A 63,154-nucleotide genomic window follows, 5' to 3' on the forward strand; every position below is an offset into this window, starting at 1 on the left:
ACGACAGAGGAAGTGAGTTAAATAAAAGCTTGTAAAACATTTTAATCACAGCCATATAAATTTTTTTCATAAAAAACGTTTTAATAACAAACTTTTATGTACTAATGCACTAAAAAGTAGAAAATATATTATAGACTACTATTTAAATAACTATAAAGAAAAGCGTGGTTCACTTTAGTATCTATTGGATACCTTTAATTCCTTCCTTATTGTTGTGGGTTGAGGACAGGGTCGACAAGAAACCAACACGAAGTCCGTTCACAATTCGTTACTTTTATTGCTTGTAAGATCACACAACCTAGGATGCCTATAAGAGAATGCACCCCCTAATAATCCTAACCCCACCTTTTATACCCCACCTAACATCTAAGTTTTCTGCGCTCTATGTCACTTCCCTCCCAATCGTTCCTATGCTACAAAATGTGTGTGTACTATTTATTTACATTCTTTGATCTCAATATACTAAAATAGACTATAGATTGAAGGTTAATGGAAACACGTAAACAAAAGGGACGCTACTCTAAATCTACGTAAATACTTATATGTAACAATCCTAACATACCCCCCTCCCATAAAGGCTAATAATATATCCTTAATATGTTATTAGCTAGGACATAATATACACCAATAGACGAGACAAATCTTGTCTTCCTTCTTGAGTCAATATGGTAGCTTGTACAACTTGAGACAGCCAGGCGCTAATAGGAATAAACAAACATACCAAGCTAACAATATTCAGTCACTAAGTCATAATTCGAATGCATCTTAACTTACAATGTACCTTTTCCTTCAAAAAAAAAATTTTTATACTAACATTCATCATCTACTTATCTCAAACTTAAAACACAATAATTATTGTAATGCAAACATGTAATCAAACAATATCATCATCTTAAAACATCATATATTTACATAATACAGCATTAATTGTAAACCTTTAAATGACCCTCTCCCAGCCCCTAATATCCTCAGTTCCTAGATAAAGTATCTGCAATAACATTTTGGGCCCCAGGAATATGTACAATGTCAAACCTGTAATCTTGTAAGATAAGTGCCCACCTAGTCAACCTAGCATTATGAAGTTTTTTATTTTCTAATGCTACCAAGGGGGAGTGGTCAGTCAGTATGGTAAAATGTGTGCCCGATAGGTACTTAGACAGCTTTGTTACGGCCCACACGATCGCCAAACATTCCTTCTCAATCGTAGCATAATTTTTTTCTGACTCGGATAGCTTCCTGCTAACGTATACAACAGGATGTAGATGGGTATCTACCTCCTGCATCAAGCAGGCACCGATACCAAAAGCAGAAGCATCCATAGCCAAAAGAAAAAGTTTGCCTAGATCAGGTAGCCTTAGAATTGGCTGCTCCGCAAACAACGTTTTAATACTATGTAATGTATCATCACATTCCTTAGTCCACTCAATACCCTTGTACCTTCCTTTCTTTCTAGTTAACTCTGTGATTGGGTGTACCAGTGAGGCGAAATTAGGAATAAATTTCCTATAATAGTTGCACAGTCCTATCAAACTACGTACTTCTTTTAGGGATTTAGGAATTTTTATGTCTAGAATATGCTTTAACGTTTCGCCCACAGGTTTTACAGTTTGGTACGAAATCATGTGACCTAAGAATTGGATTTCTGTCATGCCAATTTCAACCTTACTGGGTCTTGCTGTTAGACCATTATTTTTTAAAGCTGTGAAAAGCGCCTGTAAACCAGTGATGTGCTCATCCCAGTTCTTAGAGAATAAACAAATATCATCAAGATAAGCTACTGTATCATTATTACTCGCTAACACCCGTCTCATTAATCTATTAAAGGTGGCCGGGGCATTAATAAGCCCAAAGCTCATAAAATTCCAATGATATAAACCAAAAGGTGTCACAAAAGCAGTAAATTTCTTAGATGATTCTTTAATCGGGATCTGCCAGTAACCTTTAGATAAATCGAACTTAGAAAAAAATTTTGCCTGCGCTATTTTGATAAACAGTTCCTCCTGGTTTGGCATAGGCTCTGCGTCCGGTATTGTTACTTTATTCAACTGTCTATAATCAACACACAACCTGATCTCGTCATTTTTCTTTTTCACCAAAACGATAGGTGCAGCATATGAGGAGTCCGACGGTTCAATTATACTGGATTTTAATAAATCTTTGATTTCGGCTTGTACCCGTTCTCTATAGTGTAATGGTATATTGTAGGGTTGTAGCTTTATTGGCCGCTCAGATGTTAAATTGATTTCATGTTCTATAGCAGTCGTTTTACCAGGGATGGCAGACAATACGTCGCAGAAGTCGAGCAGAAGTTGTGAAATTCTGGTTTTAATGTCGTCAGGCATATGTCCTAATTTTACATCCCTATAACTCTCTTGTCCAGATGACACTGTGTGAATCTCGTTGTCATCACAATCTTCAGTGTTGTTAATCATAGCGCAATTTACTGTAGGCGTCACGGTAGACAGTTCCAGCTCATCTGGCCGTACCTCGAATAAACTTAAAATGTCCACATGAAAAATACGGTGCTTATTATTTATATTGACTTCGTAGTCTACATCTGTCACTTTTCTAGTAATCTTAAAAGGCCCCCGCCAAGCCAGCTGCATCTTATTGTCTTTTGATGGTAGTAAAACCCTCACTAAATCCCCCACATTGAATTTCCTCAATCTCCGACTATTATTGATTCTGGCTCTGTATATTTCTTGATTAATATCTAATGACATTTTAGCTGTTTCACAAGTCCTAATTATTTGCTCACGTAGATCAATAAATCTCTCATAAGACATTTTTGTGTCACTATCTAATTGTTCATTCAATAGCAGGGACTTCATTAGCTGCATGGGTCCTCTAGGATTCGCGCCATATACTAATTCAAATGGGGAAAACCCGGTGACTGAATGCGGTAATTCCCTATATGCAAATAACAGACATGGTAAAATTAAATCCCAATTAAAGCTATCAGTTAAATTCAGTTATGGGTAGTTTACTTAACATGGCCTTTATAGTGCCATTGAGACGTTCGCAAATGCCATTGCTTTGAGGATGGTAAGGGGTTGCAAAAACCTGTTTGATACCCAACAAACAGGAGATTTTATTAGTTAGTTCTGAGGCAAACTGGGGCCCGTTATCGGACAATATCACTTCGGGAAAACCCGTTCTAGAGAAGAACTGTATTAAACAGTTAATTATATCGTTCGAAGTTGTGGATTTGAGAGGGTAGGCTTCGGGCCATCTAGTCGCTAGATCAACTATGGTCAGCACGAACCTGTGGCCTCTTGCAGACGTAGGACTCAGAGGACCAATAATATCTATCGCAATTTTCTGAAATGGGCGACACGCTAGATCTGTTTTTTGTAACGGTGCTGGTTGAGGTGTTTTCCCCTTTTCCCCGCAAACTTTGCACGACTGTACATATTTAGCTATATCCCTGTCCATACCTGGCCAATAAAACGCTGTCTGAATACGTAGCTTTGTCTTTCTTCGCCCCATATGACCGGCAAGTGAAAGATCATGTGCCTGTTTCAGAACGATAGGTCTATATTTGCTGAGTGTGACCAACTGTGTATACTCCCTGTCCTTGTCTCTGTACACGCGGACCAACGAATTATTCTTTATCGTAAAAGCATGTGACGTAGACTTTGATAACGTGACTGAATTTTTTTGCGCTAATCTAAATATTTTCGCGAGGCTGGGGTCATCTTTCTGTTCCTTCTGGAACACCGCCGGATTCCATATCGATGTGCCCTGTTCGTCTGATGCTTGTCTCGTCAACATGTTATTTACATTATCCGATTCTTCTACCCGTAGGGCTTCTTTCTTTGTATGAGACCTAGTTTGTGCCAGCGTAATTCGCTGCGTCTTTAACCACTCATAGATATATTTTTCTGAAGGATTACCTATACCTGGACCGTTAGCAAGGATTAGGTCATACGGGCCCTTTTTAAACACCACCGCTTTCACCTTACCTGTATAGAAAGGGGTATCGATATGTATTATCGCCACAGGCCACGTGTTCGCTACACCACCAAAACCTTCAACCTCCAATGATTGTCCTGTGTATTCATGTGGTTCAACTAAGTTACATCGAACCCCACAAATATTTGCACCCGTATCTCTCAATGTATCAACTATTCTATCCCCCACTCTACATTTGATAGTACATAATTTAGTGGGAGGTTCACTATCAAATACAAGACCTAGTCATCTTCTGTCCCTCGGCGTATCAACACCATACCGTCGGTCGCCATTTAAGTTATGATTCCCACCACCACCGTTCCTGCATTGTCTATTCACGTGTCCCGTTCGGCCACACTTGAAACATCTTATCGGTCTCTGGTTAAAAGACGTGCTACTACAAGGGCAATCCTTATGAGAGTACTGATTACAGTGATAGCAGTTACTTCCCCTGGGTAACGAGGAGGATCTATTATCTGATCTATTATATAGGCCCTCATCCCTGTATGAGCTTCTACCTCTCCCCGATTGTGAAGATTGGGCGGTAAAAATAGTGGGCGCCATTGGTATTGAGTCATTCGCGACTGGTCTATCAGGGTGAGCAGCCTGATATTTTTGGCAGAGATCTGTTATCGTTGGCAAGTCGCGAGGTAACTAAACAAGTCCCTATCAACCGAACAAAGAACCTTGTCCACCAGGAAAAATTCCTGTAAGTTATCGGCAGTTCGTTCTAAACCAGAGGCCTCAAACCACTTGTTGAATGTGACACTAATCTCGTTGATGAATATTTTAAAATCATCCGAGTTACTAGGTTTTAAATTACGGAACTTCTGGCGGTACGCATCTTCCGTGAGGTGATAATATTCTAGCAGAGTCTGTTTTAATATTTTAAACTCCTTCATCTGATGTTCAGTCAGACTCTGGCAGGCATCCAGCCCCCTACCTCCAATTAGCACGAGGAGTTGGGTGCCCCATTGGGATTCAGGGACATTAGTTGACCTAGCAACGGTTTCAAACCGACGAATGAACGAATCAAGATTGTCCCTACCTTCCTCATATTTCGGGATCTTACCCAATATTCCCAGTCCCGTACTATCACGGTCCCTATTGTCTGTTACTGTTACCTGATGCCTGGATTCCTCCAGGCGTACTTGTAATCGAAGCTTTTCAAGTTCTAACTCAGCCCTACTCTGTTGATCGGCCAGCCTAAGTTTTTCTAATTCTATTTCCGCTCTAGACTTTTCCGTTAGTCTAAGTCTTTCTAAATCTAGCTCTATCTTCGCCCTTTGTTCAGCGATCGCAATATCTAATTTGGCCTCACTAGTCTTACGCTCATGTTCTGCATTAATCTGATGCTGCGCCCAATCATCCAGAGCTTCGCCTGAATAGCCTAGCCTTTCCCCCAACTCAAAAAGGAGACCCAGATGTTCGGCCGTTCCCATACCGAACCGTGTACCACAATGATGGGTAATAACAATGGAGGAATAAATTACCAAGAAAGCCAACAGTCGCAGTGATTATCTGCAGGCGGGGGTCCTAACGTTATCTTCTAACAATAACGCCCTCTCCCAGGTATGTCCCCCACCTGAAGATAAACAGAACCTACTGGACAATAGAGGAATCGCTTAGAATCCTCCCACCCTAACCGCCCTTATGAAGTAAGCGATGGAGGAAACCATAAACTATACAAATATTAAATGCTATCTAAGAATGAAGGAAAAGGTACTTATCTTTAAATAATCCAAAGCTTGTATCCCACGATGGTGTCAGACGGTGCGCACTCGGTCCACTCTCCACGTCTGTAGTCCTGAACTTGATTGGAGTCAATAGACGATCAGAGACCCGATATGGTCGCTGGATATCGTAACGGTCGAACAGAAGTCCGTCTCTGCCCAAACGATAACGACTCGAGCAGCTAAATCAAGTGTCGAAAGGTCCATTCACGGTCCAAGGTCAGGCGAATCTGGCACGGCTGTAGATCACGGTGCACTGCAATAGATGGCGGGCGAATCTGGTACGGCTGTAGATCACGGTGCACTGCAATAGTTGGCAGGCGAATCTGGCACGGCTGTAGATCACGGTGCACTGCAATAGATGGCGGGCGAATCTGGTACGGCTGTAGATCACGGTGCACTGCAATAGATGGCGGGCGAATCTGGTACGGCTGTAAATCACGGTGCACTGCAATATTTGGCAGGCGAATCTGGCACGGCTGTGGATCACGGTGCACTGCAATATTTGGCAGGCGAATCTAAATGCAGGCGTGTTGCGGCAAACGATAGGCGTAGTGTAGATCACAACGGTTGTTAGGAAGAACCATCGGGTGGATGTACGTTGTTCTACTGCGTTGAGCAACCAGCTGCTCCACCATCTGTTGTGAGTTGAGGACAGGGTCGACAAGAAACCAACACGAAGTCCGTTCACAATTCGTTACTTTTATTGCTTGTAAGATCACACAACCTAGGATGCCTATAAGAGAATGCACCCCCTAATAATCCTAACCCCACCTTTTATACCCCACCTAACATCTAAGTTTTCTGCGCTCTATGTCACATCCCTCCCAATCGTTCCTATGCTACAAAATGTGTGTGTACTATTTATTTACATTCTTTGATCTCAATATACTAAAATAGACTATAGATTGAAGGTTAATGGAAACACGTAAACAAAAGGGACGCTACTCTAAATCTACGTAAATACTTATATGTAACAATCCTAACACTTATACGGAAACCGGCTCAGAAGGTTCACTTCCATTAGCCAGGCAGGCCTCAGTGTGGCAAACCCTACCATAAGACCAAGTTTCCCACACATCGGTCGCTACTTCCGTCGGCTCTCACCGGGCTTTCCTTCCCCACCCACCAGACGCGGGACGTCGTCCTACCGCCTGGTACCCGGCTTGATCGTGGGGGGGGCGTTCGACCATTTTTCTTGAGCCTAGCGCATACAGCAGCTCTACTCGGCCAGATCAAAAACCTCTAGCTGCTGTTGGCTACCACTAGCCATTCCGCACCCACTAGGGGGGGTCATGAGCTTGGTCCGACTAGTGGCACTCTTCCGAAGCCACGTGAAGTCAAGATATCTGGTTAGGGTCGAGAGCAAACCCCTCTTGGTTCCCGGCAGTCTTGCACCTCTCCTCCCCCACGCTAATATGTAGGGGACTTGGGAGTCCGACGCACCAGGCTCTTCGGAAGGATACCTTTACTAATGTTTAGGAAGAGACCCACGCTTTTCTTTATAGTTATTTAAATATTAGTCTATAATTTATTTTCTACTTTTTAGTGCATTAGTACATAAAAGCTTGTTATTAAAATGCTTTTTATGAAAAAAAATTGTTAGTACTTTTTATGTTTTTATTTACAATAGAGTTTCATGACTAAAAACCATTGCGCGCCTATTGAAACGTGATGGCGCGCTGTTGAACGTAATGACGCGTGTGGTGTGGTTCGATAGACATGCCTACTAATTCGGTCACAATTTTAATTAATTCATAAAAAATTAAATAGGCATCCAATTAAGTCAAATTTAATTTCAGATTGCATTGTCTTCATGTCTTGGCCCACGTGCCAAGTGTGAACCGTATCGGTCAAGTAGAAGTGTCCGAAGTTTCACTCCAGCGTTTCGATCTAGACTGACGACTGACGACAGAGGAAGCGAGTTAAATAAAAGCTTGTAAAAAAAGGGTGTTGGGCCAAGGGTTAGAAGGGCTAAGACAATACTTCGCCCTCCCCTCCCCCGTCCACAACACGCAGGATATCTCACCCCACCAACATAACAGAAGCTATCCCCCCCCCCATGCCATTTATCCCGTTAGTGATTACACACCCTGAAAATGTTATTGTTATCACCAAATCTAAACTTAATTCAACATGAAATAATAAGAAATGTATTGTTTTCTGGTCAACTCTGTAATGGAATACGAGGGACATACATTTGATTATGAATATCATGCAAATAACCAGTGTGTTCTCTCTTTATATAGTCGTTAATGATGTTGAAAATCCGACAATTGTTGTCACGATATCTTGATCGTGATGGTTCAACTAGACGACCGGCAAGTATCTCTGTCTGATGGCCACAGTGTGTAAACCATGCTCTCGTTTGAAAATATCGTTTGCCAATATTACGATAAAAAAAGACATTAGCAACACCATTCGTTATGAAGTTTCATCTCATCAGAATACGTATTATATCTATACATGTTACCATGCATCTATATCTACATTTCATAAACGTATCTTTATATCTAGTTGCTAAATCTTATGATGTGTGCTAATGAAAGCTCTTAGATAGATAGGAAGCTGACTAATCTTCGGACGACTAAAAAAAAGCCAGAGTTAACAACTTTGAACATCAGAACAATGTATAAAAGTGCTAAATTTCCTGAAGTAGAGAAGGAAATGGGGTGATACAGTAGGAGTCTCGGCGTCTGAGAACACCGCTGGAATGAATGTGTCTATATCAGACTATCAACAGGAAATATATACATAATTCTGATCATGTAGATTTTGACCACGAACATAACAAAAAGTAACATTAATGATAAGACCAAATGCTGCAAAAGAAATGTTGGTATGGTAACCTATCTGACAGCTGCAAAATTTAATGCAAAGTGTCTAGGACAACTGTTGTTAATTAATGTTATACGCCCACCAGTCACACTTAAAAAAAACTATAAGCACACTTTATAAAAATTTTATTTAATTAGGACTTCAAGAAATATCAAACAATTCGAACTTAAATAAACTTAATGTATGAGACCCCTACTTAAATAAACTTAATGTATGTGACCCCTACTTAAATAAACTTAATGTATGTGAACCCTACTTAAAGAAATTTTAAATACAAAAGAAATTGTATGCAAAGCATGTCAATCTTTAAAAAAGCAAAAAAAAATTTGCACCAATTCGGTAAATCTAACGGTATTTAAGAAACAAAAAAAACCATTCCTAACGCGATTGCTGTCGTATTAAACAACTCTAATTGTGTTGTTGATAATATGAAAAATAACACAAGAAAAACATGATGCTGTATTTGAACAAGAAATGTTTCCTATTCTATTTGATGCGTGTATAGAGTTGCCTGGTTCAGATACTTCTACTGGTCACATCCCAATGGACATCTATCACCAGAATCTCAGTCTAAGACTGGAAGAAATCCACGATACCGAGGGCTAGAACCACTAAGGTGAACTCCAGAAGAAGATCTGTAAAGAAATGAAAAGATATGGTCGTTGTTGCAAACTAAATTTACATGATCCAAGTTGTAACATGATCTACATTTATACATCATAAGTTGTTTCAAAATCTACATGTATACAGTCGTTGTCTTAACTAGCGATATGCCTATTCACATTTGTTTTACAATGCTTTTGATTTAAGCTTTATTATTGGCATACTATTCTTAAAAATGTGTTATAAAAACTAGGCTTGATTTTTCATAAACCTAGAAAAACTGGCATCTAAAGACTTCTGGCTGGGTTTAGTAATGTAAAAGCTAATAACCATTCAGGCTTCAGCACAAGACGCAAAAGGCGATGTTTACCAAACATACTAAGGCAAGTAATTGAAATGAGACTACCCACAAGCACAACAGCAAGACGGAAACCACAGGCTTGATATTTACAAGAAAGTAATTGTTTGTCTTGGTTTATTTCTTGCTTTAACTTTAAATATAACATATCTCCACTGTAAAAGTAACTTACATTTTTTTTGAAAAGACAAACAACTTACCCGACGCCCAGGATTTTGATCTATTAGTCGATCCCTCCCATGTCATAACAATGTGGCCACGATCTGAATTATAAAACTATTTTACTACACATTATGTCTAGAGGGTTGTGCAAGCGTATTTATGATAGGGTGTGTGTTTAGCGTTTTAGTCTAAAGCAACTTTTAACTGTAACTCGCTTGATTGAGCTAAGAAGTAAAAATTTCGTGAGTGGTTTAATAGCAAATGATATAAGAAAAAAGATCTCAGGCTAAAAATAACAGACAAAATATCCCACGGCTATTTGTTTTCTAAACCACCAAAAAGATTTTATGTTTGTCATATTACGTTAAACATTTTGTGAAGCACAATTTTTTTTTGTATTGTAATGTTTGTATTTTTAAGGCCAAGCTTTAATATTTAGTCATATCGGCATACAGCTTTAGTAGGGCTAAATTGAAGTAATTTAAAATAAACCATTTATTTCTCGAATATTCTTATATAAAACAACAGGGGATGGCAACTCGGGATATAGATATAATTTTTCAATCCATTTTTAATTACTTAAAATATTTACTTTCTTGTATACAGAGAATAGAGAAAGTATTGTAATCGTACACAAAAATCACATGAAATTTATGTCAGTTTCCACCGTTTTACTTCTTAGTATTTCAGCATAAACGGAGTATAGGTCACTTATTTTAATCGGGTAAAAATTTGCAGCTGAGTTGTGAAGTTTCATGTATAAGTATTATGTCAAATTTGTAGATCAATATCAACTTTTGAGCGATTTCCGATAACCGAAATGTGGAACTTTTTCTACTTTCAATTTTTCAAAAGCCTATAACTTGAGTTGATAGATATCTACATATTTAATATTATACTTGTTTAAGAAATTCATCAACCTAGCTGTAACGATACTCAAGTTATCAAGTTACCAATAAGATCCTTGATATACAGCGTGTCGTGAGGCTGGTATGGAAACCTTCTTGGGCTCCCCAAAATCATTCCATCCCACACAGCTCGGATTATCATAGAAGTCTTGCGAAAATATCTTGGGGTTATTGTAGCGAACCACTGTATTGGTTCAGTGTCCCTACAGTAGCATTCTTGCCATCTTGGTGTTTCATTCCATATTTTACAGCCATTGGGTTTAAAGATGTCTTTGTTATAAAAGCAAAACTGAATAGAAGAAAATATAGGATAATGTGTATCTTAATTTATCTCGAATATTTGTTAAAATCTAAAATGGCCTTCCAAAAAAATATTTACTTTATTAATCATGGGATCCGGTTTTATTCAAAAAATGGAAAATCAGCCGTTAGGAGAAAGTTGGAAAGAAAACTATTCTAAAAATTCGAATGAAAATTCGTCGCCAACCCACTCCTTTGGTCGTCACTGTATAGAATAGTCTAGAAATAAATAATTATCTTTTTTTTTCCTAATAAATTTTAACACTATGATATTTAGCACTCTACTATTTTTGTCAAAGGGTATTTGGTCGTAAATGATTTTATCGTTTGCATTGGATTTTGTTTAGATATTTTGTCAACAGTTATTTCTTTTAAAGATATTTCGTCCAAATATTTTTTTGACCGACATAACAGTTAATTGAGCTTATGTGGTTTTAAGAATAATTTTTAAAAAAAAACATACAGGCTAATCATTACCATTGTCCAAGATTTAAGATCGGAGTAATTTGAGCAGTCGTAATTATTGGTGGTTCTAAGATCAATAGCGCACATTACGACTGCAAAGCCAGGTGCACCAAACCATTTACTTCGAGTCATCAAGTGCCACTTGTCCTTTGGTAGAGTAAAAGTGCCATAGACTTGGAGTTCATCCTCTCCGAACCTCACACACCCTCGACATTTGGGTCTGTAGCCGTCTATAGTAGCATTGATTCCATTTGCTCTTTGAAATTCTAGAGAGTTCTCGTCGGTCTTGGGTTCTTGGCAGAAGACTGAGAAAGTTGTCAAAAAGTGATGAGAAATTAAAAATGAAAAGTTGTGCTGGTGTGTTTATATTTGTTTTAGTACAATCGAAAAAAAAATCAATATTTAAAACACATGTTTTGCAGTGTTAATACAATTAGCCATACGTTTCAACTCTGTGTAAAATTGAGTTACTTAACTTTTCTACAGTTTTTTTGGTTTTTTCATAAAACTAAAACTATGGCGCACATGTTATTTAGTCAGAATAAACAAAGGATGACAAAAATTGTTTTAATTTACCTGTAAGAAATAAAAACAAACTTAATCCCAAGGCTGAAAATTGCATTCTTAGATGAAAATAGGTGACTTGCTGAAAGGCAGATTTGTAAAACTGATGCTGAAATTTTAAATTATTTTTTGTTATTATTTTTCGGATGTTTTTTTTTTTTGCCGTCAACAGAATATCGTCTAGAGCAGTGTTTACAAAAGGTTTTTTTTTCTTTGCTACGCCACACATAAGTTTTTTACTATGATGTCTTAAATTCAATACATCGTTTCTTTAATTACCTCTTCATCAATACTTGTATATTGATATTAATATCGATGTACATATGTTTTAAATATCAAATTTGCTGTATTTACTTTCATTCGATACTTCTAAGCCATGATACTTTAAATGTATGTAAATACTTTTAATTCTGCACATCTATGTACTTTTGTATTTCAAAATTATGTAAGTCGATACTTTGAATACCTGTGCCTCATTACTTTAAAATACTAGTACTTAACACAAAATTGATGTTCTTTAATTCTTTAATTACTTGTTCTTCGGTACTCTAACTGCTTTTTTAATACTTCAAAACAGGGGTCACCGTGGTCTAGCGTGTAATGCTAATGGGTCCCCAGCTCTAGCCGCCGGGCAGATGACGCTCGGTACCTAAAAGCTACGGACAGCAACCAGAGTTTCTTCCGCCCCCCCCCCCCCGAACGAAATGAAATGTATATAATTTATATACAAAATATATACGTTTAACAGTGTCCGCCCCCTCCCCCCCGAAGAAAGTCTACCGCCTCCCCGAACATTTCAAGTGCCCCCCCCCCCCCCCCCGGAGATAAAATTCTGGAAGAAACACTGACAGCAACCCATCTAGGAGAGGAAATTGCTTAAAGTTTTTTTTTCTTAAATGGATAAAAGTGTGTACAAATGCTATGTAGACAAATCCAGTGATAAAAACAGGTTGAAATCTGAGACAACTGGCTGTACAGCGCATAACAAGTTGACAAATGAAACGTAATTAAGAAAGAAAATGTAATAACGTCATCACATGTAGGGCTACTTCTATAATTTAAATAACTAAACATTAGTAATTATTTTGTGTACGTTTTGTACTCGGGAAGGTAAGGCACTGTTCTACCTTGAGCCCAACCTCAAACTCTTCCCCACCAACCGCAATGGGGGATATTATATTCAATCCGTTAAATATTATCACAGCATTAATTGTAACAACCATATTCTACATATAAAGTTGGCTCATTTAGTCTTTCACAATGTTATTCTGTCTTTAACTCAAAATATTTTTTTTTTAATTTGAGATTGTCTTCTTCTTCGTTCTTATATTATAGTGTTGGGATTCCCTCCAAAACATTGAAGTATTACTTGTTATGCATCTGCTGTTCTTTTTGGATTTACTTCCGTAAACTTTGTACAACCAGAACAAACTACAAGGCAGCAGTTCTTTTTATTTTTTTAGTTTTTTTAAACCAAATCTGAATATTTTTATTAAATCTTTTTTTTTTAAGTTAGGAAAGCTACTTTCGCTTTTGGCTTCAAAACAAACTCAAGAATTTAAAATCAGAATTTCGTGAATTTAGATCTAGAAATCGAGATAGAAAATTAAAATCTAATCTAGATTCTAGATCTAGATTCTAAATCTAGATCTGTCTAGATAAAGAATTGAGTTTTCAGATTTTAATATAGATCTAGATCTAGTCTAGAATTATATTTAGAATATAACCGACTCGTTAGATTTAGTTTTAGAGTTTTAGAGGTAGATTCTAGTAATTCTACTACTAACTCTCTAGATCTAGAAATCTAGAACTAGAATCTTGATCTGATCTAGGGACCGTAGTCTAAACCGATTTTATTAGAAGAGTAAAGAAGAGGTTGTAAAGTCAAGTGACCAAGTCTAAAGAATTAAAGATTAAAGAACTTTAGTAATTATATAGGCTTAATTAGTAAATTACTAATTAGTTACTAATTAAATTACTATAGTAATTAGTTACTAATTAGATTCTACTTTAGTGTACTAACTTAGTACTAAGTACTAGGCCTAAAATTAATATTAATTATTAATGATACGTCATACACTCATACTTTAAGTTTAATTAAGTCTGAAGTTTAAGTTATAAACAGTAGATCTAGATATAATAATATATTATAACAAATCGTCAAATAGTATTATTTAGGGCCTACTAGATCTAGGGCCTATTTTATCTAGATCTAGATCTCAGCCTTATTTTAGTTAGACCTAGATCTATAATAATAATAGTATTAAGTATAGGCCTGTTACTGTATATTATATAGACTATAGCTAATTTCTTTTATAGTGAACTAGGCCTATATGATTAATATGAATACTTTTATTAATATAATAATAGTAATAGGTGTTAGTATTAGTTTAGTTAGCTAGCTAGTATTTAAGCTAGATTTAGACTAGTAATAATAGAATAATTAGCTAGATTTATGTAAAACAGAAACCTTTAGACTTTACTTTTGAATTTAGGCCCATAAATTTTTCTCTAGACTTTCTTTTGCTTAGAAAGTTTAGGACTGATTAAATTAGTAATTAGGCCCTATGTATTAATCATATTATAGTTAATTATAGGCCCCTAATTTAAATTAGGCCTATTTAGTTATAAAGACTTTGCCTTTATTCATTTTAATAAATAGGCCCCTATTTTAAATCAATGCCATATTTAAAAAAAAATAATCCTTTTCCTAGTACTTTTTCTTTTAGCATTAGATCTAGAAGAAGATAAACTTAAACTAGATATTACACGGTGACAGTAGGCTAGACCTAATAACCGTAATTACTAATAAGTCGTCTGCTTAGTAGTTAGTCCTCGTAGAGATAGTTATCGTTATATATATATAGACAAGTTATAGTGTACCAGTATTACTAGATAAAATTCTATATATAGTAATAGCTTTAGAAATTCCAAATTTGATTTAAGCCCAAAGTGGGCCTAAAAATTGGATTAATCTAATAATTACTAACATTAGGGCCTAATTAGTTTAATTGTAATAAGCTTTGTTTGACTTTGTGTTACTGTCATTGAGCTTTTAGTTTAACATTGAAAATTTAATTCCATGATTTAAAAAAAAAATCAGCAACTTCAATTAATCTATATAGCTAGATTCTAGATATTCATACTGTTGTACAAGGCTTACTTAGTAGAAATTAAATATGCTAAAATTACAGAATTCTGACTATATCACTCAGAATAAATAGATATGACTAAATAAGCCTAATGTATATTACATTGTTTTAGAAGAATTACTTTTGCTTTACAGTAAGCATGTATTTTTAGTGTCTGTGTACACTAGTTAATATTTATTTTTACTGTTAATGAAAGTATTATTCCACAGATGAAGCATGTTCCACTTGTAATAATATTAATAATGTCTTGTTTTTTTTACTTAGACCAATAAAACAGTTGTGTGTTTTACACTTAAAGTCAGTATCTCAAGCCAGTTACCCTTAATGATAATGTACTCAAGCCCTCAAACCACTTCTTTGGTTTATCAATTGTGTGCTCTACTGCTTGACCAATGAATCCCAATTTAGTATTTGTAGGTCATTGTAAAAATATATATTGATATATCCTAAATAAATCTTTTATCAAGTGTTAAGATTTATGTTATTTTTATTGAGTGTTGTTTTAATACGTTCTTTGTGTTGTGTGTGTTAGTTCAGTGATTTTGGAAAGCTGTAGTGATTGAGGAAACTAAACAGTGTTTAACTTGCAAATTTTATATGAAGAAAAACACACTGGCGCTAGACTGCCATTACTACTAACCCACAGTCTCAAGTTGAATTGAGGTTTAAGTCAGTAAAAAGTCCCTGAGTGCACCCAGCAATGAGGGGTACCAAACTCACATCAGTGAAAGTAATGGCATTGTCAAAGTGCTGACCACATCATGGCTTCCAATGCCAAGTTCACAGAACAGTTGAACTCTTTGCAATCTGATCCATGGACAAACAGGCTAGAAACAGGAACTTTACAACTCTCACTGTTGTTTACAATATTTTCATACACTAACAATAACAATTACAATCAATAAACAAATTCAATGATTAAGACAAGTTCAATTTTTATTAAATAAATTAATAATTTATTTAGTATTTAAAGATAAAGGCACTTTATTTATTAATGTAATATTTGTCCCTTAATTTCAGGGAATTTAATTTTTTCCTGCATCAAATATTGTTATTCATAAATTGCAGACTCAGATGAAATCTTCATTCTAAAACACATTTTGATTTCCTATGTTTTGTTGATAGTCTTAGTTAAGGTTGCCTGGAACATGTGTAGGGTACTTTCTTCTGTGTTTACTAGAGGTCTATATGCACAGATTTAATTCAGGTATTCTGAAAAATAGATTTACACACAATATTTATACTTAAAATTTTGTCTTATAATCATAGTTTACATTTTTATACATAATAAGCGTATCAAAAATATAAATAAAATTGCAATCAAAACTAGCCATTAAATCTATAACTTCAGGTCAATATTGACAAATCTATTACTAAATCTAAACTCTAGATCTAATAACCATAATTCAATGCCTACTAAAATAACTGGGTCTTGCTAGATTTACACATAAACTTCCTACATCTAGATTTCTAAGTAAGCATATGCCTACTACTCTAGTTAGTAGCAGACTTTCTTAATCTTTAGCAGTCAACTAAACTTTAAATCTACTTCTTAAATCAAATCTAGATAGGTTCGCAGTAGCAACAGATGTCAACATTTTAATTTTATTAATATTATAATATTATTATTTATAATAATTATTGCCTACTAAATTACTAAATAATTCTAGATCTAGATTTCTCTAGACAAGTTACTAACTAGATTTAGCACTGTTGTTAACTAGCTACATCTAGAAAAAAATATATATAGACTCAGAGACCTACTCACTGGATCTAGAATTATAGAAAAATCTTATTCCGGCTAGTCACTTCGTCATTAATTATTAATTATCATTAGGTCCTATTATTAACTTTTTAATTTATTACACTCACAATGTTGCATTCACTCTCTACTAAGTCTACTTCAGTAACTATGCTCAACTGAACTACACTAACATCCTCAGTAGTCTACAGTCTGCACTTAGTTAGACTAGTCGTAGTCACTACTTGTACTTTAGATAAGTACTTGCAATCAGATCTCTACAAACAAACATACACTAACTAGTAACTAATGATCTAATCACTAAAGTCTAAATCTAATCACTGTCAATTTTTATTTAGAGGTATTAGTAATAGTATAGATCTAGATCTAGACTCTAGTTAAGGAAGTATAAAGAACAGATTTAGGATCAGGTAGATTGAGATCTATTACTAATAACTATTAGATATCTAGATCTAGTTGCAATATGCTGAAATAAAGTGTAAAGTCGAACTTGATAATTGTTTGTTTACTGTTTACCAAATCGTCCAGTAGGAGTAATGTCCCCTGGGGCTAGGCTTGCTAGGTCTTAGATTTAACTTTTAAAAATAATTAATTTACTTACCGCCACAAAACTTTTCTGTCAGAATTGAATGCAAATACATTACTTCCCAACCGTACGTACACAATAGACTTGAAATTTTGTATATTTGTTGCATATTGGGAGTTCATGATGAGTTTAAAATGTTGAAGCGAAGTCAAGAAACAAGCAGCCGCCATGTTTTTTTATCAATGGGAATCATGATCACAAAAATTCATTTAGTTTGAAAAATTTTATCTCTCCCTGGCGGAAGTTTTTCCAAAACTTTGAATGGATTAATGAATTAATATTATTAATTATTTCAAAAATTATTTTCAATAGTTTATCTTGAATTAAAAAATTCAAAACACGTAAAAATCAATACTTAATATTTTGTTTTAATTTTTGACAGCTAAAACATAATTTTAGCGCTTGCCAATTAATTTATATAATTTTTTGAAAAATAGCATGTTATCTAGCAAAGTATTACTGCAACACCCAATAGGATACTATCAAAATTATTTGACTTTGAAAGACTGTTTGTTATTTTTTTACTTGTCTATGTCAGTTCACAAGAATAACTTTTAGACTAAATCTAGATGAATATTAACAAGTTTTCAAAAATGTGCAATTCATAAGATAACATTGGCTTTTTATGTATCACACTACTTACTTACAAGAGCTATGTGTGTTTTTCTTTATCGTACACATGGAAATGCCATTGCTCCAACTTAGACAGGAAGTGTACACAACCAAGGCCATCCTATCATCTTCTAGAAAGGTAAAGACAAAGGTTAGGCGGTGCGTTCAGTTGGTGCGCATGTTCAGTGGCGTAGCCAGGATCGTCTCAAGGCGGGGGGTCCAATTTTTACCCGGGGACAAACTTTCGATTTGCACCCCCCCCCCCTCTCAGACTTTTGATTAGCATCCCCCCCCCCCCCCCTCAGACTTTCGATTTGCAATAAAACTGAGGGGTCTATTGGGGGGAGCTATGACCCCCCCCTAACCCCCCCCCCCCCCCCTGCTTACGCCACTGTGCATGTTAGTTTAGATTTGTCATCCAATTTTCAAAATAAAAAATAAATCAAATTATTAACAAGCTTTTATATAATTATATGCACTAAAAAGTAGAAAAAAAATTATAAACTGCTATTTCAATAACTATAAAGAAAAGCGTGGGTCACTTTAGTATATATTTATAGAGTCCTTTCATATGACGTCACGTCCGTTCGTGATACCTACGCCCGCCGCCACGTATTTTTCCTTTTCCGAGGGTGCGGTTCTTTTCATACGGTGAACACGTCCAGCGCTGGTGAACACGTCCAGCGCTGGTGAACAGCTGATTGTGTTTACGTCTGGTGTACACCACTGTGGCGGCGGGCGTAGGTATCACGTGATTTAGGTCACGTGTTTGCAAGGACTCTATACCTTTACTAATATTTAGAAAGAGATCCACACTTTTCTTTATAGTTTTTTAAATAGTAGTATATTTTTTCTACTTTTAGTGCATATAATTAGCTGGTTATTAAAATGTTTTTTTACGAAAAAAAAATCAATAATTTAATTTTTTTTTAAATTTACAATTTACAATTTAGTTGCATGAATAAAAACTATTATGAACGCGATGACGCGTGTCTAATAGTACCCAATAGTTTGATGAGATAGAGAACTAATTTGGACACAGTCAATGAGTTAAATAAAAGCTTGTAAAAAAATAATAACAAACGTTATAATAACAAGCTTTTATGTTTAAATAAAGCAATGCTTAAAAACATTAATTTTAGTAACATGCTTTTATATAATTATAAAAAGAAAGATCGGGTCTCTAAATAATATATTGTATATTAATTAGTATCCCAGTCCTGATGGGTACATGAATCATGTTAGGGAAAGTAAAAACGGCTAGGCACTGTGTTAGCAACACTATCCCTTCATATGCCGAGGACATTAAAACAAATTATATCTACTTAACTCGCCCTTTGGACGTAAGGTCAAAAAAGTTAGTTTACTTTTGTCGGATTCCATGTTCCCCGTGTATGTTTATTTCAAGCTTTAGGATAACACTAAACTTTCCTACAGAGCTGTATCCTCTAAAGGTTTTTTTAAACTAGTTTTTATACCATTTACTTTCTTTATTTGATTACCATGTACACACGTTATGGTTATGTCTTTGAAGCTGAACTGCGTAACTCTAGAAAATAAATAATTATTATTAGATTTTTAAAAACAAAATCCTATGGATAGATTTGTTTAAAAGGGTAGACTGATTTCTTGTGTCTCATTTTACTCTACAAATCATCCATGCTGCTTATAATATTTATAATATAATTTTGTCTTCTTTTATCCCACATTTATTTCAGCTCTAGACATAAACCAATACCCCATCATCTGCGGGGGGTAGTTGAATCATGACAATCATTATCTGAACTGCAGACTTTCGGAATACTTTGTGCACCCCTAACCAATGCAATGCCACCGACATTGAATCATAAAATCGTTGTAAGTGAAAAAGATAAAAAGATAAAAATAATTATTTTGATTTTTAGTGTTAACAATATTAATTTAAAATTGCTATTTAATCAATATAAAATATAGTGGTAATATAAAGGCTGAGAATTTAGGCATACATTTTTTTTAAATCTAAGCGAAGCTGGGAAAAATATTTAGTAGATTTTAAAGTATCTTTGTTAACACATCACTAAGTGTAGCTTTCTTCAGACACTGATAAAATCATAGTGTATGGTAAATCGAAATTAGTTTAGAAATAATTGTAAAATTTACCAATCTAGATTTTAGGGTCAAATGGAAAGATGAAGTAGAGTTCATCTAATTCTCAACTTCGAATAGAAGCTTTAGTTTGGTCGGTTTTATGTCCGGCTAACTTAACTTTCCATTGAACAGCTAAAACACAAATACGTTCCCATCACATATATAATTACACAATAACGTCATACACACACTTTTAGAAGTGGAACAAAAGTAATGAGAACATTGTTTTTCAATATCTATTTTCCAGGGTATAAGTACATGTGTGTATTTTTAAATAGGAAAGATGTACGTTTTTTTTTACTATATTCTAGACAAGCATGAAACATCTTCTTAACATTGATCTGTGGAAATATAATTTAACCCATCAGAGGAAGTACCACTGTGAGGATGGCACGACAACCATCCTAGTCTGTAGACCCCTGCCCCACTGCTACCTGGACAGGTACAAGTTGTGTACGTGTACCTGGTGCCGTACCTCCCCACCTCCTGCTTGTGCACCCAGTGACCTATAGACACCTGCTTAGAACAGCCGTGCGGGTGAGACACTATAATGGTCAGCGTGTCCACATCTCGACGACTCTTGTACTTATCACTTACAGGAAACCATAGGTCATCCCATCTCATCCACATCCTATACAGCTTATCCCCTAGGTCTAAGTCATGTGTTACACAAACCAAATCACTCCAATCCTCATTGAAGCTTGTCCCTTCATGGTTGAGCATAGTGCTGATCACACTTACGTGATGACATGTGTCTAATAGTGTGGAATCGTTTGAATAGACAGCCTACTAATTTGGACAAAATATTAATTAATTCATAAAAAAATTAGTTAGGCATTGGATGCCTAATAGTGTGAAGAGACGTGGCTTATTATGAAATCTACAACAATCAATACAGAGCTGCAGACCAAAAACATATGGAGGAGAGAAATTGAAAATAATATGGAAGATGAGATGCGATATATTTGCAAAATATAGTGGACCATTTCCAGATAAGCCCCTTTACCAGTGCAAAATGTGCCCGGAAAAAAAGTTAAGCCCCGCCACTTTTTGCCAGCAAGCAAGCAACCTCAACCTATTTCCGATGTCTTGACAATTGAATAATTAAAAGCATGCCATAAAAAGCAATTCCTTATCTGACTCTAGGGTTAGTTTTATTCTAAGGCTTTGTGTTAATATTAGGGTTAGACTTGGATTAAAAAAGCATAAGTTTTATATCCTTTTTAATCTTTTTTGCTGACGGGGGTTAACTTTTTGGCGAGGCTTAACTGGGCAAGGTCCAATATCCTTACACACATTTTTTAATCAAACTACAAATGCATACTAATGCATAATTTTTTGTTGGTTGATTTAAAATTCAAAGCTTAGATAAAATAGTGTTCTGAGCAATAAATTGTTTGTCATAGACATCACAATACATACTTTTTATATCAAGAGCAATATGTATGCTCAGCCAAATGACTATTCGACTAGACCATTTCTGTATTTGATATATCTGGTTTCATGCCATCGTGAGTTGAAAATGTTGATAAGTCATCAGAAGTTAAAAATGTTGATAGGTCTGGTTTCATGTCAAACAGAGTTAATGCTTCTAAATTAACGTGCTCACACGATTCATGTTTATGTATAAATACACAAGTGTTTATCTCTGAATTAATTGCAGTAGGATAAGATATATCATCAACATTGTGTTGTATTTCTGCTGTGTGAAATTTCAAATGTTTAACATATCCATTACATGCACTTTTCTGATGACCTGTATCACGTTCACCTGATCTCTTTTCATTAAGTGTTGATTTTTATTTAAAACTTAATGTATCTAAGGAGTTTGTATGCATCAATTGTAGTTCTTTTAAATCATTACACATATTTCAAATGTGTTAAATTTTCACTACAAATGGTAACATCTGGTAAACTAATTAACCCTACTTTTGAACCATCTGCTTTGCCATCCTCTGGAGTAGAAGATGTTGTGACATCTGGCCTTACATCCATAAAAGTCGAAAAAGCATTTGATACATCCGTTTTTCTTTCGTCAATTCTTAAACATGTTAATAGCTTCATGTCAACAAAAGTTGAAACTTTAATCAAAACATCTGGATGGATTTCATTTCTTAATTCATGTTTATTCACCAATGGGAATTCACTTTCCCCTTCCATTCGCCAGTTTGGGATGCATTTGATAACTAACATTGTAATAAAAAGATAAATGAGTAAAAGAGCACTGTTTGTTTAAAAAAGAAAAACAGAGAAAAAAACAAGCAATTTCTACATATCTACTACAAATGCTATATAAACATAAACTTTTTTCCAAGTATTCACTTCGTTAATATTTAGATCTAGATCTACTAATTGTTGCTAATTTTGTGACTATTAAATTTAATTGAAACACTAATTTAATACACTCGACTTTATTTAAATTTTAACGGTCGACTCAAGCTTTTGGTATATAGTGTAATGAATGTATATGAAATTCAACAAACAGTACCGGATAATTTCCGACGCTATAATACTCACTATATCCGAGTTTATTGTGAGATTACCTAAATAATAAATATTTACTTTTTTTTTTATTAACAATTTTACTTTTACATTGTTTAATAACTTGAAACCAATTGGAGCTAAACCCGCTAAACTCCTATTCATAAAAATCAATATGGGCACAATTATTCTGAATGATATCACTACAATATATCAAAAATAATATGTTGATACTTATTTTTGAGGTTTTCCTTATCATGTATCAGAAACAATATGAGCATTCTTATTCTTAAGCATGATCATACAATGCATGAAAAGGAATACATTCTAAAGAATGCCCCTACAATTTAACCCACAAAAGTATGTGCCTTATTACACTACAATTGGCTATATATTTAATAAAAAATGCCCCAAAAATTTATTATAATAATATGGGCATAATTAAAATGCATTATAAAGTGAAGTGGGCATATTACTAGATGCTCATAAAATATATTATAATGAATATACGAATAATTACTTTAAAGATGCCCCTACAGTGTATAAAAATTAGTATAACGAATACGTGCATATTACTTTAAAGATTCCCCGTACAGCGCATGGGAATAATTTGGTCACAAGTACTCTAAAAAATGCCCTTACACTAAACTGAAAAACATATCACACGCATTTATCAAGGGAATATCAATGACTACCATAGGACTACCCTTCACTTATGCCCGCTTTTTCTATATAAGTTTTGCTTTACGGACAGAGTAATGTCAAAACGAGTGACAGACGATTTGGTGTTACAATTTGTTTTGGGTGAGAACGGCAAACATATGGAAAGTCACGATGACAGCATGAGACAAAATAATATATTTCAACGTTTTTTTTATTTAAAAAATATAAATAAATAAATAAAATTTAAAAAATAAAAATTCCACCTCCGCTGGATGCCCCCCCCCCCCCCCCCCGCCAGTGGTGGATGCCCGGGACTTACCCTCCCCCCCCCCCCCTCCTGCAAGCCAATGGCTACAAAAGTAGTAAGACTAGAATATTGATTAGCATCTAAAAATTCTTAGCATAAAAAGTGATTTACAAAACAATATAACATTATTAGCAAGAATATATATCTATCTTATACTACTTAAACTCAAGTTTATTTACATTTTGCATATTTATTTATTTCTTTTTTAATGTTTCTTTTTTGTCTGTTTTGTTATAGTAGAGAATTTGCACTATTTGTAGAGCTTTTAAATGCGTATTTAGGTAGAGAATAATGTTCTTTTTTACCAAACTGTTAATCACAAATTTATTTAAAGGCGTTAATTAATGTATGGATATATTTATTGGTAGATACACCACCTTATCTATAAAAGTTCAGAACAATGGCTTTACTTATAGTGACGTCACATGATTTATTTACATTATATAACAATAATGGCGGCTTCCATTTAAGATTTTGTTGCCCATTCAAAAGTTTAAAACACTATAAAGCTACTTTTCTGCCTGCTATATGGGGGGGGGGGGGGGGAGGGGCTAAAATCAAATTAAAGGGGGGGGGGGGGGCGGACAATTTTAAAACTATATATTTTCTATATAAATTCAATTTCATTCAGGGGGGTGTGGGCAGAGCCGGCGTTAGGGGGTGGCGAACGGGGCGGTCGCCGCAGGCCCCGCGCTTGAAGGGGCCCCGCGCTTCAGCAATGTCATTGTTATCTGAATTAGTTTGTAAACTTAAAAAAAATTGTTGCTGAATTCAATTGGGAAAAACTAAATGGTCGAATGCCGACGTTGTTGATTGTTATAACTGAGGCCACGGTTGATGTTAGTGAGTTATCACCCACCTGAAATGGGACAGGCCTTAATTCGATACAAAAACAGTGTGAGACCTCCCCTTTGTGTAGGGTACGGTCGCCTCGCATTTGAACTGAGCTGACTGGAGATTGTTGTCAGCCCCCGAACTGACATGGGATGTAAATTTGGGAAACACGTAAAGAGCAGTGTTTTTTCGGGTGGAGGGGGGGGGGGCTTAGGAAGAAATTCTGGTAAAGAGATACCCTATTGTATGCGGACCGATGAAGACGTCCTTTTAGTGAGCAAGCGGGATGTCTGTAGTAGACAGTTAGTGACCTGATGAACGCTTGTCCTGACTTTCTTGTTGTAGATGTCGTATATGTAGGCCTACTTGTCTTGGTATAACAAAATTAACATTCAGTTGCTGCAGTTCTTTATGGATGACCTTTAAGTCCAAAAGCTATCAGTGTTTTTCTATTTCTTTTCAACTTTAATTACTTTAGTTTTGTTGATTTTGTAATTTGTAATTTGTCTAAAATTCTGTGCTTACTAACTAATCTCTTTTTTTAGATACACCTAAAACGCATGACTTTTATATTAACTATTAGTCATTAACAAACAATTTAAACAACTTTATTTTCCTAATTTTTTGGCACGTGATTGAATTTTCTTAAGTGATTTGGTATGAATTACATAACTGTCAAAAGTGATTTAATATCTTAGCAAGGAAAAAGAAAGCTACGAACATTGGGTTAATACATGGGAGAGATAAAAATCTGTTATTAAAGTGGAAAGTTTGGCATAAGCTTATAAACTCCAAAACATTTATGTGTTGTTATGTGTGCATGCACATTATATAGGCCTATATATATATATATATATATATATATATATATATATATATATATATATATATATATATATATATATATATATATATATATATATATATATATATATATATAATGGAAAAAAAGCAGGCCCCGCGCGGATGGTTGGCCCTAGGCCCCGCGTATTCCTAACGCCGGCTCTGGGTGTGGGCAATAGACATGCTTCAGTGTCCGCCCCCCCCTCCTCCCATCCCCGTCCGGAAGAGATCCCTGGAAAAAACTCTACTAATAGGGGCCCAAAAACTTGGGGGGGGGGGAGGGGGCCCTTTTTTTCTAGTTTTGCCACTGGGTAGTTCCTCCCCTTCTTTGGCCGCAGCCCTTTGCTCTATGTGGATTCAATAGAATAATCAATAAGTAATATGTATGAGTCACTATAAGCAATGTTTCTTCCAGACTTTTTTCTCCGGGGGGGGGGGGGCACTTGAAATTTTCAGGAGGGGAGGGGGCGGTAGACTTTCTTCGGGGGGGGGGGGCGGACACTGTTAAAAGTATATATTTTCTATATAAATTATATAAATTTCATTTCGTTAGGGGGGGGAGCGGTAGACTTCTTTCGGGGGGGGGGGGGCCAACCCCCCCCCCCCCCCCCATCCCCCCGAAGAGATGCCTGGAAGAAACTCTGACTATATGCATTTCTCTGAAATTATTCGTATTGATAAACTATTATTTTATTAATTGGACTATAAAAATGGGATACTAATTTTTACCTCTTAACCGGATGTTCTAACATCTACGTGAGAAAAAAAAATCTAGATATAGACTTATAGATCTAGAATCTAGACATCTAGAATCTAGAAAATTAGACACTTGGGTAAGTTTCAGATAGTAAGAGACTATTAATTACTATTAGTAATACTATTACTAATAGCTAGATCTTTAGGCCTAAGCTAGTCATTGAATTGGGATATTTTCAATCATCATATTAATCATATCATCATAGAAATGAATCACTATCAAGTATCATCACCATGTGTATTTCATTTGTAATTGTATGTTTTTTTTAGTATGTAATGTAGATCTAGATCTACAATGTTAATGTACATGGTACACTGTACACTAACACAGATTAATCCTAGATCTAGTATAATGCATAGTATAGGGCCTACCACATTGATAAAAATACCAAATTTATCATTTTAATTTTAGGCCTAATAGTAGTTTTTTTAGGCCTAGGCCTATATTAATTTTTAAAGTTATGTATTAATTATTAAACTTACTTGTTAGGGCCTAGCTAGGCCTATAGGCGCCTATATATTTAATTAGGGCCTATATAGTTATAATAATATCACTGTAACATGGATTTAATTGTGTGATTGGCTTTAGCCGCTTTAGGCTTGCATACCACTGCTGCTATTTGAGATATAATTATAAAACTTTTCACATTAGTGTTAGAGAGTGTGGGCTATCAATAGAAATATGAAAGTTAGTAAAATCAAATTTTGATGAAGGATAATTAGAACTTATAAAGTCAAATTAAAGCGAGGGGTGCTGTTCTATATAGGTCAATATTCAGTCAATGTTTTTTTTTAATATTAAAATTGAAACTTTGCTAGAGGGTGGGGGTTCGAAAAAAATTAGATTAAGTATGACTGCATATAATTAAAAAGTCCTATGAAAGGGTGTTGCATTTTATAGTAATTATAGTGACTGCAACAGATGTATATCCAGAATGTTACTATAATAGATAGGATAAATTTGGTAATTGATGCTGAAGCATGTAATAAGAAGAATGCTGAAAAATAAAACTAGGGATGGTGTGGTAAAGCACTCAACCACTAACATGCAAGTCTTAAGCTCAGATCTCAGACGAGTCTGTCTGTGCAGCATGCAGCATCCACCAAGCTCAGATGAGTACCTGACCCAAGGGAAAGTAACGATTGCTTGGCAGAGAGCTAACCACACCATCACTTCATGTGCAGTGGTCAAGAAACAGATAAACTCTACTTCAGCTGCTCTATGGATGATGGATTGACAGGTCCAAAAGGGAAACTACTTTAATATACTAGGGTCTTTATTAGGCCCTATTGATATTTTGGTAAAACTAATCAACAGAAAAACCTTAAATTCTTGTAAAAGCTTATTAAGCTAAGTGTTAAGTTGTACCACATCAGAAGTTACAGCTTCCCTGTCTATTTGCTTATATCAATATATTGGCAATATGCTGTGATTTAAATCCGTATTGTTAGTTGTTATTTGTTTTTTGTTACTTTTTATTATTAAATGTAAAAATTGTAGGGCCTATCCTAAATTATTATGAATAATAATTATCATGCCTTTTTCGTGTCATTCTAAATTCACTGCCTTATAAATTAGTACCCCCCCCCCCATGTCAATTGCTGCCAATTATTATAATAATATTTGTTTATTTAATGGAGTCTTAAATCTAATGTCAAGACATTTAGAATGTGTTTAATACGTAAATTTATTTAAAATGTGACAGCACCGTACAGGACATGTTCGCGAGATAAACTCATTAGAATCGTGCGATCGTTTTCGGCTTTAAGATTGTCAAAATGGCGTATATATATATATTGTGATGTATTTGTGTCAAATATTATAGATAAATGAATAATAAACCTAAATCAATGGCTAAATATATCAATATAGGCAAGAAATTAACTTTAAACAGCAGTGTTTGCGAGCAGGATTTGCTATATAAAAAGCTGCCCTCTGTAAGTTAGAGTGGCTTACCCTGAATCTTGCGCTATAAATTTACAATAAAAAAGTAATTAAACATGATGACTGATATAGTACATGAGCATGGTTGCATCTGTTGGAAACATCGCTAGTCTTCATTTATTACTGAAAAGTTTTAATTCAATTGTTTAAAAACAGGTACCTAAATGAAACAAGGAAACATTTTTGTATTTATTAGTTTCTTATATTAATTTCTTAACTGATTTCTAATTGGAGCATTTTTGGACATTGGCTTTGTAATCAATCAAGTTTTTATGTATCAGTTTCTACAGTCAGCTCTGTAAAGTTTCCATGTGCATGTGGATAGTTCATAACAAATTAGTTGTTTTTTTCTGCTTTTTCCTTGAAATATCTTTTTTTTCTATTTTAGCTGTCTATCTACACTTACAAGAATGGAAGAAGGAAAAAACATTCCATCATGGTTTGAAAATAAATCGCATGAGGAAATAAATTCAAATAGCTTTAATTTGGAGGAAATAAAGCCAAATGTATCAAACTCATTGCCGAAATTAGTGGATATGAAAGCTGTTTCAACATTTTCAACTCTTGTAGACATAAAGCAAGATGTTTCAACTATTGAGGACATGAAACCAGGTGTTTCCACTTTTGTGGACATGAAACCAGGTGTTTCAACTATTGTGGACATGAAACCAGGTGTTTCAACTATTGTGGACATGAAACCAGATGTTTCATCTTTTGTGGATATAAAACCAGACGTTTCATCTTTTGTGGACATGAAACCAGGCGTTTCAACTTTTGTGGACATGAAGTTAGGTGTTTCAACTTTTGTGGACATGAAACCAGATATTTCCAATTTTGTCAATACAGAAAGTGATAAACCAGAAGGTTCAATAGGACAGATAATCAATTCAATAGATTCATCTATTTACAGTGAAAAAGTAACTTTTATAAAATCAGAGATTTACAGTGATTTAGAGGAATTAAAATTAATGCATATGAAGTCTTTAGAAATATTAAGTTTAAATAATAGAAGTAATTCTGAAGTTAAACAGCACAGATGTAATATTTGTCATAAAAACTTTTCCAACAAAAACTATTTATCTCAGCATAAAATAATTCATTCTGGAATTAAGAGGTACGAGTGTGATATTTGTCATAAAATGTTTTATTACAAGTATACTTTAGACAAACATAAAATTTTTCATTCAGGTGTCAAGGAATATGAATGTGATGTTTGTCATAAAAAATTTTATCTGCAAGTTAGTTTATCTCAGCATAAAGCAATTCATTCTGGTATTAAGAAGTTTAAGTGTGATATTTGTCATAAAATGTATTTTCACAAAGTTACTTTAAAAAAACATAGAATTATTCATTTTAGAGTTAAGGGACCTGAGTGTGATATTTGTCATAAAAAATTTTCTGAGAAAGCTGATTTATCTAAGCATATAGTTGTTCATTCTGGAATTAAGGGGTATGGGTGTGATATTTGTCATAAAATGTTTTATCGCAAGAGTACTTTAGCAACGCATAAAATTTTTCATTCTGGAGCTCAGGATCATAGGTGTGATATTTGTCATAAAATATTTTCTCGTAAAGCTGATTTATCTCAGCATAAAATTGTTCATTCTGGAATTAAAGAGTATGAGTGTGATATTTGTCATAAAATGTATTATCACAAGAGTTCATTAAAAAAACATGAAATTATTCATTCTGGAATTAAGGAACATGAGTGTGATATTTGTCATACAACTTATTTTTGGAAAGATGAATTATCTCGGCATAAAATTAGTCATTCTGGAATTAAGGAGTATGAGTGTGAGATTTGTCATAAAATGTATTCTCACAAGAGTTCTTTAAAAACTCATAAAATGGTTCATTCTGGAGTTAAGGAACATGAATGTAACATTTGTCATAAAAGTTTTTTTCGGAAAGCTTATTTATCTAAGCATACAATTGTTCATTCTAAAAAACATAAAATTATTCATTCATGATCATAAGTATTATTTGTCCTCTCACATTTATTTTCTTTGAAGTCTCATTTGACATTAAATTATTCATTCTGTAGAAAAATCATATGAATGTAATATATGTTTTTAAAAAGTTTTCTTTAAAAATCTTATGTTATTCGTTCTGGGGAAAAAGAAGTGTAATTTAACATACCATAAAAATATTAACTCCTGCAAAATGACTGGTATTGTTTGTTACAAATATTTACATTGCAAGCATGATTTGTCAACACATTTAAAAACATGTTTTCAAACGAGGACTAGCTACACATCTCCAATGTCATTACAGATGTATACTTCCATATTCTAGTCTAGATGTACTAATGGGGTGCCAAATGTACTTCTACTTTTATTCCTCCACTCACCTCTGCACTCAGTACTTGGTCATTATGGTTGCTTGAAAACCTTTGGATGAAAACTTTTACTAGACCTGACTATCTGTCCCTACCATCTCAGTTTTAGGTTTTTTAACTATAGTCAGTTTCAGTCTGGATTACTCCGTCTTATATTTTTCAGTAACATATGTTCACACAAAAAAAAATTCCGAAAATAGTATTCTAAAATGTTGCCTTCAGTAGTGGAAATATACATTTACAATCCTGGTATCTTTACTGCTATTCTTGCATGCATGGTAGTCTATGTGCAATTCAACTTGTAGGGCCCTAATTTTTTATTTCACTTTCCAGTTTTACTTTCTCTTATACGAAGTGTAGAGGAAGTATTGTAATCTTGCAAAAAATGTTTTAAAATCTTAATGTTTTACACCTCCCTGAGTCAGAAAACATAGTTTTGCAATTTTGATTAATGTATGTGTGTATGTATGTGTGTGTGTGTTTGTGAACACAATAACTTGAGTACCGTTACAGCTAGGTTGATGTAATTTCATGTATTAGTATTATATCAAATTTGTAGTTCTGCATCAATTTTTCAGTGATTTCCGGTAACCGGAAGTGAAACTTATTCAACTTTCAATTTTTCAAAAGCCTATAACTTGAGTACTGTTTCATTTAGATAGATGAAATTTCACATGTAAGTTAAAGATCTAATGTTCTGCCTTCTGTCAAATTTTAAGTAATTTCTGTTGACTGGAAGTAGTAATTCATGCTATTTTTTATTTCTAAAAAAATGCATGTGAATTTATAACGCACTTATAATATTCCGCACTATTATACACATTTTGTTTGGCGTTCACTTGGTGCGCAATTATTTTTTCTAAGAGATACTATTCTATTTTTAAAAGTTTTAGTAGTTAAAAAAATGGATTAAAAATCATGTCTATACCCCGAGTTGCCATCCTCCATATTCGAGAAAAATTACTGGAGATCACTCCTGGTTTATAAAACTATTAGCTCTTCTCCCCTTTACCATTTTATTTCTGAACCTTGAATTAATTCTGAAATCCTTCCAAAAGGTTACTGTTGTATTCCATCATTATTTTAAACAAGTAGAACTCATCAAATTTCAGTGATTCTAGTCGATCTTATTGTCTGTGACATAAACTAAAAAGTCAAAATAATTAAGCTCGTATGTGTTGAAGACTTTTGTTTTAAAAAAGTATATATACTATGTTCATTTTTAATAGATTAGGCATTATCGTTAAAAGAGCTGGACTGCTAATCCGTAAGTCTCGAGTTCGAATCCGGGTTCAACTCAGTAGACCGGTACTCTGATGGGTACCTAACTCAAGTTAGGGAAAGTAAAGGCGGCTAGGCATAGTGCTGACCACACTATCTCTTCATATGCCGAGGTCACAGAAACAAGTGAACTACACTTCACTTGCCCCATAGACCATCAGGTTTGAAAGGGAAACTTTACTTTATTATCGTTAAAATTTAAAAGAGATCCATTACAGTTAACATTTTCACGGTAAAACAAATGTATTTTCAATTTATTTATTTTTATTTTTTTGTGAAATAGAAAAAATGCAAATGTGTAAAGTTACAATTAACGACGATATTCCGTGTTTTTTACAAGCAATGGAAACCTTTTTTATTAAGATATTAGCTTTATAAAGCTATTAATTATTACAGTTAGAGTGTTGTATTACAACACATTATTTCTGCATAAAGCATAATGAGTCTGGTCTGAAATTTTTTTTTTTAAATTTTCCCTAGTCGGGTCACACCCTGTTATTTTTGTTTCAAGTGACTCAATGTTTTTCCCTAGTCGGGTCACACCCAGTTATTTTTATGTTTCAAGTGACTCAATGTGTTTTTCCCTTGTTGGGTCACACCCCGTTATTTTTATGTTTCAAGTGACTCAATGTGTTTTTCCCTAGTCGGGTCACACCCCGATATTTTTATGTTTCAAGTGACTCAATGTGTTTTTCCCACATTGATCTGCATACATATGCAGCTAACATTTTTTCAATGCATTTTATTAAGTTTGGTAGCTTTTCTTTTTCCTGCCATGCTGTAAAAATATACAGTCCCTTTATAGCTTTTTTAAAGCATCTTACATTTTTTTCCTCAAGAAGATATTGAAGAGGGTAGTAAAAAGACGACATTCTTGCTTAACCCTACCTGCGGTTTTAAAATATTTACCTATATTATTGTGGTAGTAAACTGCATGTTGTTTGGTCATATTCATTTTGATTTACTGAAGTGTAATATCCAATTGCTATTGTTCATTTTCCAATGTATTTCATTTATTTTCTTTACCATTGTAAATAAATTGTATTCGTAGTAAATTATTGGTGCACCATCAAAACTGCAAATGACTAATCGACACCGTCAAAGTGGTCCTCGACAAAGTGGTCCCCGACAAAACGATCCAGTCAAAATAGTCCCATTAAAGGGACCCTGACATTAAGGCTCCATATTGACTCACGTTATATTTTCTCCTGACAAATGAGCTTCTGAAAAATGGACTCACGGCCTATTGGCTCCTAACAAATAGGCTCACAATGTATTGGCTCCAAATAAATAAATTAGTATGAATATGGCTTTCCTACCACTACAACCTCTTTTAAATGCCTGAATGAAAAGAACGTTTATATGAACCAACAGCAATTCATAAACAAATGGAGCTCTTAACAAGGTGTCACATCATTTAGGGGGGGTGGGGGGTGTCTGGCTTTTTGTGATGATGTGTGATGGAGATGATGGGGAGGTAAAATCGTCAAAACAAAAATTTCATTAAAAAATATTTTAATAAGCTTTTATGTACTAATGCATTAAAAAGTAGAAAATAAATTATAGACTACTATTTAAATAACTGTAAAGAAATGTGTGGGTCACTTTAGTATCTATTGGATACCTTTACTAAGGTTTAGTACTTTTAAAGTGCATTACTACTTTTTAGTGCATTAGTACATAAAAGCTTGTTATTAAAACATTTTTATTAAATTTTTTTAGTACTTCACATGTTTTTATTTACAATAGAGTTTCATGACTAAAAACCATTGCGCGCCTATTGAATGTGATGACGCGTGTGGAGAAGCTAGATAGAAATGCCTACTAATTTGGTCAAAATTTTAATTAATTCATAAAAAATTATTAGGCATCCAATTATGTCAAATTTAATGTCATGATGCATTGTCTTCATGTTTTTACCCACGTTCCACCTAGGAAACGTATCTGTCAGATAGAAGTGCCTGCAGTTTCGCTCAGCCATTTCGATCTAGACAGACAGACTGACGACAGAGGAAGTGAGTAAAATAAAAGCTTGTAAAAAGTAAGATGTCATTTATGAATGACCTCTTGATAAGGGTCATTTTGTCGTGAGTTGTAATGATGGAAGCCGTTTTGTCAAAGCCTAAATGACAGGAGTCTATTTGTGGGAAGCTTAAATGACGTGAGTTTATTTGTCTGGAGCCTATATGTCACCTGCCCTTTAGACAGGGCCGTTTGATCTGTGTTTAGAATTAGGCTTATTCACAATGTAAAGTAGCACTGAAGTACAATACAAAGTAACTTTAAAAATAGCTCAAATATTTGTTAAAAAATATTAATGTGTATTTGTGTACAAGAAAATTTGAATTTGTTCGTTGAATTCGAAAACACATATGTTAGATATCTATTACTCTCAGAAATTAAGTCGATATATCTGTATGTCTTTTATTTGTTCTTCTTCTTTCTTAATATTTAGTGTTGGAAGGGATCGAGCCTCATCTGCCTGAGGGTTCGAACTTGAGACTTTTTGGTTTTGCAACCATGATCTTTACTGACTCGACCACACTGATCCCTTATCTGTAGTTAAAGTGTTACATATTCAGTACAATTACCTGAAGGCTAGTACATCTCTGATGACAATAGTTCACTCTATGTAAGGAAAGTTTTATTTTTAAAGAAGATAAGATACTCAGTAGTGCACAAGGTATTAACAATTGTATTTATATAAGAGGACACTTATCAGATAGTTGAGATTGCTACTGCTAACCCAAAAGTGTAGTTTTGTTCACAGGTTTGAGACTGTCCCTGAGTCCACCCAGCTCTGACGGGTACCTGACTCATGACACGGAAAGTAAACACTGCTTGGCATAGTGCTGACAACACTATCTGTTCATATGCAGAGGTCATTGAAACAGGTAAACTCTACTTCATCTGCCCCATGTGTCTCAGGCACAAACAGGAAAAGATGATAATTTAAAAAGCACGACCTAAAATGACAATTGTATTTATTCGACAATTTAGAACACTATCTGTTTTACTTCTATGGGAAAGAGTGGCCTAGCGATAGAGAGCTGGACTGCTAACCCATAAGTCTTGAGTTGGATCCGTAATCCGGGTTCAAGTCTTGACCCTGACTGAGTTGTTTGTGAGTAGTGTAGTTTAATTGTTTAGAGACTTGATTGAGAATCAAGTTATAAATTACTTTGTTTTAAGTTTTAACTAAGCACCACAAATGTCACTATTTAAATAGGTATAATCTAGTAAATGAAAGTACATTTTGGATTGTCTTGTGTTTTATTTCATTTAGTGTGATTGGTTATAAACACCTCTGTTCCTTTGAATGGTTGTAAACACCTCTGTTCCTCATAAATGTTATAAACACCTCTGTTCCCCATGAATGTTTATAAACACCCCTGCTCCCCTTGAATGCTTATAAACACCTCTGTCCTTTGAATGGTTGTAAACACCTGTTTTTATAAATAGAAAGATATATTAATTAGCCAACACATTTTTTATACAGAGTTGCTCTTAGTATATCGCCCATTTTATTACATTTGTCATTTACAATTAATAATCGAAGGTGATGTGAGGCCCTACATTCACAGACAGCTTAATACAACAATATAAAGAGTTATATGTAAATCAGACTATACATAGAATCTAGAATCCAAATTTTGACGCTTGTTTTCACATACATTTTTCATAGTTATCTAAATTCTTTTTTGTTTTATTTATTACACTCACAAGATAAGTAAATATTTCTTAACACAGCAAAACATAATTTATATTTCAACAAGATGTTTTTATGAAACATACGCTAGGTAGACCAAAAAAAATGTAATGTCCTATTTGTCAGATAGGAAATTTAACAAACAACAGAAGTATTCATTCTGGAGAAAAAACACATGAATGAAATGGTTATAATATAATATAAAAGTTATTTCTTAAGTGTACTTTATCTAAGCATAAAAGTGTTCATAATTTATAAAAACAGCATGGAGGATACTTATCAGAGATAGAAGATGAAGAGTGGCAGCCATCAATATTTTTTTTCAATTTTTTTTTTATGGTGAAATTCCATTAAATTTAACATTAGTTTCAATGGAATTTCGCCATACCAAATTTTGAAAATTCAAAAAAAATATTCCAGGGGTGTTTTCTGTTACAAAAACTAGCCTGCTAACTCTAATAGTGTTGGTATAAGAAGAATCAATGATTATATAGGCGATATATATGTTACTTTATGATATTTTAAAACTCCACAAAAGGTACTTTTTTCCAAGATGGCCGCCTTTGCCATGGCAACTATATTTTCAAAAGAGTCCCTGATGCTTGCAAATATATTCCTTTAAGTAGGCCTACCCTAACTTAGATATACACACACACAAAAATCAATAAAACCTTTTGATTGAGAAGTTGTTCTTTTCTGGAGCCTACCCCATTAAAACAAATTTCATTTTCCAAACTGATAGTGCAAATTGAGGCATGTGCATTAAAGAAAATGCATCACCCTTCACACAAACTCTAGAGATCTAATTGTGTCTTGAAAATTTATCTTTAGTCCTAATTACGTCTCTTGATAAATTAGGAAAACACTATTACTTAACTTTAAAAAAACTTTTAAATTGGGGGAAAAAAATTACATTTTATTCCTTAGTTTGGTGATAGGACGCAGTTGCGTAGCTACCGTAAAGCTAGCGAAAGCAAGGCATAGGGGCCCAAGACACTTAGGGGCTCTTTTTCCGCTTGAAAAAAAAAAAACTAAAACTGTTACACTGGAATCTTAATATTTTTATATGTAAATAATGTTTAAAAGAAAAAGGCAATCCAGTTTCATTTCTTCTCTAGAAATAACTGAAAGTTCCAAAAGGCCCGCAGTCCCTTCTTACTGTACAGGCATTGGCGTTCAGTGTGTTTGGGGATGGGGGGGGGGGGGGGGGGGGCAAACAGGGCCCATAAGGCGCTACTAACCGTATGAGATGTTGGTTTTCTTCCAATCGATAAGAAAATTTGGGAAGTCGTTGAGAATACTAAAGAAAGTAGTTTTTTTCCAGACATTTTTCTGAAAAAGTGCCTGAAAGAAATTGTCATTTATTCGGGAAGGTTTCTAGAATTTATTTTTGGATGGCGGCGCCCCGGAAGTAAGGCGGTGCTGTTTGCCACTCAAAGTATTCCTGCGGCTATCTTTGCACCTGGGGTCCGCAGCGGTCAAATTGCACAGGCGCATCAGCCGGCGCCCATATGGTCACGTAACCCAGTGCGCCATGGGCTCCCCCGTGACCTCTACGGCGCCTGTATTCGTTTTAATGAGCGCCATTCACTAGGAATATAGAGGGCTACTAAAATAGATAACCAAATCGAATAAAGGGTGTCCTCGATCACACCGAGATAGCCAGCGGCTACCTGAGTGCAAGGGATCCGTTGATTTCCCGTCCTGCAGTGGTACTACTTATTCAACAATCAAACTGCAACAGGGGCGGCCATCTTCGCCCCCGGCTTACGGATGACACCAAGCACTCGAGCATCCTTCGGTGGGCCTCTAGGTTCGATGATTAAACCGAGCAGGGGTAGCATCCGGCTACATAATAACGTCACTCCCGTGACACCCTTAGGCGGTCGCTGAAAGTTGTTCAACCTCACTATTACGGAGAATGTTTAACGTACACTCTATTATTTCATACAGCACGCCCAATGGCGTCTAACCGGTAGCGTGGACAAACCCGCGCCCCCAGCAACAAAGATCCGGAAAAAAACAGTGACGTTGTTTACCATTTAACTATCTCAGTTTTAGAAAATACGTTCACACGACTAAAAATACACAATTATTAACGCGTTGATGAAACCCTTACAAATTTTTTTAATACCCTTGTTTGCGGGACTAGCAGCAACGCGGACGGGTATTCTAGCCATAGATAAACATTCGACTGTTATCAGAAAGGAGATTTTGATGTCCATGATGGGATTTTTAAATCTCATTATTTGTTCATAATGCTGTTATTTTGTTATGAAACAAGTTGTACATATGCCCATTGGGTCAGTAACTTAGCCATCCTAAGTATCTAACGTACAGAAACAGCTAAAATATACCTCAGGGAACTTATAAATCATTTTGTAAAATTAAAAGCATGAAAAAAAACAGATCTGAATAAATCATTAGCATTTTTGAAAAATTGTGTTATTGGCGTCACAAGGTTGGGTGTTCCCCTGCGCATTTACCAAAGTTGTCACCCCATCATCCCCAACAACTTAGCATTTTCGGTGGGAGTGTCACCTCTCTCAGACTTATCTTTTATTATTTTAGCTGGATACATCAAGATTTTGACAGTAAATTTTACACTGTGTTGTCATGGTGTCACTCAGAAATGTCAGCCGATGCGGACCGCACCTATGCCCCCACCTAGCGACCCTGATGTGTTTGGTTACTTTAAAAACAAAAACAAATTAACTGTAAGCTTGTAACATTTTACAAAACTACGGGATTGTAGACCAACATAATAATATAGTATAAATAAACAATCAGGATGTATAAAATACAAAATGTACAGAATATTTGTATTATTTTTTCGTTTCATTCCACGTAGTCTAACGGCTGACAAAGGGGCCCACTGATAAATTTTGCACAGGGGCCCGAAAATCCTAGCTACGCTACTGATAGGACGGAGTGGACTGCTAACCCGTAAGACTCGAGTTCGAATCCGGGTTTATAATAGATTGACGACAGAAGCCTGTGGTTGTATATAACACGTTTATTGGGTCTAATTACTTCATGATGGTAATACCAGAGAGGACGGAAGGAAGTACCCAAGGGACATCACTCAAGATAACAATATTATAAATATAACTAATACAGAAGAGTGAGTTCCCTTGACCTCACAATTATTTCAATCTATTACATCCCTTTACCCTTAGAACACAATAACACATCTCTCAATAGAACAATTGATAGTATCCTAAAATCACCAATTATATTGTAACATGAACACTATGGTAGATTACATCCTTACAAACAATGCACAATATGCTACAACATAATCAAAATACAAAACAATAATGTCAAAGTCCTTTTGACCTTTAGAATCATAGGTCTAACTTATTTGGGACCTTGATTGTCCTGCTTGACCTTCTCAGTGGCTTTTGATTTGGTGACTCAATATTCTGACCATCTGGATTCTCTATCTCAGGAGGTCTAGGATTTAAATCATTAACTCCAGAATTTACATTTTCTGACTCCAGACAACTTGGTTCACTCATATCAACAGAACTTGATTGTGGAACAAACTGAGTTGGTGTGAACTGTTCAGATTTGGTGGGATTGATAGATTCACACTTATTATCTGCACAAGTTATTTTTAACTTTATAAGGCACAGGTCCTGTACATTGAACAATTTGACCTGGTATCCATTTTTCCTTTCTCCCATAGTTTCTTAGATACACATTCTCATTAACACCAAATTCTCTTCAATGACTGTCTTGTCATGATTTACTTTTTGAATTGGCATCTGAAAGTATTATGCTATTATTCAGATCCTTAACTGGCATAGATTTCTTTGATTGATCAATTTTCTCAGGTAATCTGACAGTGCTTTCCTGGTAACCAAAAATACTGTTTATGAGTAATATTCTGGACCATATCACTTTGCAACTGTGATCCAGTATTTGAAGAGGGTGTATTAAATGGCAAAAATCTTTTTCTTCTTTTGATGTTACCCTTTTAGTTTCTGTAAGTGCTAATGATGTTAGCAAAGTTGTTTGATGATCACATTCCTTCTTACTAATGTATTTTCTTTAAAACATTTGAAATTGCCATATCACCATAATCATTTATTAAGTTACAAATACTTTGTTTAGGCAACTCTGACTGATAATGGACTGCATCTTCTCCATCTTTTATATTATCTTCACAAAAGTTTTTAATTTCTTATTTAATATGGCCTTAAGTCATCATTCACAGACTCTTTAGACCAACCATTCATACAGTACTCATATACTTTTATTAAGCACTCATCTTTTTGTGTTTCTCTTTTAATATCATTCACATTTATATTGGAGTTATCCATGATAGTGAAGAGAACAAATACATCTTCTGGTACATAGCTCAGGCTTTGGTTTTTTAAAGGTAATCTACTAAGACTATCTGCACTATTCTCAGATCCAGGTTTGTATTTCAATTCATAATTGTATGCAGTTAGTGTGATAGCCCATCTTTGAATTCTTGGTGAGGCATGCTCAGGTAGGATTTTGTTTTCTCCAAATAAACCTAGCAATGGTTTATGATCTGTAAAGATGGTGAACTTCCTACCAAACAGAAACTTATGAAATTTCTTAACACCAAAAATGATGCCTAAGCCTTCCCTATCTAACTGAGAATAATTTTTCTCAGCCTGGTTCAAAGATCTACTGGCAAAAGCAATGGGTCTGTCACCCTTCTCATCCCTGTGGGACAAGACTGCTCCTACACCATCTGGTGAAGCATCACATGTTAATATAAGTCTTTTCCCTGGGTCATAGTGAGTTAGTAAGGTGTCAGCAGACAAAGCCTCTTTTGCTGTAATAAAAGCAGCTTCTTGTTGTTTACCCCAGTGCCAAGTTGCATTTTTCTGTAGCAGCTTGTACAGTGGTGATAGTTTACCAGACAGATTTCCTATGAACTTTGCATAGTAATTTATCAAGCCCAAAAAAGCTCTTAGTTGTTGGGTATTTTCAGGTTTGGGTGCTTCTTTAATGGCTTTTGTTTTCTCAGGTTGAGGTCTGATACCTTGCTTGCTTAATATATAACCAAGAAAACTAATTTCTGTCAGCATGAATTGACATTTATCTTTGTTTATCTTTAAACCTTTTTCACCAACAATTTTCAATACTTTATCAAGTGTTTTAAGATGTTCAGTGTCATTCTTACCAGTTATGTACACATTGTCAAAATAAACACAAACATTTGGAATATCCTTAAAAATACTGTCCATGACAGCTTGGAAAATTCCAGGGCTGGATGATATGCCAAAACATAGTCTTTCATATTGGTAGAGTTCTTTATGTGTGTTTATTGTCGTATAGACTTTTGAATCTGGATGCAGTTCTAGTTGAGTGTAAGCATGACTAAAGTCTAATTCAGTGAATTTGTCTCCTCCTGCCAAATTCAAAGAAATTTCCTCAATGTTAGGTATAGGGTACCTATTTAGCTCTATTTGCTTATTCAGTGTAGTTTTATAATCTCCACAAATTCTTATAGAACCATCCTTCTTTAACACTGGCACAATGGGTGTCGCCCAATCGGAATAGTCTACCTTCTTTATAATGCCATTAGATTCCAATCTACTTAGCTCATTTTCAATTTTGTTCCTCATTGCATAAGGTGGAACTCTAGCTTTGCAGTATCTTGGATTTGTGTCTTTAATGCTTAACTTCACTGTTCTATCATTTAGTAATCCTGGATTACCAAAAACACATTTATTTTCAGATATAACTCTATCTAGTGAAGTAAGACTAGATTCTTTTACATTCTTCAATGAACAAATACTCTCCCAATTTAACTTAAGATCACTTAACCAGTTCCTACCTAGTAATGGCGGTCCATTTCCTTCAACCACAAGAAGAGGAAGTTTAACACTTTGACCATTATAATTTACATGAACCATACACTCTCCTATTACCGGAACATTGTCACCAGTGTATGTTGTTAGACACTTGTGACATGGCTGTAGAGGCACTGATCCTCCTGTGACAGTGTCAAAATCTTTCTTTGTTATGACTGTTAGAGATGCTCCAGTGTCAAGTTGGAAGCTGATGCTCTTACCGTTGATATTAACTTGTACATTGATGGGAGCATGACTTATTGATTTCACAGAGAACAGGCTGAAATCCGGCTGCGAATCAGTTTGAGCATTTTCACAGGTAGAGTGGTTCATTGGTTGGGTTAGGTAGTCTTGGTGAGAGTTAACATAGTGCTGCTTTTGGTTGCGGTACTGTCTTGACTGGCTAGATTTAGCAACAGACGAAGACTTTGCAAAGCAGGCCTTGGCAATGTGACCTTGCTTACTGCACTTATAACAAGTTGCAGACTTGAACTTGCACCGATGAGATGCATGGGGACCTTTGCATCGATGACATTTTTGATAATTATTACTAGATTTAGATCTAGGATTTGAACGAGCAGGTTGTTTAGCATAAGTTGGAATGCTCTGATGGGGTTGATGTTTGTTGACTAACCTGCTGTTTACTGCATGGATCCCTGAAGGCGTAAGAGATTTCGCCGCATCTGATGACTGCTGGAATGACATTGCAAGTTGTATTGCTTTTTCCAATTTTAGATCTGACTCGAGCAGCAACTTTCTTTGAATATCAGGGCTGTTTACACCTGTCACAAACTTTTCACATAATCTGTCAGACAGCGTGTCGCCGAATTCACAAAATCTACTTAAATGACGTAAAGCAGCAACATATTCTGATATTGACTCGTTTGGTTGACGAGTCCTACTGTCAAATCTAGCTCTACATAGAAACTTTGATGGCACAGGCGCATGGTGGTCTGTTAGCAATTTGCTCAGCTCGTTAAAGCTCTTGGTAGTTAGACCAGCTGGTGCGCATAAGTCTTTTAGTAGCCTAAATTGTTGAGGCCCTATGACTGTTAACAAAATAGCTCTCTTTTTGGCTTCTATCGTCACGTCGTTAGCTTCTAGGTAAAAGCTTAACCTCTCTAGGTAATCTTGAATGATTTCATCATTCGCATCAAATTCTTTTATTTGGCCATACAGCGCCATAATTCTAGAAATAATTAGCTAATAAGCTCTAGCAAACCTCTTTTTTGCGTAAGTAGGTGCTCTTTCTAGTAGATGTTTATCCTTCGTCGCCAGTTATAATAGATTGACGACAGAAGCCTGTGGTTTTATATAACACGTTTATTGGGTCTAATTACTTCATGATGGTAATACCAGAGAGGACGGAAGGAAGTACCCAAGGGACATCACTCAAGATAACAATATTATAAATATAACTAATACAGAAGAGTGAGTTCCCTTGACCTCACAATTATTTCAATCTATTACAGGGTTCAAGTCAGTAGATCGTCCCTGAGTCCACCCAACTCTGATGGGTAGGCCTACCTAACTCAAGTTAGGGAAAGTAAAGGTCGCTGGGCATAGTGCTGACAATACTATCTCTTCATATGCCGAGGTCACAGAAACAACTCTACTTCACTTGCCCCATAGACCGTGAGGTTTGAAAGGGAAACTTACTTTTTTACTTTGGTGTTGGGAAAAAAAAATGCATAATTAGCGTGGGTTGATCAAGTGCAATGTGGTAAGTAAAACTCAGACATTTTTAATGCTGCCTTTTCTTTATTTTATACACTGAACGTACTTTTTACTTTATCGTATATAGATCTACGAAGTATAGAGAAAGTCTTGTACTTTTACTCGTGCAAAAAAAAAAAAAAAAAAAATCTCGACGTTTTACACCTCCCTGAGTCGGAAAAACATATTTTTGCAATCTTGTCCGTATGTCTATGTGTGTTTGTGTGTGTGTCTGTATGTGTAAACATGATAATTTAGGTTGATAAAATTTCATATATAAGTATTTTATCAAAATCGTAGATCCGTATCAACTTTTGAGCGATTTCCGATAATCGGAAGTGGTACTTTTTCTACTTTGAATTTGTTTAAAAGCCTATAACTTGAGTACTATTTCAGATAGATAAATGAAATTCCACATGTATGTAAAAGATCTAATCTTCTACCTTCTGTCAAATTTTGAGTAGTTTCCGTTGACCGGAAGTAGTAATTTACGCTATTTCCGAGTTCTCAAAAAACGCATGTAAATTTATAAAGCACTAATAATATTCCGCACTATTATGCACATTTTGTTTTGATGTTTGCATGGTGGGCAATTCTTTTTTCCATTTTTAGTTTAAGTAATTAAAAATCATGTCTATATTCCGAGTTGCCATCCCACGTAGTGTTATATAAGAATATTCGAGAAAGTTTAGGGGAGATCACTCCATGTTTATTACTAAATATTATTTGTAATCAATTAAAGTTTACAAGCCGCAGCTAAATGTCCTCTATGTTTGCTTCTATCTTTCCATTTGCAGATAAGCTTGGGGTATTTTAGTCTTCCACTAAATTAAATCAGATTAGTCCGCGGGCGCCTCGACAGGGTTCGATTTGGCGCCCTGGGCTATCCTGTGAGCGCTATGGTGGATAATATCGTTTCAAGCAGTGCAATAGACTATGGTTAAGAAAGGTTACTTTAACCTCTAACTGAATCGAATCCGGGCGTCCTCCGGCGCCTCGACATGATATTATTGGCGCTCCGGGCCTTCCCGTGTTCGCTATGGCGCTTACGTTCTTTTAAGTGAGTGTAAAAGGCTATGAATAAGTTGGGGTACTAAAGTCGTTTACTGAGTTGAATAAGGCGGTTCCGTCGGCGCCCCAGCATGGTGCGATTTGGCGCCCCGGGCTAGACTGAGCTTGTCGTGTTTATGTTTGCATTTAAGCTTGTGTTTATGTTTGCATTTATTTGCATTATTTTGAGTTATTGTTTTTGTTAGGTTTCCGTATGCTTCTATTTGTATTTACGTTGACCGGAAGTAGTAATTTACGCTATTTCCGAGTTCTCAAAAAACGCATGTAAATTTATAAAGCACTAATAATATTCCGCACTATTATGCACATTTTGTTTTGATGTTTGCATGGTGGGCAATTCTTTTTTCCATTTTTAGTTTAAGTAATTAAAAATCATGTCTATATTCCGAGTTGCCATCCCACGTAGTGTTATATAAGAATATTCGAGAAAGTTTAGGGGAGATCACTCCATGTTTATTACTAAATATTATTTGTAATCAATTAAAGTTTACAAGCCGCAGCTAAATGTCCTCTATGTTTGCTTCTATCTTTCCATTTGCAGATAAGCTTGGGGTATTTTAGTCTTCCACTAAATTAAATCAGATTAGTCCGCGGGCGCCTCGACAGGGTTCGATTTGGCGCCCTGGGCTATCCTGTGAGCGCTATGGTGGATAATATCGTTTCAAGCAGTGCAATAGACTATGGTTAAGAAAGGTTACTTTAACCTCTAACTGAATCGAATCCGGGCGTCCTCCGGCGCCTCGACATGATATTATTGGCGCTCCGGGCCTTCCCGTGTTCGCTATGGCGCTTACGTTCTTTTAAGTGAGTGTAAAAGGCTATGAATAAGTTGGGGTACTAAAGTCGTTTACTGAGTTGAATAAGGCGGTTCCGTCGGCGCCCCAGCATGGTGCGATTTGGCGCCCCGGGCTAGACTGAGCTTGTCGTGTTTATGTTTGCATTTAAGCTTGTGTTTATGTTTGCATTTATTTGCATTATTTTGAGTTATTGTTTTTGTTAGGTTTCCGTATGCTTCTATTTGTATTTACGTTTGTGTTTGCTTTTTTGTTTGTGTTTGTGTTTTCTTTGTGTCTGCATATGTGGTTGGGTTTGTGTTAGCGTTTGTATTGTTTGCTTTTTTTTTTTTTTTTTTTTTTTTTTTTTTTTTTTTTTTTTTTTTTTTTTTGTGGTTAGGGTTAATTCGAAAAGTAATATATTTCCTTAACCCAGGCATTGCCGGGTATATGCTGATTACTAATAGTCAGTGTTTCTTCCAGACTTTTTTGTCCGGGGGCACTTGAAATTTCCGAAGGGGGGGGGGGGGCGGACTAGATTTTTAGGAGGGGTGAGCGCCGGACACTGTTAAAGCTATATATTTTCTATATTCATTCCATTTCGTTAGTGGGATGTGGCGGGGGGGGGGGGGGGGCGCAACTATACAACTATACCCCCCACCCTTCGAAAAGATGCCTGGAAGAAACTGCTAACAGCCTAATAGGGAACCAAAAACATTCTGCGTGTGGGGGGGGGGGGGGGGGGCTTTTTTTCTAGCTTTGCCAATTAATAGTTCCTCCCCTTCTTTAGCCGCAGCCTTTTGCTCCTACGTAGATTCAATAGAATAATCAATAAGTAATAATATGTATAAGTCACTATAAGCACTTATCTGAAATTATCCGCATTGATACTATTATTAAAATAATTTAATATTTGGTCTTAAAAATGGGATACTAATTTTTCTTCCTAACCGCACGTTCTAACACCTACGTGAGAAAAAAAAACCTAGATCAGATCTAGTCTAGAGACAATAAAAACTTTAAAAAAGGCTAAGTTCATTTTTGCTATTTACTATAGATCTAGATCTAGACTATATCTAGATCTAGATCTAGCTCTAGTAAATTAGACACTTGGGTAAGTTTCAGATAGAATTAGACTATTCGTAATAGATAGATATTTATATAGGCCTAATAAATACAATATTATTTATATTAAAATTAGGTAATCTATCGTTTTGGGTACGTAAAATCGCCCGCGGCTATTTATGTACGAAAACGTTACCTCATTGTCAAGGCTTTAATAGAAGTATATTGTCATACTTTTGTGTCAAATATTATAGATAAATGAATAATAAACCTAAATCAATGGCTAAATATATCGATATAGGCCAGAAATTAACTTTAAACAGCAGTGTCTGAGAGCAAGATTTGCTATATAAACAGCAGCCATTTGTAAAATAGAGTGGCTTCCCCCTGAATCTGGCGCTAAAAGCTTATGAAAATAAAACTTAGACAAGATGCTATAGTAAATGAGCATGGTTGCATCTGTTGGAAACATCGCTAGTCTTCATTTATTACGGAAAAGTTTTAATTCAATTGTTTAAAAACAGGTACATAAATAAATCAAGGAAACATTTTTGAATTTTTTAATACATAAATCCTCCTCAAAATGTGAAATAATTATTAAAATTTAAGGAGTCACCTGTTTTTCACATTACAAATCGCGGGCGATTTTACGTACCCAAAACGATAGATTACCTAAAATTATTAATATTAAATTTATTGGTAATCTGGTAAAAAATAGTAAAATCTTACTTTAACTTCGGAAAATGGACATTAGATCTAGCGAGAAAAGTCTCAAACAAAGGTAGAGATCTAGAAATCTAGATCTAGATATCTAGATCTATTTACTATTTGACTAAATTAGTTATTAAATTGTAAAGGCATTTGATTGGGGTGTGGGGAAATTGCGAAAAGCGAAATGGCGAGGCGGGAAAATGCGAGAAGGGCGCGAAAACGGTCGGTCACGTGACTTTTATGTCTCGCATTTTACCACAAGCCGATACTTACGCTGGGTGGTGTTGAAATGCGAAGATTTCTGCGAAAAATTTACTGCACCCGATTTTCAGTGGTATTTGGTCTAGACTTCAAAGACGTTTCGTTTACATTGTTAAAACTTCCGATTTTTCCGTCGCTAGACATACTGATGATTTGTCAACTCCCCCCATCTTTTGTGTCGACTTAGAATACCACCTTGTTTGAAACCGACGGAAATACCGCCAACGGTAGATCAACTTCTGTCTTTTGTGTGGAACGCCGAGGCCGCCTGATTTACCGTCTTTGAAGATCACCGTGCCCGGATCCGCTGCAAACATATTTTCTATTGTTGCATAGAAATTTTGTATTATAGCCGCCACCTACGATTTTTTTCTAGCTTTTTTTACCATATAAATCTTAGCACAAGGAAATGCCTACATCATTTGGATACAACTATTCTGGAAGTAAGAACTACTTACTGTGTGTTTTCTCTTCCAATGTTCCTTTACACTAATTTATATTAGATTTTATATCACGGTTGTGACTTTTCCGAATTTTCCCATAAATGTTATATTATTATTTATTAATTAATTGTAAATATATATATATATATATATATATATATATATATATATATATATATATATATATATATATATATATATATATATAATTTATTATTTATTATTTCCATAAATAAGTCAGAAAAAATAACATCAAATTAAGTATGCGATTACTGCCCTATGTGAAGGTGAGGACTAGATTAACCCTCCCTTATGTGTTGCTTATTCCTAAGCTTTTATGAACTCTCAATGCCCCCAGTTTTTTTTCTCTTACTTACTGTTTGGGGAAAAATAAAGTGACGTCACCGATATTATCAGTTGCTCGTGCTATATCGTAAGCTATGGGCCTACTTCAAATATTTTTAAAACCAAGTTGAACTTATCTGAATTTTTTGGTTTTGGTGGTGGTGTTATTTGGGGTCTTCCATAAATGACGTCACACTCGTATGGGGGGGGGGTCTGAAATTTTATGACGATGTGTGATGAGAGGGAGGAGGGGGGGGGGGGTTAGATGTGAAGTCACACTATAAAAAAGCAATGTAAGATGTAAGATGATGTCACGAGGTGTGTTTGAGGACTGTTTCAGAAGATTTTGTTTGTAAATTTTGTTTGTAATAAAAATTACTTAATAAATAAATAAATTGCACTTTTTAGAATTGTTTATACTTTTACACTTTTTGCAAGTACAAAAATCCATAAATAGATGTTGCAAAATATCTCTCCTGCTGACAAGATTATACCAATTCACAATGACACAGCTCACGTTTGTATAAACATGAGCGGGCTAGATTTTTAAATTAATGCCGACTGAGACGGGATTTTCCTCTCGCTAACAAGAGCGGGCGATGACAGTAGCACAGCAACGATGTTAGGATTTTTAATTAGATAGATCTAGATATAGATCTATCTATCTTCTTAGTATCTAGATAAAAAATAACAACATACAACACTCGTGTTAAAGGGTATGGCTAAATGCTTGTTTATTTTAAAACAAAAAAAAATAATTTAAATAAATAAAGATGGAAAAAAAAAGAAAAAAACTTTTTTTCGCGAAAAGTGTCTCGCTATTTACCCTTAATTCCGCAGGTATGTCTCGCATTACCTTCTCGCATTTTCCCGCCTCGCCATTTCGCTTTTCGCGTCTCGCAATTTCCCCACACCCATTTGATTGTCGCTTGAGCCAGTAATTATTTCTTTTTGGGAAACATTAATCTTTTTAATTGCATCTGATGTTGTATTCAGATTCAGAATCAATCTCACAAAGTGCAGTCTTGAATACAACCTTCGTTAGCACACACATTAGTTTAATAATTTAATAAATTAATATGTTTTGTTGAAAATCTTGGTTAGGTTTTCCCTGAAGTTGTCTAGGGTATCTTCTTCTGTGTTAACTAAAGGTCTATTTGCTCCAATTTAATCCAGGAAATCTAAAAAAATAAAAATGGACACAAAATGTTTATACCCAGAATTTTCTATTATAATCTAAAAAATATAAATAAATAATTGTTAGGCCTACTAAATATTGTAGCCAGTAAATCTGTAACTACTTTGTGTACTTATTGATAAAACAAAATTTAACACTGATGTGACATGACACCAATTCTATTAAAAAATAACTAACCCTATGGACCATTTTATTAATTTTTATGCACTATTAGTATGAATTGAATAATATATAGTATTGTCTATGCCTGCATTAAAAAGCCTAAAGTTATAGGCCTATAGTCTAGTATAGTATTTACAACCCCTAGTCTTAGACTACTTAAACAAGCCTACAAGTCTACATGATCTGGTTTTTACTAGGCTACTAGCAAGTAGACTACTACTTAACTTACAATTTACTTCTTAGATCTAGATTTATTAGTATTAGTAGCTAATACAGGGGCGTAGCGAGGGGGGGGGGGCGGGGGGTGCGGACCGCACCGGGTGACACCATTTAGGGGGGTGACACCAAGGCAAAAAATAGCAAAATATATAGAGAAAAAAAAAACTTGAGGGGGGGGGGGGGGGGGTGCAAATCGAAAGTTTGAGGGGGGGGGTGCAAATCAAAAACTTGAGGGGGGGGTGCAAATTGAAAGTTTGAGGGGTGGGGGTGCAAATCGAAAACATGAAAGTTTGTCCCCGGGAAGGGTCGCAACGCCTCTGGGGGGGGGGGGAGTGACACCATTAAGTGCCGCACCGGGTGACACCCGACCTCCTCGCTACGCCACTGAGCTAATAGTCTATTAGATCTAGAATCTAGTCTAGAATCTCTAGATCAACTCGCAACTAGTAGTAAAGTAGACATCTACACTAACTAGTAGTAGCAATTAACATAGCACCTAGCTGTTGCTAGTAGCTAAGCTAGTGTCTTCCTTTTATGATCACCAAGGTATAAACTATCTGGCAAACTAAATTCAAATTTAAATTTGTAGCTAATTTAAAACTATTTTTTATGTGTCTAAAGCTTACAGAAGTATAATAAAATTAACATTTCTAAAAACTATTTAAATTAAAAAACTTTTGTTCCCTAATTTACTACTCCCTTGGAAAGTACATCAAATATAAGTTAATATAATGCATGTTGAAAGTCTATTTTAATATACAACTTTATATTTTGAGTGGCTAGATAAGTACAAAATAACAAATGTCCAATTCACAAATCTTATCCCAGTGTTTATGTATATCAAACCAAGTGTTTCATTTGTGCAATAGTTAAATGAAATATATTAGTTTCTTATATTATTTTCTTAACTGATTTCTAATTGGAGCATTTTTGGACATTGGCTTTGTAATCAATCAAGTTTTTATGTATCAGTTTCTACAGTCAGCTCTGTAAAGTTTCCATGTGCATGTGGATTGTTCATAACAAATAAGTTTTTTATTCTGCTTTTTCCTTGAAATATCTTTTTTTTTCTATTTTAGCTGTCTATCTACACTTACAAGAATGGAAGAAGGAAAAAACATTCCATCATGGTTTGAAAATAAATCGCATGAGGAAATAAATTCAAATAGCTTTAATTTGGAGGAAATAAAGCCAAATGTATCAAACTCATTTTCGAAATTAGTGGATATGAAAGCAGTTTCAACATTTTCAACTCTTGTAGACATAAAGCAAGATGTTTCAACTATTGAGGACATGAAACCAGGTTTTCCATCTTGTGTGGACATAAAACCAGGCGTTTCAACTATTGTGGACATGAAACCAGGTGTTTCAACTTTTGTGGACATAAAACCAGGCATTTCAACTTTTGTGGACATGAAACCAGGTGTTTCCACTTTTGTGGACATAAAACCAGGTGTTTCAACTATTGATGACACGAAGTTAGGTGTTTCAACTATTGATGACATGAAACCAGGTGTTTCAACTTTAGTAAATACAGAAAGTAATAAACCAGATGATTCAACAGGACAGCTCAGCAATTCAATAGATTCATCTATTTGTAGTGAAAAAGTAACTTATATAAAATCAGAGATTTACAGTGATTTAGAGGAATTAAAATTAATGCATATAAAGTCTTTAGAAGTATTAAATTTAAATAACAGAAGTTGTTCTGAAGTTAAACAGCATAAATGTAATATTTGTCATAAAAACTTTTCCAAAAAAAAATATTTATCTCAGCATCAAATAATTAATTCTGTAATTAAGGAATACAAGTGTGATATTTGTCATAAAATGTATTATCACAAGTGTACTTTAGCAAAACATAAAAGTTTTCATTCTGTAGTTGAGAAACATGAGTGTGATATTTGCCATAAAAAATATTCTCGGAAATCTGGTTTAACTCAACATAAAGTAATTCATTCTGAAATTAAGGAGTATGAGTGTGATATTTGTCATAAAATGTATTATCGCAAGAGTACTTTAGCAAAACATAAAATTATTCATTCTAGGGTTAAGGAGTATGAGTGTGATATTTGTCATAAAAATTTCTTTCTGAAAGCTGATTTATCTCAGCATAAAATTATTCATTCTCAAATTAAGGAGTATGATTGTGATATATGTCATAAACTGTTTTCTAGCAAGGGTAATTTAAAAAAACATAAAGTTATTCATTCTGGAGTTAAGGAACATGAGTGTAATATTTGTCTTAAAAAATTTTCCCAGAAAAGTAGTTTATCTATGCATAAAGTTATTCATTCTGGAATTAAGGAGTATGAGTGTGAAGTGTGTCATAAAATGTTTTCTAGCAGGAGTGATTTAAACAAACATAAAATTATTCATTCTGGAGTTAAGGAACATGAGTGTAATATTTGTCTTAAAAAATTTTCCCGGAAAAGTAGTTTATCTATGCATAAAGTTATTCATTCTAGAATTAAGGAGTACGAGTGTGAAATATGTCTTAAAATTTTTTCTTGTAGGAGCTATTTAAGAAAACATAAAATTATTCATTCAAGAATATAAGTGATATTAATTTTGTCATCTCATATTTTCTCTGAAGTCTCATTTGACATAAAATTATTTATTCTAGAGAAAAATCATATGATTGTAACATATGTTTTTAAAAAGTTTCACATAAGACTTTACAGAATTCAGCATTAAATTATTTGCTCTGGGCAAAAAGAATCATGAAAAATCCATTCTTTAGAAAAAGTTCTGTCGGAAGTGTAAATTAACACACCATAAAAATGTTAACTCTTGCATAATGGCTGGGATTGTTTATTAATTTTTAATTCACTTTCTGTTTTTAAACTATAAGCTCTTCTCCCCTCTACCATTTTATTTCTGAACCTAAAATAAAATTTTGAAATCTTTCCAAAATGTGACTGTATTATTCCATCATTAATTTTAAAAATTAAAACTCATCAAATTTCAGTTATTTTAGTTGATCCCATTGTCTGTCACATGTACTTAAAGGTTAAAATAACAATTAATCTCTTTTGTGTTCAAGACTTGCAATTAAAAAAAAATATCATGTTCAATTTTAATAGATCAGGCATTAAAATTTAAATCAAGAGTAAATAGAAATAGTTTCATGGAGAAAAAATATATTTTAAAATTTTGATTTTGTGAAATAGAAAAAAAATGTGTGTTTTTAAAATACAGTTAAAATGGACTTTCCTTGTTTTTTAAGAGTAATAGTAAACTCTTTTATTAAGATATTAACTTTATCAAGCTATTCATTATTACAATAATGGTGTGAGAGTGCTGTTTTACGACACATTATTTCTGCGTAAAGCAAAGTGAGTCTGGTCTAAAAAATTTCCTAAAAAAATTATTCATGGTTGGGTCACATCCCTGTTGATGTTGATAATAAATGTGTTATTTTTATGTTTCAAGTGACTCAATGTGTTTCTCCCATATTGATCTGCATACATATGCAGTTAATATTTTGTCAATGCATTTTACTAAGTTTGGTAGCTCTTCTTTTTCCTGCCATGCTGTAAAAATATATAGTCCCTTTATAGCTTTTTAAAGCATCTTACATTTTTTTCCTCAAGCAGATATTGAAGAGGGTGGTTAAAAGCAGACATTCCTGCCTCACCCCAACTCCGGTTTTTAAACTATCTATAATATAGCGCTGCTGGCAATGTGTCAGTCATCGCTATAGATTTTGTAACCATAAAAGTAAACATCGCACCATACAGTGCTTTTACATTGCACCACATTGTCTCATTGTAAGAAATAGAGTAGGGTTTGTTTGTATAAAAACTTTTTTCTAGCAGCCACAGTTTTTACACTTTCAAATAACGTAAAGAAAATATTAAATACATGCACATTGCTAAAACTTTTTAAACGGATCGATGTTAAATAATTTTCACTTAGATTCCTAGAAAAATTGGATACATTTTAATAACAGTAGGGTAAAAAAAAAGTAATTACTTAAAATATTTAATAATTATTCCAGGAGAATTAATTTTTTTAAAAATCCTATATTACTGTTGTAGTAAACTGTGCTTGTTGTTTGGTCATACTCATTTTGATTTACTTTAGTTTGATGTATGTTTAGTGGCCCAAAGTACATCATGCCATTCATTATCAAAAGCCTTCTTGAAGTTTATATTTAATAATTTTTGACACACTTCAAAAATAAACAAAAAAAAGATTGGTTAGAAATCTTAGGGAGTTTTCACACATTATTACAACCATCACTTCTAAACAGACCAAGAGCGTTCTGTCGCCCTAAGCTGAGAAGTGTTAATGTACAGTTGATTTACTGAAGTGTATTATCAAATTATTATTGTTCAAGTCGATTTACTGAAGTGTCATATCAAATTATTATTGTTCATTTTTCAATTTATTTCATTTAATCTCTTTACCATTGTAAATAAATTGTATTCGTAGTTGGTTATTGATTGGTTGTGTACAGTTTCAGTGTTTCTGTTTAATGTTAAATAATTGAGCCAAGCATTCTTACACATTTTGATCTGTATTTAGAATTAGATTTATTCACAATGTAAAGCAACACTGAAAATTAGTACAATACAAAGAAACTTTTAAATATTTTAAATATATGTTAATACAGAAATGCACTTAGTATATCACACATTTTAATTACATGTCATTTACTGTTAATATTCTAGTATGATGTGTCTCACTTCAAAAGCAGCTTAGTACAATATAAAGTATCATTTCAAACTTTATGGTCCATGTGGCAGGTAAAGTAGAGCTCACCTGTTTCAGTGACCTCGGTATATGAACGGTTAATGTTGTCAGCACTGTGCCCAGATATCTTTACTTTCTCTAACATTATTCAGCATCAGAACTCAAGATTTTCAGGTTAGCAGTCAAACGCTCTACCGTTCTGCCACAACATCATATAATAGTTACATGTATACCATACAACACCTCAACACAATTTAATTATAAATTTTAAAAATACTAATGTTCATGTGTATGTATGTACAAGGAAATTCAAATTTGATGTTTGAATTCCAAAATACTTATATATTTGATATCTATTACTCTCAGAAATTAAGTCACATATTCAAAACAATTATTTATTCCTCTATGATCCATAATTAATTATCCAAATTTCTCATTTATATAGTGATTTTTTGTTTGTATCAAACCCTGAATGGAAGTGCATTACCAATGACAATGGTTCAATCTATGTATGGGAAGTTTTATTTTTAAAGAAGATAAGATACTCAGTAGAGCTAAAGGTATTAACAATTGTATTTATATAAGGAGGACACTTGTCAGATAGTAGAGATTACTACTGCTAACCCAAAAGTGTAGTTTTGTTCACAGGTTTGAGACTGTCCCTGAGTTCAACCAGCTTTAATGGGTACCTGACTCATGACACGGAAAGTACAGACTGCTTGGCATAGTGCTGACAACACTATCTGTTCATATGCAGAGGTCATTGAAACAGGTTAACTCTACTTCATCTGCCCCATGTGTCTTAGGCACGAACAGGAAAAGATGATAATTTAAAAAGCACGATCTAAAATGACAATTGTATTTATTCGACAATTTAGAACACTATCTGTTTTACTACTATGGGGCAGAGTGGCCTAGCGTTAGAGAGCTGGACTGCTAACCTGTAAGTCTTGAGTTGGATCTGGAATCCGGGTTCAAGTCAGTAGATCATCCCTGAATCCACTCAGCTCTGATGGGTAAGTTAGAGTAAGTAAAGGCGGCTGGGCATAGTGCCGACCACACTTTCCCTTCAGAAACAAGTGAACTCTACTTCACTAGCCCCATAGACCGTCAGGTTTGAAAGAGAACTTTACTTAACTGTTTTACTACTACCAGCAATTTAAATATGTATAGGTTACATGGTATACAACTTTATTTTAATATGTAGCAGAGTTTGAGTTGTGTGTTTATGAGTGGCATGTATTTATATTGGTATTTTTTTTAGTCAGTTTAGGTTTAGTATGCCTGGGTTAGTGACTTGTATTTAGTTTGTTTTCAAGTTGATGTGATTGTTACCCAAAGGTTAAATTATTTAGTTTGTTTTCAAGTTGATGTGAATTGTTACCCAAAGGTTAAATTATTTAGTTTGTTTTCAAGTTGATGTGAATTGTTACCCAAAGGTTAAATTTATGTTTGAAGATAGTTGACAGATGGTGACAGCATGCTGATGACAGACGAAGGATGTACATGTCACTGTTTGCCTGATGATGTACATGTCACTGTTTGCCTGATGATGTACATGTCACTGTTTGCCTGATGATGTACATGTCACTGTTTGCCTGATGATGTACATGTCACTGTTTGCCTGATGATGTACATATCACTGTTTGCCTTATGATGTACATATCACTGTTTGCCTGATGATGTACATGTCACTGTTTGCCTGATGATGTACATATCACTGTTTGCCTTATGATGTACATATTACTTTTTGCCGGATGATGTACATATCACTGTTTACCTGAGAATGTACATATCACTGTTAGCTGATGATGTACATATCACTGTTTGCCTGATGATGTACCCATCACTGTTTGCCTTATGATGTACATATTACTTTTTGCCTGATGATGTACATATCACTGTTTGCCTTATGATGTACATATCACTGTTTGCCTGATGATGTACATGTCACTGTTTGCCTTATGATGTACATGTCACTGTTTGCCTTATGATGTACATGTCACTGTTTGCCTGATGATGTACATATCACTTTTTGCCTGATGATGTACATATCACTGTTTGCCTGATGATGTACATATCACTGTCTGCCTGAGAATGTACATATCACTGTTTGCCTGATAATGTACATATCACTGTTTGCCTGAGAATGTACCTGTCTATGATTACCAGATAGTACATGTAACTGTTTGTCACTGCATGTCTGACCTTAATACAGGTACCCTGACTGAGTTGTTTGTGAGTAGTTTAGTTTAATTGTTTAGAGGGTTGATTGAGAATCAAGTTATAAATTACTTTGTTTTAAGTTTTAACTAAGCACCACAAATGTCACTATTTAAATAGGTATAATCTAGTAAATGAAAATACATTTTGGATTGTCTTGTGTTTTATTTCATTTAGTGTGATTGGTTATAAACACCTCTGTTCCCCATGAATGTTTATAAACACCCCTGCTCACCTTGAATGGTTGTAAACACCTCTGTCCTTTGAATGGTTGTAAACACCTGTGTTCTCCTTGAATAGTTATAACACCTCTGTGTTTATAAATAGAATGATACATTAACTAGCCAACACATTTTTAATACAGAGTTGCTCTTAGTATATCGCCCATTTTATTACATTTGTCATTTACAATAAATAATCGAAGGTGATGTGAGGCCCTACATTCACAGACAGCTTAACACAATATAAAGAGTTATATGTAAATCAGACTATACATAGAATCCAAATTTGGATGCTTGTGTTCACACACATTTTTTGATAGTTATCTAAATTCCAAATTCTTTTTTTTTAATTATTTATTACACTCACAAGGTAAGTAAATATTTCTTAAAACAGCAAAACAAAACTTGTATTTATATTTTACAAGATTTTTTTATCATAAGTTAGACAAAAAAAATCGTTCTGAAAAAAATACATGAATGTTGTAGATTCTATTTATCATAAAAAGCTTTCTAGGAAAGAGAATTCAAAAAGCCACAAAATTATTCATACTGGAGAAAAACACATGAATGTAATTGTCATAAAAAATTATATTTTAAGTTAACTTTATGTAAGCATAAAAGTATTCGTTCTAAAATAAAGCTACATGAATACAATTTTTGTCGTGAAAATTTTTCTCAAATAAACGTGACTTCATTGATGAACGACGGGTGCTTAAAATAAACCCAGAACTTGCTTGGCATAAACGCTTTAGAATTAAGTAAACAGACCACACATTTTAAGACAGTTTTATTTACTTAGCAATTCAAACTCCTTTAATGCGTATTGAATTTAATTTCCTTTTATTGTTAATCAAAATATACTTAAAATTTCAGTTTTAAAAAGTTAAGTTACTTGATATTGATACATTTGAAATACCACGAACTTATTATCAGAGGCGTAGCGAGGGGGGGGGGGGGGGGCGGGGACATATGTCCCCGGGCGCCGACCTTAGGGGGGGCGCCAAATTGAAAGTTTGAGGGGGGGGGGTGCAAATCGAAAATTTGCTCCCGAGGGGGGCGCCAAATTGAAAGTATGTCCCCGGGCGCCGGGAAGGGTCGCTACGCCTCTGCTTATTATACTTTTAGTAACAAGTCCATAGAAAAATACCCAAGAACTACATATTCATGTCGCACTAAGGAAAAAAAGCTTTAGATATCATTGCAATAGACTTTTATGTTAAAGAAAAACATTTAAAAGAAAGTAATTTTTCTCCTCCAATTTAGTGCATTGTTACAAAAAAGCTTATTTAAAAAATAAAAAAAAGTTTTATGCATTTTATCAGTACTTTAAATTTTTTAGTATATATATATAAATAACATTGCATGACTAAAATAACGTGCGAATTAAATAAACACGAAAAATGTGAGTATAATTAATAGCGCGGTACATAGTACTCTATGGATTTAATTCTATATAAAATTACTAAACATGCAATTGATCTAAATTTGATGTCAGATTGAATGATAATCAAGCCTTGACTCAATTGCTAAGTTTCAAAGAAATTGGTCGGTTAGACGTGGTCTTTTCGACCCATAACAGATAAAAGCAAGAAGAAGCTAATTTTAATTTTTTTTTTTTTTATCAATTGTAATTGTTGCATTTTGGTTACTCTTGGTATTTTAAAATCTCGAATAGAGGCCTGGAAACAAATAATCGCATTGTTTTTGTTACCAATGGGAATCATGTTCAAAACTATTATTTTCTTTAGAAAATGTATATCTCACCCTGGTTAATGAGATTTCGAATTTTAAGCGAGATTGACAGAGACTTACAAGCCCAATTATGCCTACTACTTAAGGTTATCGGAAATCACGAAAAAAGTTGACCGAAAAATGATATTTTCTTTTACTATATATACGTATATATTATATTGTGTCCATGCTTAATTGCTTAATTAACGAATGCCACGTTTCTATACAAATATGACCAAACAACTGCACGTCTTAGTCCTGATCTATCCCACTATAATTCAATCCATCTGAGTTAGCCCCACAGTGTGGGTGATTAAGTCGATCCCACCCCAGTCTGTAGACCCCTGCCCCACTGCTGCCTTGACAGCAGGGGCGGAACTACAGTGCCGCCAGACCCCGCAGTGCGGGGGGGCCCGGGGCAGTTTAGGGGCCCACATCCGACCGACCTTAATTTATATATATATTTGGTAGAGGTGTAGCAAGGGGGGGGGGTGCAAATGGAAAGTTTGAGGGGGGGGGTGCAAATCGAAAGTTTGAGGGGGGGGGTGTAAATCGAAAATTTGAGGGGGGGGTGCAAATCGAAAGTTTGAGGGGTGGGGGGTGCAAATCGAAAGTTTGAGGGGGGGTGCAAATCGAAAGTTTGAGGAGGGGGGGGGTGCAAATCGAATGTTTGTCCCCGGTCGACGGGAAGGGTCGCTACGCCTCCGACATATGGGGGCCCAAAAGAATTTTTTGCGGGGTGGCCCTATTTTTCTAGTTCCGCCACTGCTTGACAGGTGCAAGATGTGTACGTGTACCTGGTGCCGTAGGTTCCTACCTTCTGCCTGTGTACCCAGTGACCTATAGACACCTGCTTAGAACACCCGTGAGGATGTGACACTATAATGGTCAGCTTGTCCACATCTCGGCGACTTTTATACTTTTCACTTACTTCACAACACAAACTATCAAACTGCCCTACCATCTCCTCCAGTTTCTCACCTACACTTAAGTCGTGTGTCACACAATACAGATCGCACCAGTCCTCCTTAACGCTTGTTCCTCCTATCCCCCAGCCATGAATGATGACCTTAGGACAACTATCCTCATCAAACCATAATCTACAGCTCGTTTGTTTCGCCTCACTCAAATCGTAAACCACATGTCTGGATGTCACCACAACAATGTTGGACCACTCTTTTCTGGGTGTGTCCGATTTGTCACATTCAGGACACGGGCAGGTCCTGTAATCGTCCTCTCCTTCTGTGTACTTATATGCATTCCACACCCTTCCAGTTCCTATCCTCAGTGAGTCCTCTCCCTTAGTGTCTGAGCATGGATATGGATCTTCAGTGCCTGGTACAAGCTCTGGTCTCTCCAGACTGGTGAACTTAACGGCTATCCTGACGGTTAGATCAGCCAAAGCTTTTGTGAGTTGATACACATCATTGTAACCAGAAGGAAAGTGGTCAATGGTTAACTGATTTATAGACACATATTCAGCATGAGATTTCTTACAGCTGTTCTTGTGGCGATCCAAATGTGACTCATATTGACCTTCCGGGCAGCTCAGCACTTCATGAGTACCTGCACAATTTATTAATTTTAATCATTTTATTATCTGGTGATTTTTTACATAAATTCTAAAATTTCTATATTTTTTTTCTTAAGTGTTTCTTTAAGGCATTTTTCGTACAAAATGGTCGGACTCTGGTTAAAGTACATATTGTGTATATACATTATATGTTTCTTAATTTCTTCCAGGGAGAAGAGTGGCAGTCAATGTATTCTTGGGGAGGCGGTGGGAAGGATTGTCATAGTGAACCGACACTAAAACTACAACAGCACCAAATAATTTCAGCAGTTTTAGCGATGATAAATCTAATTTATTATTTTCTACATAAAGTATAATATGACAGTACCTGTAAAATATTTTGACATTTCTTCTTCACTTGCAACACTGTTGTGGTCATGTAAAGTGTCGTCTTTATTTGCCATTCTATCCCTGGAAATAAAAAAAATTGAATAAATCATACATATAGGCATATATATATATATATATATATATATATATATATATATATATATATATATTCAAATATATAAATAACAATAAGATTGAATGCATATGCGAGAAAAGTGTAAAGAATAGTATAGAGGTCGTCCATAAATGACGTCACACTCGTGGATGGGGAGGGGGGTGGGGTGGGTCAGTAATTTTTTGACGGAGTGTGAATGGGGGAGGTGGGTTCAGATGGTGTGCTGTCACACTTTTGCATTATAAAATAAGCAATGTTAGAAAACGAGATTTAGTCGTTATTTGACGTTTTAGAAAACTGTTTTAATAAATTGTAATATGAAGTGATTAAAAAACTATATGTTGAGTGAGTTCAGACAAGATTTTGTAAAAATTAAGAAAAATTCAACTGCAATTTTAGGGGGGTCTGGTTTTTTTGTGACGATGTGTGACGGAGGGGAGGAGGTAAAAATCGCCAAAAAATGCGTGACACCATTGATGGATGACCCCCATAGTAAACATATTATCACTTTATTGATTTGGTAGACCACAACCAGGTTATATCGTAGTCCTAGAAACATTGAGAATGTTAATTTTTTTAACAGTTTGGTTTAACATGTTGTAAATAGTTAACATTTACCTAATCCGAAGTATGGTTGGAGCTAAAATCTAGAGCTTAACTAAAACCTGTTCTTTAATTCAAATAGGATAACTGTTACTGAAATAAACCTTGTCTGTGCAAGTCTCACTCTATTAATAGTATCAATACGTCATTTTATAAACCCGTTCTGATATGTGTGTAATTTTAAAAATTCCCGTTTGTCCTCTGTACGTCAGTTACTTCCCTTTTGTTTCGCCTATTTAAAATTTCTATTTAAAAAAACAGCCATATTTTTACCCCACGGAATTATTGAATTTTTCTAAGAACCATATAAAACAAAACGGTGTCTGATTATGGGGATATAAATTCTGACATTGATTAAAAAATCGATTAATTCTTTAAACCAATGCAAAAATAGCTTATTACGCATGTAATTATTTAATATAAAAACGTAACTAATATAAGATTGGAATTTTTATTTGTAATTGAAATTAGCTCAACTGACCAACAAATCCCAGTACTTCAAAGAGTGTCCTCCTGTAGCGTTATTGATCAGTCGAACTGAAGATTACATAACTTGCTTTTCTTGAGAGTGAGAATGTTTAAATGAAACTTACCAGTCTTTAAAAAGCAATGATTTTAAATATTACAAAGTCTACTTTAACTGTTTTTTTTTTGCTTTTTAAAAAAAAATATATTAGTATCATGTTTATTTAAAAAAAAAATTAATATCAAGTTTATATATTGTATACATGTCTTTACATTGAATTTTAAGACTAGACTGCAAATTTATTTAAAAATAGAGAGTGATTTATAATATTAACTTTCATTTTAGAGACTACTTGTGGATAAGTCAACTTGAAAAAACATAATAAACATCCCTGTATTATTTATACTTGGGTGTAGGACATTACCTCACCCCCGTCAATTACCCCCAGACATTCCCCTAACAGTCATTAACCTCTGTCACTTATCCCCAGCTCCTGTATTGTGAAGAACACTGACTCTAAACATAACCCCAAAGCCAACCACAAACCAATAGCTAACCATAATCCCAGCATGAACCTTAACCCAATCTTTTAACCTACATTTAACATTAACACAAACCATAACCATTTTCGTAACATTGCCTTCAACCATTATCTAACCGTAACCCTAATCCCATAACCCAACCACTAACCTATATCTAACTATAACCTGTTAATTTAAAATACTTTAGTACTATATTATGAAAACAAACAAGTAATAATAACTATATATATATATATATATATATAAGAAACGGGAGGGGCTGGTTGGTAATTTATATCACAAGAAAATTAATTCAAGTCCGAAAATGTTTTACTTTAATTTTGAAGCAAACTTTGTTTTTAATTACAACACGCAACATTATTTTAATGTATATTTTTACTTTCTCGTATATACGTAGTATAGAAAAAGTATTGTAATCGTGCAAAAAAAAAAATCGAGATTTTTACAAATCTCGACGTTTTACACCTCACTGATACGGAAAAACATAATTTTGCAATCTTGTCCGTATGTCTGTGTGTGTGTGTGTATGTGTGTGTGTCTGTCCGTGTATAAACACGATAACTTGAGTACCGTTACAGCTAGGTTGATGAAATTTCATATATAAGTATTTTATCAAAATCGTAGATCCGTATCAACTTTTGAGCGATTTCCGATAACCGGAAGTGGTACTTTTCCTACTTTGAATTTTTTAAAAGCCTATAACTTGAGTACTATTTCAGATAGATAAATGAAATTTCACATGTAAGTAAAAGATCTAATTCTCTACCTTCTGTTAAATTTTGAGTAATTTCCGTTGACTGGAAGTAGTAATTTACGCTACTTCCGATTTCTCAAAAAACTAATGTAAATTTTAAAAGTACTAATAATATTGCGCACTATTATGCGCTTTTTTTATTTGCGTTCACTTGGTGTGCAATTAATTTGTCTACGAGATTTTATTCTATTTTTAAAACTTTAAGTATTTAAAATGGATTAAAAATCATGTCTATAGCCCGAGTTTCCATCCCCTGTTATTTTATATAAGAATATTCGAGAAAGTTTAGGGGAGATCACTCCCGGTTTATTTTTTAAAAAGAAAAGAAGAAGAATAAAGAAAAGAAAAAAAAAACACCAGCCGCTTTTCTCTTAGAAAATTAATGAACAGTGAGTGCTTTGGATTAAAAATATGGTGTCTAATTTTTAGACATTAAAGTAAAACATGCAATGTACGAATGTAGAAAAACAAAATTAATAAAAATTATAAACCCAAAAAAGCAGCTGCTCTTAATAATGTGAAACAAGAACAAATTAGGTTACTTTTAAATTTCAACAGACAAAAAGTAGGCCTATACAATTAGAACTATGAATCAAAGTATTTTATTAATCATACTCTTTGAGTGTAAAATATATTTTTACAAATAATTATGTTTGCGTGAATGAAGCAACTGGTGTGCGACTGGTCAATATTTTTATCTCCATTGCTTTATCAATCATGTACCTGATTATTGAGTGATTTATAAAGTTATGTAGTGAACGGTGGGTGTTAGAATGTCTGATTTTGTGAGTTCTCCATAGAATAAGATCA

General features: G+C 34.6%; 4 protein-coding genes across 6 annotated transcripts; 2 read left to right on the forward strand and 2 right to left on the reverse strand.

Annotated features, from left to right (window-relative positions):
* Positions 1-8,696: 8,696 nt before the first annotated feature.
* LOC131943832 (uncharacterized) lies at positions 8,697-18,102 on the reverse strand. 2 transcript variants are annotated; one of them, XM_059304119.1, is made up of 6 exons: positions 18,033-18,102; positions 11,898-11,994; positions 11,334-11,626; positions 10,602-10,845; positions 9,687-9,749; positions 8,697-9,160 (listed from the first exon to the last, which is right to left on the reverse strand). In XM_059304119.1, the coding sequence occupies exons 2-6, from the start codon at positions 11,941-11,943 to the stop codon at positions 9,096-9,098; spliced, it is 711 nt and encodes a 236-aa protein (XP_059160102.1). In that variant the 5' UTR covers positions 11,944-11,994; positions 18,033-18,102; the 3' UTR covers positions 8,697-9,095. The 2 variants fall into 2 exon arrangements, with proteins under 2 accessions (XP_059160102.1, XP_059160109.1); XM_059304126.1 differs by having other exon boundaries at positions 18,029-18,102.
* A 1,688-nt stretch (positions 18,103-19,790) lies between these two features.
* LOC131943885 (zinc finger protein 883-like) lies at positions 19,791-33,007 on the forward strand. 2 transcript variants are annotated; one of them, XM_059304203.1, is made up of 2 exons: positions 19,791-19,854; positions 28,342-33,007. In XM_059304203.1, exon 2 carries the CDS (start codon positions 28,364-28,366, stop codon positions 29,921-29,923), a length of 1,560 nt encoding a protein of 519 aa, XP_059160186.1. In that variant the 5' UTR covers positions 19,791-19,854; positions 28,342-28,363; the 3' UTR covers positions 29,924-33,007. The 2 variants fall into 2 exon arrangements, with proteins under 2 accessions (XP_059160186.1, XP_059160178.1); XM_059304195.1 differs by lacking the exon at positions 19,791-19,854 and adding an exon at positions 26,044-26,085.
* A 12,744-nt stretch (positions 33,008-45,751) lies between these two features.
* LOC131943899 (zinc finger protein 468) lies at positions 45,752-55,120 on the forward strand. Its single transcript, XM_059304226.1, has 3 exons — positions 45,752-45,795; positions 50,165-52,267; positions 52,385-55,120. Exon 2 carries the CDS (start codon positions 50,187-50,189, stop codon positions 51,642-51,644), a length of 1,458 nt encoding a protein of 485 aa, XP_059160209.1. The 5' UTR covers positions 45,752-45,795; positions 50,165-50,186; the 3' UTR covers positions 51,645-52,267; positions 52,385-55,120.
* A 3,586-nt stretch (positions 55,121-58,706) lies between these two features.
* On the reverse strand, positions 58,707-60,686 carry LOC131943878 (uncharacterized). The gene is made up of 3 exons (XM_059304182.1): positions 60,598-60,686; positions 59,863-59,945; positions 58,707-59,527 (listed from the first exon to the last, which is right to left on the reverse strand). Exons 2-3 carry the CDS (start codon positions 59,936-59,938, stop codon positions 58,707-58,709), a joined length of 897 nt encoding a protein of 298 aa, XP_059160165.1. The 5' UTR covers positions 59,939-59,945; positions 60,598-60,686.
* Positions 60,687-63,154: the final 2,468 nt, after the last annotated feature.

This window comes from Physella acuta, unplaced genomic scaffold (genome assembly GCF_028476545.2).
Source record: "Physella acuta isolate Inbredline_101_S28 unplaced genomic scaffold, ASM2847654v3 ptg000040l, whole genome shotgun sequence".
NCBI classification, from domain to species: Eukaryota; Metazoa; Mollusca; class Gastropoda; family Physidae; genus Physella; species Physella acuta.

Coding starts and splice junctions, on each gene's coding strand:
- LOC131943878 (XM_059304182.1), bottom strand. CDS start 59,938: ATGGCAAATAAAGACGACACTTTACATGACCACAACAGTGTTGCAAGT. Junction 59,528..59,862: donor AATGTCAAAATATTTTACAG/GTACTGTCATAT, acceptor TAAATTGTGCAG/GTACTCATGAAGTGCTGAGC.
- LOC131943832 (XM_059304119.1), bottom strand. CDS start 11,943: ATGCAATTTTCAGCCTTGGGATTAAGTTTGTTTTTATTTCTTACAG. Junction 10,846..11,333: donor ATCTTAAATCTTGGACAATG/GTAATGATTAGC, acceptor TCTTCTATTCAG/TTTTGCTTTTATAACAAAGA. Junction 9,161..9,686: donor ATCAAAATCCTGGGCGTCGG/GTAAGTTGTTTG, acceptor ATTTCTTTACAG/ATCTTCTTCTGGAGTTCACC.
- LOC131943885 (XM_059304203.1), top strand. CDS start 28,364: ATGGAAGAAGGAAAAAACATTCCATCATGGTTTGAAAATAAATCGCAT.
- LOC131943899 (XM_059304226.1), top strand. CDS start 50,187: ATGGAAGAAGGAAAAAACATTCCATCATGGTTTGAAAATAAATCGCAT.